The following is a 65,000-nucleotide window of genomic DNA, read 5'->3' on the forward strand; positions in this document are numbered from 1 at the left end:
TAGAGCTGATGCAACCTTAGTTAGGGAGGTGGACCAATTCCTCTCACCCTGTTTAGGGGGCGAGGGAAGAGCTAGCCCCACCCTGGGTGCCCTTGACCTGGGGTGGTGGCAGGGACACAGAGACCATCCTGAGGGAGAGCAGTCCTGTGTGGAGGAAGACACCCTGTACCTGATTGATAGTCTTGTTGCTGCTATTCTGCTGCTGTGAATAAAGAGCTGCGGCTGCTTTTAAAGATATACAGTGTGAGACTGGAATCTCTCATCCCCGAGGGGGGGGGGGGGACTCTCTGGAAGGATTCCACCCGTATTCCTGGGGCTCAGAGATGGAGGCGCTGCACCATTACATACATAGTTACATAGTTACATAATAGATGAGGTTGAAAAAAGACGTACGTCCATCAAGTTCAACCTATGCTAAATTCAGACAACAGATACTTAATTCTATATCTATACTTACTTATTGATCCAGAGGAAGGCAAACAAAAAACCCCATTAAGGGGAAAAATTAATTCCTTCCTGACTCCAAGAATTGGCAATCGGATTAATCCCTGGATCAACATCCTTCCCATATATACTTATTTGGTATATCCCTGTATACCTGTCACATCTAAAAAGATGTCCAACCTTTTTTTGAACAAATCTATTGTATCTGCCATCACAGTCTCCATGGGTAATGAGTTCCACATTTTAACTGCCCTTACTGTAAAGAACCCTTTCCTTTGTTGCTGGTGAAATTTCCTTTCCTCCAACCTTAAGGGATGGCCCCGAGTCCTTTGTACTTGCCTTGGGATGAATAGTTCTTTTGAAAGCTCCTTGTATTGTCCCTGAATATATTTGTATATAGTTATCATATCCCCTCTTAGACGCCTCTTTTCTAATGTAAATAAATCCAATATAGCTAGCCTCTCCTCATAAGTTAGAATGTCCATCCCCTTTATTAATTTGGTGGCTCTTCTCTGCACTCTCTCTAGTTCCATAATGTCTTTTCTTAGGATTGGTGCCCAAAATTGTACTCCATATTCAAGGTGTGGTCTTACTAATGCTTTGTAAAGGGGTATAATTATGTCTACTTCCCTTCCATCCATTGCCCGTTTGATGCAAGATAAGATCTTGTTTGCCTTTGCAGCTACTGCATGACATTGGGCACTATTGCTAAGCCTGCTGTCTACAAGCACCCCTAAATCCTTCTCCATCAAGGATTCCCCCAATATATCTCCATTTAATTTGTAAGTCGCCTTTTTATTCTTGCATCCCAAATGCATAACCTTACATTTATCTGTATTAAACCTCATTTGCCATTTACCTGCCCACGTTTCGAGTCTCTCCAAGTCCTTCTGAAGAGAAATTTCATCCTGCTCTGATAAGACGGAGGCATTCACCCCAGAAACCTGATCCTGTCATCCCCCATACCATCGCGGGAGACTCAGGCCACCCTGTTGCCAGCAGGTATGCACCACACTCAGACACGTAGCCAGACCCTAGTACAGAGGAGGGGGGCCCGATCTGCGATTGGCCCAGGGAAGGGGGGCTACATTGGGAATCAATGTTATTTTTCTTCATATTAATGGGTATCCTCAAAGCTAATGATATGCCAAAATGACGTCCATTAGCAAAACTACAATTGTTTCTTCACTTTTTCTGCTTGATCAATAGGGTGACCAGATTTCGAAAATGAAAAACCGGGACACCTTAAAAAATAATTTATTAAACAAATTACATCACGTGACACCCCCCGTTGCCATGACAACAAGACACTCTGATGCCCCTGCAGTGTTAGTGTGTACACTGGCGACACACTTTATTCGAGCTTGGCTAGTCCCACGAATTCGGGTATACCCGGGTGTATTGAGGTTTGTGACTGTTTTCTGCCCGAGTGCATTGAGTTATTTTCCAAGCAGTGATTGAAGCATTTTATTCCCGCTGGCTGCAATACTGCACAGTATATATATATATACTGCATTACAATTCATGAATTTATGCCATCTGGTAGACATGCGAAGCATTGCAGCCTATTAAATCCTAATCATTAGCATTTAACAGATCAGCCGCCCATCAGCCAGGCATGAACCCAGGCTGGGAAGGCAAATGCAACGGGGCTTGTTAGAGGTGAGGAGTGGCGCATTCCAGGTATCTGCCAGGTACATACCGGGTATTTGCTCGAATAAAGTGTGTCGGTGCAGTATAGAGGTGGGGGCTTTGCTTGGGCCCTTCAACTCTTACAGCCAGGGCATTATTGGCCAGGAATGCCCAGTTCGGAGGGGATTACTACTTCAAAATGTATTTGATTCGTAACAACATCAAAAAACTCTAATACCAATAACTAACAACCACAGACAATGATAATCTAAACCATCAAATAAAATGTCTACGGCCCTTGTTCAAGCATGTTTGCGGTACTTACCAGATAAATCAGTGCCTGCAATCCACAACTGTATCCGCCTCTCCGAGCGTCTGAAAGCAATCCAGCGTTCCTGGTGTGTGGCTGAAGAGGTGAGGGACTCCCTCCTCTCAAACGGAAAAGAAGAGCAAAAAATAGAGTTGGAACATACATATCATACAGGGATGAGAGAGAGAGACAGAGAATGAGAGAGAGACAGAGAATGAGAGAGAGACAGAGAATGAGAGAGAGACAGAGAATGAGAGACAGAGAATGAGAGAGAGACAGAGAATGAGAGAGAGACACAGAGAGAGAAAGACAGAGAATGAGAGAGAGACAGAGAGAGGGACATAGGGAGAGAGAGACACAGAGAGAGAGAGACAGACACAGAGAGAGAGAGAGACAAAAGTAATGTACTGTATAACCATTATACCGTACCCCCTAGTATTCGTGTAATCATTGTCCCACACCCCCTTTTACTCACGCTTTGGCAATACTGAAATGTTCTTTTGACAGAGACACACAGAGAGAAAAAGAGACACACAGAGAGAGACAGAGACACAGAGAGAGACAGAGACACACAGAGAGAGACAGAGACACACAGAGAGAGACAGAGACACAGAGAGAGAGAGAGAGAGAGACACGGGCCTATTTAGTAAGCGTCGATAAGGCTGCGTCTATAGTATTTCAGACGGAGGGAAGGCACACACGCTGCAATACACTTGCTGAAGCCTGAGCTTTTTTATGGCTTTGCAGGGTATGCAGCGGGTGCGATTGGGGGCGTGGCAATAAATATTTGGAGGCGTGGCAATAACGTTCCGGCGCGGACGTCACTTCCCTACCTCACATTCCGATCCACCGGCATTTTTTCACATGCAGCATCTGAAGCACTGTGCAGACAAGAAGAAAAATGCACACAATGCGCACCAGAGATTAAAATATAGTAAATTATTTATTAATAAAACAAGAAATAACCGAGGAGGATCCAACCCCACCTCAGTACTTTCTTCTCGTTGCTATTGCCACACTATACGTCCTGACGCCGGAAGGGAAGTTGGTACGCGACTAAGACGAGACACCGGATTTACAGAGTGGAACCACAACATACCACAGATTGCTGGAGGACCACACTGCGAGGGGCGCAGCCTATCGAGTTTCCCGGTCATCGTCCAAAGTCTGGAGCTGCGGATTGACCACCGGATTACCACGGAGCCCGAGCCTGTCTCACACAATGCTTTTACCAAACGGGCGTTTGTGAGTTTGCTATTTTTATCTTGTCCAGGAAATGAAATTGTTAAACCGAATTTACACATGGAGCGGGCGCTTTCTCTTCTTTTTTTTGTTTAGATATCTATCGAGGAGGTGGTTGTTTCCCTGAAGAGAGCTGCCAGGGCTCCAGAGGACGCCCGAATTGGATCCTTTTATGATTGAGTTATAACATAGCTATTAGAGCTAGGTTTCTGGACTTTTATTGTGTTTAGGCATAGTGTTTATTATTATTTTATTACAGCTACTTTTTAGTAATTGCACTGTTATTAATTCTGACCACTAATTCTCACTGCCATTATAATCTCTCTCTAGCCACAACCAAATTGCTATATCAGCTATATTATTTATTGGTTATACCAGGGGAGCACAAACTTTTGCAGCTCGCCCCCCTGCCGGTGCTCGCGCCCCCCCCCCTTACCTTGATGCGGCGTCATGTGACCTGCAGCGGCATTTGACGAGGGTGACGTCACATGACCCCGCGGCGTAATTTAACATACTGTGCTATATCTATGCACACACAGCTGTCTCTAGGCATAAAACACATCCACACCGGGGGAAGGACCAGCACAGATAACATTCCAAGAGACACTGTTTTTAAGTATACCTTTTGCTTGCTTCATTCATTGTAACATCGCCGGAAGAAGAGATCAGTGTATCTCGAAAGCTCGCACAAATAAAAGCATTTCGTTAGCCACAGAACGGTATCATCTATTTATTTTTTGATTATTGAAGCTCGGCTAACACGGTACTGATACCTCTATATATACAGGCATACCCCGCATTAACGTACGCAATGGGACCGGAGCATGTATGTAAAGCGAAAATGTACTTAAAGTGAAGTACTACCTTTTCCCCACTTATCGATGCATGTACTGTACTGCAATCTTCATATACGTGCATAACTGATGTAAATAACACATTTGTAACAGGATCTATAGTTTCCCCCCTTGCGCACAGCTTCGATACAGGTAGGGAGCCAGTATTGCTGTTCAGGACGTGCTGACAGGCGCATGCGTAAGCTGCCGTTTTCCTATTTAGCGATATGTACTTACTCGCGAGTGTACTTAAAGTGAGTGTCCTTAAACCGGTGTATGCCTGTATATATAGCAGGTTATGGGACCCAGTATAAAATGACCTTCATGTTTCTTATCACATCCCAGTATATGGATACTTTCTATTATCACAAGCTGCTAACATGTGACAGGGCTCAGAGTCTGAGCCCAGAATGTGACATACAGAACATTCTCATTCTAAATTTCAAAAAATATTGTGTTGATTTCTGACCTGACTGCCGTGGTTACAGCTCAACCACTCTGTTCTACTGTATGTCACCACTTTCTGCCACAACCAGCTGACGGTGGATCTGCAAGGAGTTCAACGCTGATTGGCATCACATCTGTGGCTTGGTTGACGTATCATTTCTCCAGCTTTTTATTGTATTGTTTTTAAATAGTTTATATTTATTTAGTTGAATAGATATTTATTTAGTTTAATAGATATTTATTTAGTTTAATAGATTATATTTCTAAGTTTAATAAGTTATATTTCTTAGTTTAATAAGTTATATTTCTTAGTTTAATAAATTATATTTCTTAGTTTAATAAGTTATATTTCTTAGTTTAATGAGTTATACTGTATTTCTTAGTTTAATAAAATATATTTCTTAGTTTAATAAGTTATATTTGTTAGTTTAATAAGTTATATTTGTTAGTTTAATAAATTATATTTCTTAGTTTAATAAGTTATATTTCTTAGTTAATAGATTATATTTGTTAGCACAGTAGATTATATTTACTAGTATTTAAGTCTCCCCCTCAGTGCCCCATTAGGACCCGTGCGCATATTTCACATCTTTTCGGAGTCGCTTATTTTTTAGACCCTCGGAGCCGAAACCTAAAGGGGTCAGCTAAGAAAGTTCGGATCAAGAGGAGCCGCACAGCTTAAAGACAGAACATTTCCAAGGGAGATGGAGACAATTTGGGTAAGATCTGATTAAAGGACATCCTTTGAGGAAGGAAAGGGTGACGGGGGAGTCTAAGAGGGGGGTGAGAGAGCAAGGTGGTGTGTCAGATTGGGGCAGAGCAAGAGAACGCAAAAATGATGGGGATTTGCTGCACACCAAAAAAAAACAATAAGTAGTGATACTTTTACCGGTGCCCCTTAGTCTCAGGGAAGACCGGCATTTTGTCCAATGGATACAATATGATTGATGGGAAAGGGCACACGGATTTGAATAAAAAAAGATAATTTATTGTGCCACAGACTACAATGTTTCGGCTGCTGGCCTTTCTTTGCTGGATTTAGTGGGTTTAGCCACTTTACCTGAGAAAGACCAGCAGGCCGAAATGTTGTTGTCTATGGCAGTGCAAGAGAAAACAGGTTGGGGGGGGTGGGTTTTCGCAAAGTCGCCGACCCATGGGTGAGTGTCCCCGGTGGAAACTAGTCCTGGACCCCAGGAAAGTTGTCTGTGGCCCATACAAGCTGAGTAACATGTAAAAAGGACACATGTATGTTCAGAATGAGTTAGCATGGTATTTTGAGAGGCACCATAGCAGGTCAGTGCAAGTCAGTGCAGAGCACTGCAAGGTCAGTCAATATGAGGAAGGGTCCGATGGAGGAGTTGGAGGGTCCCAGAATATCTCTTAAAGCAGGGGTGCGCAAATCGAGGGGCACGACATTTTCTTGGGAGGAGGGGCTCGGCGCTTACAGAGGCCCCTCGCTCTTCCCCACAGCATTTAAATTAAATGCCGGAGATCGCGCGCAAGGCCTCTGTAAGTTCCCTTTCCTTGTCTCCGGCGGCTTCTGGCGACAGCAACGTGGCGTCACATGATGTGGCATTGCCATAGCAACGTGATATCACATGACGTCGTTACATCAGAACGTCGGAGACAAGGTGGGGAAGGTGGAGGGGGGAGCAGGGGGAAAAGGTTGTGCAACCCTGTATTAAAGCATTGCCTTGCATACAGATCAGAGGCCAAGAATGGATATGGATATCCGATGTGAAGCCGGAAATAAGACAGAAAAGACCGTTTCGGGGGAAGAAGGTGAGTGATGAAATAGCCGTCACTATGTAACTCTTCCAATTACCTGCAACTTCATGCAGAGAAATAGCAATGCTTGTTTTTAACGTGCTAAGCGCCTAATGGGGAATTCAACTGCTGAGAAGTTAAGGGAGTTACTAACCCAAACTCAGCGACGTTTCTGTGTCTCTGTGATAACTCCCCCAGGACATGCCTGAAAACCAGAGGTACTGCACCGACACACTTTATTCGAGCAAATACCCGGTATGTACCTGGCAGATACCTGGAATGCGCCACTCCTAACCTCTGACAAGCCCCGTTGCATTTGCCTTCCCAGCCTGGGTTCATGCCTGGCTGATGGGCGGCTGATCTGTTAAATGATAATGATTAGGATTTAATAGGCTGCAATGCTTCGCGTGTCTACCAGATGGCATAAATTCATGAATTGTAATGCAGTTTATATATATATACTGTGCAGTATTGTAGCCAGCGGGAATAAAATGCTTCAATCCCTGCTTGGAAAATAACTCAATGTACTCGGGCAGAAAACAGTCACAAACCTCAATACACCCGGGTATACCCGAATTCGTGGGACTAGCCAAGCTCGAATAAAGTGTGTCGCCAGTGTAACTCAATGTATTTTTGATAAATAGAAACATGACCTTCTGGGGAGGGGTATATAATAGGTACTGGGCCTGGTGAGGTGGGTATAACGGGTACTGGGCCTGGTGAGGTGGGTATAACGAGTACTGGGCCTGGGGAGGGGCGTATAACAGGGTACTGGGCCTTGGGAGGGTTGTATAACTGGGTACTGGGCCTGGGGAGGTGGGTATAACGGGTATTTGCCCTGTGGAGGGCGGTATAACGTGGTATTGGGGATGGGGTATAAGTGGCACAGGAGCTCTTGCGATACAGAGTATCACTGTCCCTGGTTACAAACACTTCATGTCTCCTGCAGATCAGGACACGCACGAAGGTGGTGCCCTTTGTGCCACCAGACGACGAGGCGGGCTACGAGGCGGACGACGAGGCATATGACAAAGCGGGCGTCAAGTGGAACAATGAGGTGGGCTACAAGGCGGCCGATGACGCAGACGTGGTGTACGATGACCAAGGAGCATACGACAGGTGTGGCCGGATCTGCTGCTTCACCTTTTTTAGGCGGAGGAGAAGACCCCGGGAGCAGGTAGGAGAATACGAGAGGTGCGGACAGATCTGCTGCTTCACCTTTTTTAGGCGGAGAAGAAGCCAGGAGCAGGTAGCAGAGGAGCCAGGGCGTAGATACAGGGGTATTCTAGGGGCCCTGAGAAGTTGGTTTGACCGCAGGAGAGGCAGATAAGATCAGGAAGGCTGCGGGAGGGGCAGGTACTAGAGGGAGATAGGGATATTGGGTGTGAGAGGGTGAGAGAGAACAAGGAGCAGGGCCAGAGCACGGGTTTCATGCGCCCGAGGCAAAACTTAAAATTTGTGCCCCAGTTGTATAAAAAATAATAAGATAAATAAAATAATAAAATAAACAGTGGCGTAGCTATCGGGGCTGCAGGGGGTGCGACCGCAACCCAGCGCGACGCAAAATAAAAATAAAAGGGCGCCAAAATACTGGATAAAAAAAAGAATAATAATTTAAAAAAAAAGATAAATAAATAAAATAATAAGAGGAAAAAATAATAATGATTATTAATGCGCCCCTAGGACCTCTGCGCGCTAGGCGACCGCCTAATGGCTGGCCGGCCCTGCGAGGTATGCGGGAGGAAAAGGGGTGAATGGGATAGATATGCAGGGGGATGGGGAAGCAGGTGAGTTATACACAGGGGCACAAGGGCCCCATCACCTGCATCTCTATATACTGAGTGTGCCCCTGTGTATAACAACGCTGATCTGTGCTGCTCCATCTGATCTCACTGCGCAGTGATCCAGGGACCATCCGATCGCCATTTAATGGGGTCAGGAAGGAATTTTTTCCCCCCATTGCACAGCAGGGGTTATGTTTCGCCTTCCTCTGGATCACAGCAACAAACTGCCCTTTGTGCATGAATTATCAGTGAGATCTTTATACACCCTGCATTGGTCTTCACCCCTTTGCTGCCGGAGGGGCCTGCAATGCATTGCTCTGCGTGTTACTATATCGCTCTGCAATGTGCTGCAGGCCCCTCCCAGCAAAGAGATTAATTATTTCAATAAAATACTCTCTTTAATCAAACCTATGTGTAGTGTCTTTTCTTTCCGTTGTATCTATTGCTAACAGCTCAGTGATTCTTCCCCAGGACGCTGCACTAGTGTCACGCTGCCAAGCCCAGGTGTGAGGGAGATTTATAGGGTCACATATACACTTCTGCCAAAACACGAGTGCAAACAGGAAGCCCCTCTGATCTCATATCTTTTATTACACAAAACGGTATCTAAAAAGGTAAAAATAACATACATGGGATTCTGCTACAAATATCTCTCTAATTACAAACCAATTAGCAAATCATTCAGATTAGTCGAGCGAAAAGAAAGGGTTAAGTATCTCATGTACAGTATATGCAGTGTAGGCTGTTCTGCAGCATTACATGCAGGGGACAACGTTTAGGGGATATAAGTAATGCTGATCTCAGAGCTGACCGGCTGACCTGCTCTACCGGCTGACCTGCTCTTCTGGCTGACCTGCTGACCTGCTCTACTGGCTGACCGGCTGACCTGCTCTACCGGCTGACCGGCTTCTCTTCTTTCAGCTAAATGACCTGAATTGTGGCCCCTGTATCTCCCAATTAAACATTTTATTGGCATATTCTTGTTTGACTCGTTCTATACAGACATTTTCTATATATTCATTGTGGGATTTGATAACATCTGTAAGATCTCTCAGAATATCACATTCTGTACGTTTGTGTTGAAGATTTTTCCATTCTCAATTTACTTAATATTAGTTTTTGGCATCAATTATTTATATCGAGTCCAAAATACCTTTATACAGAATGCTGTTCCCTTTAGCCCACAAATGCTGCTTCATTAAAGCCCATGGGTGGCACTTTATGCATTCTCAAACTTTTAGGCAACATCCCTAATTTCCAAAAGTGGGATTAAATCTGTACATATTTAAATGGTTAATTTTCTTACTCAGACTCCTAAATCCCTCCCCAAATATATCCGTTTCACATAAAAGTGTGTGCGCTTCTCCTTCCGCCTAACTGGCACGTCGTCCTTACGGGCGCCACTCCTTGCAACTCCACGCTGCCCTCCAGTGGCAAAAGAAATAAGATACATTTACTATACTCGTCTGGCAGCTGCTCCCATATAAGGTGGGTAACTCTGTATTAGGGGTCTTGGTAGACTAAATTTTATACTTATGTCGGATAGATGAGGAATTAATATTCCTAACGGGTTATTGTGAGAGGCCTTAGATCTTATCCTATATGCACGCAGCCCTCGCCTCTCTGACCTTGAACACATACTTCAATCTGATTTTTGAGACTTGAAACTGGATTTCCCAAAACAAACTGATTTTAAACACTGACAAGACTGTAACAATGGTATTTGGGACCAGAGCTTAATTGCTAAAGCTACCAATGACAGAGCTTCAGATAAAAACCAGCTCTAAAACCATCCTAGCCCCTGTTACTTGTTTGAAATATCTGATCATTCAACTCCCATTTAACAATTGGGTTGCACATTGATACCCTGACATCCAAATCCTATGCCAAACTAGGTGTACTTTAAAGGAACAAATCCTCCCTAAGGCCCTCATGCAGTAAGCAGCGATAAGCCACTTATCACCAGCTTATCGCCAAAAAAGCCACACTGATACACACACACACACACAGACACACTGATACACACACACACACCGCGCCCTGATGGCAGGGGTGGAGGCGTGGGGCTCCTGCTCTCCTCTGTCTGCCGTTACCGAACCCTTCCTATTCCCCTCTCTTGCTTTTCCCTCCTTTGAGGCTCACACTGTCCAGATCTTCTCTCCTCTCCCTGTTCATGTGGCGGTCATCTATCGCCCACCTACCTCTACTTATCCCCCTTCTGCCTTTCTCTCTCACTTTGAATCCTGGCTCTCTTTCTTTCTCTCCTCAGACTCCCCTGTTCTTCTCCTTGGGGACTTCAATTGCCACATTGATGACCCCTCTCTCTCTTGGGCTTCCCGCTTTCTTTCTCTTACCTCTTCTTTTGGCCTTCAACAGTGGACTGCAGCCAGCACCCACAAGGATGGCCACTACTTAGACCTGGTTTTCACTAAAAACTTCTCTCTCTCTGATTTCTCCATTTCCCCTTTTCCTCTCTCTGACCATCATCTCATCTCATTCTCTTTATCTCGCTTCTCCCCTTCTCCACCTCCATCTACCCCCCGGTTCTGCAGAAACCTGCGCTCTATTCACTTACCTGACTTTGAGTCCACTTTACACTCCTCCCTCTCCTCTCTCAGCTCTGCTACAGACCCTGACAACCTGGTCAGAAAGTACAACTCTGTCTTGTCCTCATCTCTTGATCTACATGCCCCGCTTTCTCTCTGCCGCCCTCGCCCTTCTAACCCTAGACCCTGGCTAAATTCCCACACGCGCATGCTGCGTTCCTCCACTCGTTCCTCTGAACGCCTCTGGAGGAAGTCTCACACTCTCGCAGACTTCCTTCACTACAAATTTATGCTATCCTGTTTCAACTCTGCCCTCTCGCAAGCTAAACAAGCCTACTTTTCTGCACTAATCAACATGCACAAGTCTAACCCACGCCGACGGTTCTCTGTCTTTGATACTCTACTCAAACCACCCTCAGCTGCCTCTCCTTCCTCCACCTCCCCTCAGGACTTTGCAGACTATTTTAAGGAAAAGGTGGAATCCATACGGCAGAACATCCCCTCTGTTTCTTCCCCCCATCCTACACCTCTTCCTAACTCTCCTCCTGCCTTCCTTGAGTCTTTTTCCACTGTCTCAGAGGAGGATGTGTCGCTGTTGATCTCCTCTTCTCCCTCTACCACTTGCCCTCTTGACCCCATTCCCTCCCATCTCCTAAAACCTCTAGCTCCTACTATAATCCCTACGCTTACACACATTTTTAACTCCTCCCTCTGCTCTGGAACCTTTCCATCCTCCTTCAAACATGCAACAGTCATACCATTACTCAAAAACAGCAAGCTTGACCCTACCTGTCTTTCTAACTATCGACCTGTCTCCCTCCTGCCTTTTGCCTCTAAACTACTTGAACGTCTTGTATTCTCTCGCTTGCTCCATTTTCTCAACACTTATTCTCTCCTAGACCCTCTACAATCTGGCTTCCGCACTGCTCACTCCACGGAAACAACCCTCACTAAAATAACTGACGACCTCCATGCTGCCAAAGACAGAGGTCATTACACTCTGCTCATATTACTCGACCTCTCTGCAGCATTTGACACCGTGGACCACCCTCTTCTCCTCCACATTCTCCATACTCTAGGTATTCGGAACAAAGCTCTATCCTGGATCTCATCCTACCTCTCCCATCGTACTTTTAGTGTCTCTTCTGCTAACACCTCCTCCTCCTCTATTGATCTCTCTGTGGGGGTACCCCAGGGCTCTGTCCTGGGACCTCTTCTCTTTTCTCTGTACACACTCTCTCTAGGTGACCTAATAACATCTTTTGGGTTTAATTATCACCTCTATGCCGACGACACACAAATATACTTTTCAACACCTGACCTTACACCTGCTGTACAAACCAAAGTTTCTGAATGTCTCTCTGCTATATCATCCTCGATGGCCCTCCGACGCCTTAAACTCAACATGGCTAAAACAGAGCTCCTCATACTTCCTCCCAAACCTGGCCCTACTACCTCCTTCCACATTACTGTTGGAACTACCATCATTCACCCAGTAGCCCAAGCATGCTGCCTAGGGGTCACGTTCGACTCCTCTCTCACATTCGCCCCTCACATTCAAAACATTTCTAAAACTTGTCGCTTTTTCCTCCGCAATATAACTAAGATACGCCCTTTCCTCTGTTGTTCGACTGCTAAAACTCTGACTCAGGCCCTCATTCTCTCCCGTCTTGATTACTGTAACCTCCTGCTGTCCGGCCTTCCTGCCTCTCACCTGTCTCCCCTACAATCTATCCTAAATGCTGCTGCCAGAATCACTCTACTCTTTCCTAGATCTGTCTCAGCATCTCCCCTCATGAAATCCCTCTCCTGGCTTCCGATCAAATCCCGCATCTCACACTCCATTCTTCTCCTCACTTTTAAAGCTTTACATTCTTCTGCCCCTCCTTACATCTCATCCCTAATTTCTCGGTATGCACCATCCAGACTCTTGCGTTCTTCTCAAGGATGTCTTCTTTCTACCCCCTTTGTATCTAAAGCCCTCTCCCGCCTTAAACCTTTTTCACTGACTGCCCCACATCTCTGGAATGCCCTTCCCCTCAGTACCCGACTAGCACCCTCTCTATCCACCTTTAAGACCCACCTTAAGACAAACTTGCTTAAAGAAGCATATGAATAGCACTGTGGATATTCTAAACACGATACATAATGCTTGACCCCCTGCAGACGCACTTACCAGAACTCCCTCCTACTGTCTCTGTACGTTCTCCCTACCTACCAATTAGACTGTAAGCTCCTCGGGGCAGGGACTACTCTTCCGAAATGTTACTTTTATGTCTAAAGCACTTATTCCCATGATATGTTATTTATATTATCTGTTATTTATTTGATTACCACATGTATTACTACTGTGAAGCGCTATGTACACTAATGGCGCTATATAAATAAAGACATACAATACAATACAATACAATACACACACACCCACACACACACACACACACACTGATTCACACACCCACACACACACACTGATTCACACACACACACACACACACACACACACACACACACACACACACACACACACACACACACACACACACACACACACACACACACACACACACACACACAGATTCACACACACCCACACCCACTGATTCACACACACACAGACCCACTGATACACACACACACACACACACACACATACACACACACACACACTGATACACACACACACTGAAACACACACACACACACTGAAACACACACACACACTGAAACACACACACACACACACTGATACACACACACACTGATACACACACACTGACACACACACACACACACACACACACACACACACACACACACACACAGATACACACACACACACAGATACACACACACACAGATACACACACACATACACACAAATACACACACACACACACACACACACAAATACACACACACACACACACACACACACACAGATACACATACACACACACACACACTGATACACATACACACACACACACACACACACACAGATACACACACACCCACCCACACACACCCACTGATTCACACACACACACACACACACACACACACACACACACACACACACACACACACACACACACACACACACACTGATACACACACACACACACACTGAAACACACACACACTGAAACACACACACACACTGATACACACACACACACACACACAAAGCTGTGAGCGCCGGAGGGGCAAAGGTGGGAGCGCCGGGGGGCAAAGCTGGGAGCGCCGGGGGGGGGCAAAGGTGGGAGCGCCGGGGGGCAAAGGTGGGAGTGCCGATGGGGCAAAGGTGGGAGCGCCGGGGGGCAAAGGTGGGAGCGCCGGGGGGCAAAGGTGGGAGTGCCGATGGGGCAATGGTGGGAGCGCCGGGGGGGCAATGGTGGGAGCGCCAGGGGGGCAAAGGTACAAGGTGGTACAAAGGTAGGCGCACCCCCGCTACCACCTCCTATTACCCCCCCTGGCTGGGACCCGGGACAGAAAGGGGACACTCACCGCGAACAGAGGAGCCGGGAGCGGGAAGACACTTGTGCTCTGCACAAAGCGGAAGTCCCGCCCCCGGCTTCCTCTGACCTGCCTGCAACCAATCCCCTGCGGGCCGGCCGGCATTCTAAGTCCCGCCCCCGGCATTCTCCTTCATTCAGTCTCCCCGGCAGCATTCACACACACACACATAGAAAATACTTACCGGCCGCCGCATTCTCCTCACCGCCGCTGCCCCGCAATACCGGGACCAGGGACAAAAATCGGGACATAACCGGGACGGAGCTAAAATCGGGACAGGGCAGAAAAAAACGGGACTGTCCCGGCAAAACCGGGACGAATGGTCACCCTACTTACAGACTATTCACTTGAGTGGACCATAAAGTGTCTTATAGAGGGAACTCTAAGGTGTCTTAAGATGCATTAAGATATATTTTGTATGTAAATATTTATTTATATAGCGCTTTATAAGAGAGGCAATACAGTACAGAGAATTATGCTTAAAGAAGCATATGAGTAGCACTGGATAATCATGGACACATGACACAAAGCTTGGCCCCCTGCAGACGCACTTACTAGTATTCCCTCCTACTGTCTCTGTACGTTCTCCCTACCTACCAATTAGATTGTAAGCTCCTCGGAGCAGGGACTCCTTCCTTAATGTTACTTTTACAGTATGTCTGAAGCACTTATTCCCATTATCTGTTATTTATATTTGTTATTTATATGACATGTATTACTACTGTGAAGCGCTATGTACATTTTATGGCGCTATACAAATAAAGACATACATACATACAATAAGTGCAACAAACAAAATCAGACAATAGGAAAGGAAATCCCTGGCCTGCAGAGCTTACAGTCTTAATGCTAGATCCATGGAACTCTGTTGTGTTTATGCTAATAACGGGACATTCCTGAAATTGGTACCTGACCCTGTGTGGTAGGCAGAGACACAGGGGCAGTGCCTGCCAATATCATAAAGAGCAGTGCACTTCCTATTTAGTAGAAGTGTGTGTCAGAGTTAAGAGTTCAGTCCAGAGTTAGAGTCTGCTGAGTCTGTCACCTGGCTGGCCCAGGGTGACAGAGACAGCCTATATCAATTGGCCGTTGGAGAAGGGGAGCCATCAGCCTCTGAGTAGAGCTGATGCAACCTTAGTTAGGGAGGTGGACCAATTCCTCTCACCCTGTTTAGGGGGCGAGGGAAGAGCTAGCCCCACCCTGGGTGCCCTTGACCTGGGGTGGTGGCAGGGACACAGAGACCATCCTGAGGGAGAGCAGTCCTGTGTGGAGGAAGACACCCTGTACCTGATTGATAGTCTTGTTGCTGCTATTCTGCTGCTGTGAATAAAGAGCTGCGGCTGCTTTTAAAGATATACAGTGTGAGACTGGAATCTCAGAGATGGAGGCGCAGCACCATTACATACATAGTTACATAATAGATGAGGTTGAAAAAAGACGTACGTCCATCAAGTTCAACCTATGCTAAATTCAGACAACAGATATTTAATTCTATATTTATACTTACTTATTGATCCAGAGGAAGGCAAACAAAAAACCCCATTAAGGGGAAAAATTAATTCCTTCCTGACTCCAAGAATTGGCAATCGGATTAATCCCTGGATCAACATCCTTCCCATATATACTTATTTGGTATATCCCTGTATACCTTTCCCATCTAAAAAGATGTCCAACCTTTTTTGAACAAATCTATTGTATCTGCCATCACAGTCTCCATGGGTAATGAATTCCACATTTTAACTGCCCTTACTGTAAAGAACCCTTTCCTTTGTTGCTGGTGAAATTTCCTTTCCTCCAACCTTAAGGGATGGCCCGAGTCCTTTGTACTGCCCGTGGGATGAATAGTTCTTTTGAAAGCTCCTTGTATTGTCCCTGAATATATTTGTATATAGTTATCATATCCCCTCTTAGACGCCTCTTTTCTAATGTAAATAAATCCAATATAGCTAGCCTCTCCTCATAAGTTAGAATGTCCATCCCCTTTATTAATTTGGTGGCTCTTCTCTGCACTCTCTCTAGTTCCATAATGTCTTTTCTTAGGATTGGTGCCCAAAATTGTACTCCATATTCAAGGTGTGGTCTTACTAATGCTTTGTAAAGGGGCATAATTATGTCTACTTCCCTTCCATCAATTGCCCGTTTGATGCAAGATAAGATCTTGTTTGCCTTTGCAGCTACTGCATGACATTGGGCACTATTGCTAAGCCTGCTGTCTACAAGCACCCCTAAATCCTTCTCCATCAAGGATTCCCCCAATATATCTCCATTTAATTTGTAAGTCGCCTTTTTATTCTTGCATCCCAAATGCATAACCTTATATTTATCTGTATTAAACCTCATTTGCCATTTACCTGCCCACGTTTCCAGTCTCTCCAAGTCCTTCTGAAGAGAAATTTCATCCTGCTCTGATAAGACGGAGGCATTCACCCCAGAAACCTGATCCTGTCATCCCCCATACCATCGCGGGAGACTCAGGCCCCCCTGTTGCCAGCAGGTATGCACCACACTCAGACACGTAGCCAGACCCTAGTACAGAGGAGGGGGGCCCGATCTGCGATTGGCCCAGGGAAGGGGGGCTACATTGGGAATCGATGTTATTTTTCTTCATATTAATGGGTATCCTCAAAGCGAATGATATGCCAAAATGACGTCCATTAGCAAAACTACAATTGTTTCTTCACTTTTTCTGCTTGATCAATAGGGTGACCAGATTTCGAAAATGAAAAACCGGGACACCTTAAAAAATTATTTATTAAACAAATTACATCACGTGACACCCCCCGTTGCCATGACAACAAGACACTCTGATGCCCCTGCAGTGTTAGTGTGTATAGAGGTGGGGGCTTTGCTTGGGCCCTTCAACTCTTACAGCCAGGGCATTATTGGCCAGGAATGCCCAGTTCGGAGGGGATTACTACTTCAAAATGTATTTGATTCGTAACAACATCAAAAATCTCTAATACCAATAACTAACAACCACAGACAATGATAATCTAAACCATCAAATAAAATGTCTACGGCCCTTGTTCAAGCATGTTTGCGGTACTTACCAGATAAATCAGTGCCTGCAATCCACAACTGTATCCGCCTCTCCGAGCGTCTGAAAGCAATCCAGCGTTCCTGGTGTGTGGCTGAAGAGGTGAGGGACTCCCTCCTCTCAAACGGAAAAGAAGAGCAAAAAATAGAGTTGGAACATACCTATCATACAGGGATGAGAGAGAGAGACAGAGAATGAGAGAGAGACAGAGAATGAGAGAGAGACAGAGAATGAGAGACAGAGAATGAGAGACAGAGAATGAGAGAGAGACAGAGAATGAGAGAGAGACACAGAGAGAGAGAGACAGAGAATGAGAGAGACAGAGAGAGGGACATAGGGAGAGAGAGACACAGAGAGAGAGAGAGACAGACACAGAGAGAGAGAGAGAGACAAAAGTAATGTACTGTATAACCATTATACAGTACCGTACCCCCTAGTATTCGTGTAATCATTGTCCCACACCCCCTTTTACTCACGCTTTGGCAATACTGAAATGTTCTTTTGACAGAGACACACAGAGACACAGAGAGAAACAGAGACACACAGAGAGAGACAGAGACACAGAGAGAGAGACAGAGACACAGAGAGACACACAGAGAGAGACAGAGACACACAGAGAGAGACAGAGACACACAGAGAGAGACAGAGACACAGAGAGAGAGAGAGAGAGAGAGAGACACGGGCCTATTTAGTAAGCGTCGATAAGGCTGCGTCTATAGTATTTCAGACGGAGGGAAGGCACACACGCTGCAATACACTTGCTGAAGCCTGAGCTTTTTTATGGCTTTGCAGGGTATGCAGCGGGTGCGATTGGGGGCGTGGCAATAAATATTTGGAGGCGTGGCAATAACGTTCCGGCGCGGACGTCACTTCCCTACCTCACATTCCGATCCACCGGCATTTTTTCACATGCAGCATCTGAAGCACTGTGCAGACAAGAAGAAAAATGCACACAATGCGCACCAGAGATTAAAATATAGTAAATTATTTATTAATAAAACAAGAAATAACCGAGGAGGATCCAACCCCACCTCAGTACTTTCTTCTCGTTGCTATTGCCACACTATACGTCCTGACGCCGGAAGGGAAGTTGGTACGCGACCAAGACGAGACACCGGATTTACAGTGGAACCACAACATACCACAGATTGCTGGAAGACCACACTGCGAGGGGCGCAGCCTATCGAGTTTCCCGGTCATCGTCCAAAGTCTGGAGCTGCGGAGTGACCTCCGGATTACCACGGAGCCCGAGCCTGTCTCACACAATGCTTTTACCAAACGGGCGTTTGTGAGTTTGCTATTTTTATCTTGTCCAGGAAATGAAATTGTTAAACCGAATTTACACATGGAGCGGGCGCTTTCTCTTCTTTTTTTTTGTTTAGATATCTATCGAGGAGGTGGTTGTTTCCCTGAAGAGAGCTGCCAGGGCTCCAGAGGACGCCCGAATTGGATCCTTTTATGATTGAGTTATAACATAGCTATTAGAGCTAGGTTTCTGGACTTTTATTGTGTTTAGGCATAGTGTTTATTATTATTTTATTACAGCTACTTTTTAGTAATTGCACTGTTATTAATTCTGACCACTAATTCTCACTGCCATTATAATCTCTCTCTAGCCACAACCAAATTGCTATATCAGCTATATTATTTATTGGTTATACCAGGGGAGCACAAACTTTTGCAGCTCGCCCCCCTGCCGGTGCTCGCGCCCCCCCCCCCTTATCACATTTCTTATCACATCCCAGTATATGGATACTTTCTATTATCACAAGCTGCTAACATGTGACAGGGCTCAGAGTCTGAGCCCAGAATGTGACATACAGAACATTCTCATTCTAAATTTCAAAAAATATTGTGTTGATTTCTGACCTGACTGCCGTGGTTACAGCTCAACCACTCTGTTCTACTGTATGTCACCACTTTCTGCCACAACCAGCTGACGGTGGATCTGCAAGGAGTTCAACGCTCATTGGCATCACATCTGTGACTTGGTTGACGTATCATTTCTCCAGCTTTTTATTGTATTGTTTTTAAATAGATTATATTTATTTAGTTGAATAGATATTTATTTAGTTTAATAGATATTTATTTAGTTTAATAGATTATATTTCTAAGTTTAATAAGTTATATTTCTTAGTTTAATAAGTTATATTTCTTAGTTTAATAAGTTATATTTCTTAGTTTAATAAGTTATATTTCTTAGTTTAATAAAATATATTTCTTAGTTTAATAAGTTATATTTCTTAGTTTAATAAGTTATATTTCTTAGTTTAATAAATTATATTTCTTAGTTTAATAAGTTATATTTCTTAGTTAATAGATTATATTTGTTAGCACAGTAGATTATATTTACTAGTATTTAAGTCTCCCCCTCAGTGCCCCATTAGGACCCATATTTCACATCTTTTCGGAGTCGCTTATTTTTTAGACCCTCGGAGCCGAAACCTAAAGGGGTCAGCTAAGAAAGTTCGGATCAAGAGGAGCCGCACAGCTTAAAGACAGAACATTTCCAAGGGAGATGGAGACAATTTGGGTAAGATCTGATTAAAGGACATCCTTTGAGGAAGGAAAGGGTGACGGGGGAGTCTAAGAGGGGGGTGAGAGAGCAAGGTGGTGTGTCAGATTGGGGCAGAGCAAGAGAACGCAAAAATGATGGGGATTTGCTGCACACCAAAAAAAACCAATAAGAAGTGATACTTTTACCGGTGCCACTTTACCTGAGAAAGACCAGCAGGCCGAAATGTTGTTGTCTATGGCAGTGCAAGAGAAAACAGGTTGCGGGGGGTGGGTTCTCGCAAAGTCGCCGACCCATGGGTGAGTGTCTCCGGTGGAAACTAGTCCTGGACCCCGGGAAAGCTGTCTGTGGCCCATACAAGCTGAGTAACATGTAGAAAGGACACATGTATGTTCAGAATGAGTTAGCATGGTATTTTGAGAGGCACCATAGCAGGTCAGTGCAAGTCAGTGCAGAGCACTGCAAGGTCAGTCAATATGAGGAAGGGTCCGATGGAGGAGTTGGAGGGTCCCAGAATATCTCTTAAAGCAGGGGTGCGCAAATCGAGGGGCACAACATTTTCTTGGGAGGAGGGGCTCGGCGCTTACAGAGGCCCCTCGCTCTTCCCCACAGCATTTAAATTAAATGCCGGAGATCGCGCGCAAGGCCTCTGTAAGTTCCCTTTCCTTGTCTCCGGTGGCTTCTGGCGACAGCAACGTGGCGTCACATGATGTGGCATTGCCATAGCAACGTGATATCACATGACGTCGTTACATCAGAACGTCGGAGACAAGGTGGGGAAGGTGGAGGGGGGAGCAGGGGGAAAAGGTTGTGCAACCCTGTCTTAAAGCATTGTCCTGCATACAGATCAGAGGCCAAGAATGGATATGGATATCCGATGTGAAGCCGGAAATAAGACAGAAAAGACCGTTTCGGGGGAAGAAGGTGAGTGATGAAATAGCCGTCACTGTGTAACTCTTCCAATTACCTGCAACTTCATGCAGAGAAATAGCAACGCTTGTTTTTAACGTGCTAAGCGCCTAATGGGGAATTCAACTGCTGAGAGGTTAAGGGAGTTACTAACCCAAACTCAGCGACGTTTCTGTGTCTCTGTGATAACTCCCCCAGGACATGCCTGAAAACCAGAGGTAACTCAATGTATTTATGATAAATAGAAACATGACCTTCTGGGGAGGGGTATATAATGGGTACTGGGCCTGGTGAGGTGGGTATAACGGGTACTGGGCCTGGTGAGGTGGGTATAACGAGTACTGGGCCTGGGGAGGGGCGTATAACAGGGTACTGGGCCTTGGGAGGGTTGTATAACTGGGTACTGGGCCTGGGGAGGTGGGTATAACGGGTATTTGCCCTGTGGAGGGCGGTATAACGTGGTATTGGGGATGGGGTATAAGTGGCACAGGAGCTCTTGCGATACAGAGTATCACTGCCCCTGGTTACAAACACTTCATGTCTCCTGCAGATCAGGACACGCACGAAGGTGGTGCCCTTTGTGCCACCAGACGACGAGGTGGGCTACAAGGCGGCCGATGACGCAGACGTGGTGTACGATGACCAAGGAGCATACGACAGGTGTGGCCGGATCTGCTGCTTCACCTTTTTTAGGCGGAGGAGAAGACCCCGGGAGCAGGTAGGAGAATACGAGAGGTGCGGACAGATCTGCTGCTTCACCTTTTTTAGGCGGAGAAGAAGCCAGGAGCAGGTAGCAGAGGAGCCAGGGCGTAGATACAGGGGTATTCTAGGGGCCCTGAGAAGTTGGTTTGACCGCAGGAGAGGCAGATAAGATCAGGAAGGCTGAGGGAGGGGCAGGTACTAGAGGGAGATAGGGATATTGGGCGTGAGAGGGTGAGAGAGAACAAGGAGCAGGGCCAGAGCACGGGTTTCATGCGCCCGAGGCGAAACTTAAAATTTGTGCCCCAGTTGTATAAAAAATAATAAGATAAATAAAATAATAAAATAAACAGTGGCGTAGATATCGGGGCTGCAGGGGGTGCGACCGCAACCCAGCGCGACGCAAAATAAAAATAAAAGGGCGCCAAAATACTGGATAAAAAAAAGAATAATAATTTTAAAAAAAAGATAAATAAATAAAATAATAAGAGGAAAAAATAATAATGATTATTAATGCGCCCCTAGGACCTCTGCGCGCTAGACGACCGCCTAATGGCCGGCCGGCCCTGCGAGGTATGCGGGAGGAAAAGGGGTGAATGGGATAGATATGCAGGGGGATGGGGGAGCAGGTGAGTTATACACAGGGGCACAAGGGCCCCATCACCTGCATCTCTATATACTGAGTGTGCCCCTGTGTATAACAACGCTGATCTGTGCTGCTCCATCTGATCTCACTGCGCAGTGATCCAGGGACCATCCGATCGCCATTTAATGGGGTCAGGAAGGAATTTTTTCCCCCATTGCACAGCAGGGGTTATGTTTCGCCTTCCTCTGGATCACAGCAACAAACTGCCCTTTGTGCATGAATTATCAGTGAGATCTTTATACACCCTGCATTGGTCTTCACCCCTTTGCTGCCGGAGGGGCCTGCAATGCATTGCTCTGCGTGTTACTATATCGCTCTGCAATGTGCTGCAGGCCCCTCCCAGCAAAGAGATTCATTATTTCAATAAAATACTCTCTTTAATCAAACCTATGTGTAGTGTCTTTTCTATCCGTTGTATCTATTGCTAACAGCTCAGTGATTCTTCCCCAGGACGCTGCACTAGTGTCACGCTGCCAAGCCCGGGTGTGAGGGAGATTTATAGGGTCACATATACACTTCTGCCAAAACACTAGTGCAAACAGGAAGCCCCTCTGATCTGTCATATCTTTTATTACACAAAATGGTATCTAAAAAGGTAAAAAGAACATACATGGGATTCTGCTACAAATATCTCTCTAATTACAAACCAATTAGCAAATCATTCAGGTTAGAGTCGAGCGAAAAGAAAGGGTTAAGTATCTCATGTACAGTATATGCAGTGTAGGCTGTTCTGCGCATTACATGCAGGGGACAACGTTTAGGGGATATAAGTAATGCTGATCTCAGAGCTGACCGGCTGACCTGCTCTACCGGCTGACCTGCTCTACTGGCTGACCTGCTGACCTGCTCTACTGGCTGACCGGCTGACCTGCTCTACCGGCTGACTGGCTTCCCTTCTTTCAGCTAAATGACCTGAATTGTGGCCTCTGTATCTCCCAATTAAATGTTTATTGGCGTATTCTTGTTTGACTCGTTCTATACAGACATTTTCTATATATTCATTGTGGGTTTTGATAACATCTGTAAGATCTCTCAGAATATCACATTCTGTACGTTTGTGTTGAAGATTTTTCCATTCTCAATTTACTTAATATTAGATTTTGGCTTCAATTATTTATATCGAGCCCAAAATACCTTTATACAGAATGCTGCTCCCTTTAGCCCACAAATGCTGCTTCATTAAAGCCCAGGGGTGGCACTTGATGCATTCTCAAACTTTTAGGCAACATCCCTAATTTACAAAAGTGGGATTAAATCTGTGCATATTTAAATGGTTAATTTTCTTACTCAGACTCCTAAATCCCTCCCCAAATATATCCGTTTCACATAAAAGTGTGTGCGCTTCTCCTTCCGTCTAACTGGCACGTCGTCCTTACGGGCGCCACTCCTTGCAACTCCACGCTGCCCTCCAGTGGCAAAAGAAATAAGATACATTTACTATACTCGTCTGGCAGCTGCTCCCGTATAAGGTGGGTAACTCTGTATTAGGGGTCTTGGTAAAGTATATTTTATACTTATGTCGGATAGATGAGGAATTAATATTCCTAACGGGTTATTGTGAGAGGCCTTAGATCTTATCCTATATGCACGCAGCCCTCGCCTCTCTGACCTTGAACACATACTTCAATCTGATTTTTTGAGACTTGAAACTGGATTTCTTAAAACAAACTGATTTTAAACACTGACAAGACTGTAACAATAGTATTTGGGACCAGAGCTAAATTGCTAAAGCTGCCAATGACAGAGCTTCAGATAAAAACCAACTCTAATACCATCCTAGCCCGTTACAGGTTTGAAATATCTGGGCATATAGTTCAACTCCCATTTAACATTTGGGTTGCACATTGATACCCTGACATCCAAATCCTATGCCAAACTAGGTGTACTTTACAGGAACAAATCCTCCCTAAGGCCCTCATGCAGTAATCGCCTACAGCGATTCAGTAAGCCCAGAGAAGCTGGCGATTAGAGCAAAAATAACCGTTTTTTTTGTTGCCGGAAAATAAATAAATAAAATCGGCAGACGCGCGGTGATAAGCCACTTTTCGGCACTGATCGCCAGTTTTTCAAACACGCTCAATTCTTTAAGCCCTGATCTGCTTATTGCGGCTGATCGCCACTTTAAAATTGCTGTTTCTTCTCCAAATTGTCCAGCCACAAAAGTTGGCAAGAAGGTGGGGTGAAGCTGCGATGAAAATAAAATGCATGTGTCCCAGAGCTGATATCCATTAATATCAGCACCAGAGACCCTCGGCATGAATCCCATGCATAAAAAATGCATTTACAGGCAACTTCATTACCGCCAAGGCAATGAAGGGGTTATATACCCGTGCCAGGCTTATTGCGGGTAGCGGGGGTGGGTGAAGGTGGTATTTGGCCCTGGGTGGGTGTTTAGGCCTTGCCAGGGGGTTGCGGGATGACTTAACCTCTTCTTTAACTTAGCGGTTAATACCGCTAAGGTAATGAAGGGGTCAACCCCTCCCGCTACCCCCCCACCCGGTAGGCCTAAACACCCATCCTTGGGGCCAATACCCCATTCACCCACCCCCGCTACCCACAATAAACAAAAATACACATAACAGCCCATCTGGCCACCTCCTAGGTCCCTAATAAACCATTACAATATTCATAAAACCATTATTTTGTTTACACCCAGGATTATTACATGGGATTAGGGCTATGTTATTCAGTGAGGGGTTGTATGTTTGTATTCGTAGGGACAGGCAAGGCCGGAGCCAGATGGGGTTCACCTGCCTCTGTCCTCCCTGTCTCCTGACCCTTCCTGTAGCCGGACAAAGAAGAAGAAGCAGGCACACGGTCTTACTCAAAGGAGGTTTAATATGCCATAAAGTCCAACGTTTCGGCAGTCAAGGTGAAGGCTACAAACACAAGAAACAGTCACAATATATACCACCCCCCTGATACTCACCCCTCCCCGCTCTGCCACATAACCAGGATGTTGACGCCCACCTGATGACGTCAGAGCTACCATATGGCGCCCCCTAGTGACGTCAGACGTCTAGGTCTAAATCCCTGGCAATACAGCATAGAGCTGTCTTGGAGGACTGCAGCCACAGCCACACCTCTCCCCAGACTGAACACTCCCCCATGATGACGTCAGCGTGACCCGGCAGTCAGGGGGCGGGGAAAGGGGGGGCGGGCGGGCGTGCACCAATCAAGACTGTACTCACAGGGCTGGACAAAGATGTATCCGTCGCCATGGGATCAGTGTCAGAGCAGGGAGGAGTGAGACACTCCTATAAATCATCCTGAAAGTGTAAATAAACCACACACCAAAATATTAATAAAGCATATGTGCACAAAACTAATACAGCAATATACTATTAAAAACATGTGACTGTATACTGCTGATGACATCAGTATAATCCTGCAAAGTTACAGTGAAATTACACATAAGAATATGCAGTACATCAGTATTTAGAATATACTAGTGTGTATACCTAGGTCAGAAATGGGTACACACAACCAGGGGTGGGGGAGGGGAAGGGGAAGGGAGGATGGGGAAGGGGGAGGGAGGGGAAGGGGGAGGGAGGGGAAGGGGGAGGGAGGGAGGGGAAAAAAAGAAGGGAAAAAAACACACAAAAAGGATAATCTTCCCAATTGGTAAGTGCAGAGTCCATGGATGGTGCAAGATCAAATATGCCTGTAGAAAGACAAAAAATTACCTTCTATTAAGGAAGCATTTTAAATTCTGTTGCTCATTAAGACCCATACCGTTGCTGGTATTTAAAGCATGTATCCAGAATGCTTCACGTCTCAATAAGAAAGTCTCCCTATCTGGAGTGCCTTGTCTAGGTGCTACTGTCTCAATACCCATGATGCGTAAAGAGGCAACATTATGATTGTGTTCCACACAGTGTTGCACAAGAATAGAGGGATCCGTACCTTTTCGAATTACACTTTTATGTTCAATGAACCTTGTTTTTAACATTCTTATGGTCTTACACACATAAAGAAGACCACATGGACACTTTATTACGTACACTACATATTCAGATCTACATGTGATTCTATTTTTGATTTTTATGATCCTCCCGCTTTGGGGGTGACTGAATTGACTACCGGTAGTCAGACTGTTACAGACCGAGCAGCTCATGCATCTAAAGTTACCCGGTCTGCCACCCTCCAGAAAATGAGGAGTTCTGTAGTTACCCTCATTATCTGCATGTATCAGGCTATCCGCCAGATTTCTCCCTCTTTTGAATGCCACCATTGGTGGTACACAGCAACTTTTAGATAATATATCATCATTTTGCAGAATATGCCAGTGTTTAAGAATGGTAGATTTAATAAAACCACCAGCTTGACTGTATATAGTGGTACATACAAGCCCGTCCTCCTTCTTATTTTTGGTAGCACTTACCTCTTTATCCAGTGCCCGGTCTAACACAGCAGGAGGATATACGCAGGAAGATATCCCCTAGCCAGGAATCTACCACGTAGTTCTCCAATAGCTGGTTCAATATGATCCTTCCTGCTCGTGATTTTGCAGACCTGGACTTTCTGTGAAAAAGGTAATGCATCAATAAGAGAAGGAGGATGATGGCTATCTGCCCTTAAAATTGCATTTCTGTCTGTATCCTTTCTAAAAAGATCAGTATGTAACTCCCCATTAGTCTGTGTAATGAGGACATCTAAAAAAGAGAGTTGCTGTGTACTCCATGTATTAGTGAGGAGGACCGGTGAATGGAGACCATTAAGATACTAAAAAAAAGATAACAGCTGATCCTCCGTACCTGTCCATATGAAAAACATCATCAATATATCTGTAATAGCTTTTAATATGCACTAAAAAGTCTGATTTGTAGATGTACTGCTCTTCGAAATGTGTCATGTATATGTTGGCGTAAGCAGGGGCCATATTACTGCCCATTGCTGTCCCCTTAATCTGCAGGAAGAAATCACTCTCAAATCTAAAATAATTTTTATAGAGAATGAAATGTAAAATGAGCATAATGTATTCAATTGGAACAGTATCACTATAATGGCGAATGAGGGTGGCCGTGATTATCTCAAGACCTTCAACATGGGGGATTATTGTATAAAGGCTAGACACATCTAAACTAACCAGAATATGATTAGTCCCATCACCAGGTGAGTTTTTTAATTTGTCAAGGAAATCAAACGTGTCTTTGATGTATGAGTTGGCTGTCTGTGCTATAGGTTGTAGAAATGTGTCTACAAATTTTGCAAGGGGTTGATTTAATGAATTAATAGCAGCTATAATAGGCCGCCCCGGGGTATTGTTTAAATTCTTGTGTATTTTGGGCAAGGTATAGAAAATAGGGCATTTAGGATGCAACATAGTTAGAAACTCAGATTCAGGCTCTGTTATCCACCGGTTATTAACCCCCATTTGGATAATTTCCTTAATTTCTCTCGCATAGTTAAAGGTAGGGTCCCTATCCAATTTAATGTAGCAGTTAACGTCACTCAGTTGTCTGATGGTTTCAGCCTTATAATCTGAGTAATTCTGCACTACTAGGGCACCCCCCTTGTCCGCACGCTTAATAATAATCTCATTATTATTAGTCAACATTTTTAATGCTTCCTTTTCCTGAACAGACATATTGTATGTAGCCCTATGTTTGTTTTTTTTGTACCTTGCAAAGTCCCCCTTAACCAGTCGTATATATGTGCTGACTGATTGATTTTTAAATGGCGGGACAAAAGTGGATTTGAGCTTGCACATTTTGGTACCTTGATAAGAAGCCGAATTATCTGTCCCTTGCTGGTCAGTGGCCAAATTAAATGTCCCTTGTTGTTCATAGGATTACCTGTCCCTGGTTGGATATTGGAATGCACCGATTCTGTAGACATGTTAGAAAAAATGATTTAAGGTTTAATACACGTTCAAATTTAAATAGGTCAACCTCCAAATCAAAATCATTAAACAATGTAGTAGGTACATATGAGGGCCCCCTAGCTAAGACAGACATTTCACATTGATTAAGAGTGTAATCAGACAGATTAACAACCAAGGTGTCCATACTCATTTCTGCTCCATTGTACGTAGGGGATAGGGTGATCTTCCCTTTCCCCTGGCCCCCGCGTCTAATTTTCCTTTTCCTTTCTCCTTGTCCTTGGATTGGCCTAAAAAAGGGGCCGGACTTTAGCCTCTCTGACGTTCTGTTGAGGAATGGGCTTCAGAGTCACTGGTGTGGACTTCTTGGACTCCCTGGGGTGCTCTCCTTCTTTGGTTCTTGCGTTGTTTGGGGTCTTGCTTCAGCCACGGGTATACTCTTCCATCTTTATAGTCATTAACAACTTTTTTGAATTTCAACTTCTTAAAGTGAATAAGATCACTTTTAATTTTTTTCCAGCTTGGTCTTAAGACTATCCAATGATTGTACAACGTCCGTACCAGGGCTAGACTGTTCAATGAGGATTTCCACTTTGAGTATATCCTTCCTTGTGTGGCTAAGTTGTTCTCCCACCTCCTCAATAACCAAAACATTCAAGTCCAAAGAGGCCCTATTAAAGCTGCAGTTCAGTCTTTTTTTTTTTTTTTTTTTTACTTCAATAGTTTCATGTGTGCAATCTCTAATTACCTAAAGAACTGTATAGCTGCAGGTCAATTCGTTCTCCATGTATTGATAGGTGAAATTTGGTGACATAATTAGTGAAGGGATCTGTTTTTCTTCTGCTTCTGTCACTCAGTGGAAGCTCATGAATATTCATGAGCACTCCTGCATTGACATGTGCTAGAGGGAGGGCAGGGCTGACAAAGGGGTGTGCCAGGGCTTGTGACAGGACATGAAGGGGCAGTGCCTTAGCAAATGGCTGTTAAAATAGAATACAAGAAAATTGGTCTTTCAAAGTTGTTTTTTTAAAAACAGAAAATGCTAAAAGTATTTTTTCTTACTACAGAACTGATTTATTAAAAAAAACACACATGCAGGATATTGACTGAACTGCAGCTTTAAAGCATTGTCCTGCATACAGATCAGAGGCGAAGAATGGATATGGATACCCGATGTGAAGCTGGAAATAAGACCGAGAACAATACCGAAAAGACCGTTTCGAGTGATGAAATAGCCGTCACTGTGTAACTCTTCCAATTACCTGCAACTTCATGCAAAGAAATAGCAACGCTTGTTTTTAACGTGTTAGCGCCAAGGGGGAATTCAACTGCTGAGAGGTTAAGGGAGTTACTCACCAAACTCAGCGACGCTTCTGTGTCTCTGTGATAACTCCCCCAGGACATGCCTGGAAACCAGAGGTAACTCAATGTATTTTTGATAAATAGAAACTTGACCTCGGAGACTGTGAGACCCCCTCTCCTTCCCCCCCTTCCCTTGGCTTCCCAAACCCCACCATAACCAATACACAAATAACCACAAACACGAGGTCTGGCGGCCGCTGCTTTTTAGTAAAACTTCAATTAACCTAATTAGTGCCAACCCCCTGCCAGAGTGCTCGCTCATTGGGTAAAGGCCAAAGGTACCCGATCCAATGGCCCGTAACTCCCCCCTAGCCGGGCCCCGCCTGTCTGGCGAGAATGGGCCCAGGAACGCACGTGTAAATGAGCCGCGCCCACTCGCCACTCCCAGCCACCTTTTATTTTATTTCTGTTATTCATTTTCATTGTTTATTTATTCTTTTTTTTCTTTTAAACACGTACAACCAACATATTTACCAGTATTCACAATAAAGGGCAGGGTGGGCGGGACTCCCATGGCAGGGCGTAGACTGACCCCGTGCCTCTGTCTAATTCTAACCTCCCTGGCCCTTCCCCCGGCTGTGTCACGTCACTGCCAGAGGGGGGGGGGGGGGAAGGCCGGAGGGGACGTAGTCCACACTCACAGGTAAGGGAGAGCCTAGTCCCTCTGGTCATAGCGCCCGGTCACCGAGGGCTCAAGGCTACTTTTCTGGGTTATTTTGAAACGAGCTACACTGGGGAATATTTAGGGGTCTCCCCAAACAAAGAGAGAACATTTAGGGGTCTCTCCAGACACAGAGAACCCCACACACTCAGATCTGAGGTTTGTGCCCCTATTAGGCCTGGGCCTATTAGTAAGTTCAAGCTCGCTGAGGTGGGCTGAGCCGCGCTGAGCAGATTCACAAACCCCCTGCAACTGTCATCAGCGCGGCTATAGTTTCCCCCTCCGCATGCGTGCTCATGCGTGCAGAGGCTCAGAAACTTTGCCGAGACAGGCAAGTTTCAAATTTGCCGCTCGGGGAAGCGAAGAAGCGGTCACGTGACCGCTCCCATCCAATGGGAGTGGGGACTAGCCCCGCTTCCCGCTCCGCCTCCTGACACGCCTCCGCTCTGCCTCTGCTCGGCCTCCACCCCGCCCCCAGAGCGCGCTCACTGCCTCGCCTGCAAGGACAGAAAAAAAGCACCATTTTCAGCAGGCGAGGCAGAGCAGGAGCGCGGCTCAGCGTGGCTGAACCCTCTATGTCCCAGGCCTTACATGGGGGGGGGGGGGGGAGATAAATACATAGAAACAAAAATAAGGAGGGACAGAGATAAATAAAAGAGGTAAGATTAAAGGGGGAAAGAGAGACTGACAGGAGAGGGAAAGGAAATGCAGAGAGTAGGGAGACTTCTCACCCAAGGTGATGAAACAGCTGTGACACATGGACACCTTCTCTGGGAAACCTTCCACTACCCATGTGACATTACACCTCCACCGTAGGGGGTCCTGCGTCTGGGGAGGGTGTGTGTAAAGGATCCTGGGGAGGGACGTATAACGGAGTTCTGGGGAGGGGTATATAATGGGTACTGGACCTGGTGAGGTGGGTATAACGGGTACTGGGCCTGGTGAGGTGGGTATAACGGGTACTGGGCCTGGGGAGGGGCGTATAACAGGGTACTGGGCCTGGGGAGGGGTGTATAACAGGGTACTGGGCCTGGGGAGGGGTATATAACAGGGTACTGGGCCTGGGGAGGGGTGTATAACAGGGTACTGGGCCTGGGGAGGGGTGTATAACAGGGTACTGGGCCTGGTGAGGTGGGTATAACAGGGTACTGGGCCTGGAGAGGGGTGTATAACAGGGTACTGGGCCTTGGGAGGGGTGTATAACAGGGTATTGGGCCTGGGGAGGGGTGTATAACTGGGTACTGGGCCTGGGGAGGTGGGTACAACGGGTATTTGCCCTGTGGAGGGCGGTATAACGTGGTATTGGGGAGGGGGTATAGGTGGCACAGGAGCTCTTGCGATACAGAGTATCACTGTCCCTGGTTACAAACACTTCATGTCTCCTGCAGATCAGGACACGCACAAAGGTGGTGCCCTTTGTGCCACCAGACGACGAGGCGGGCTACGAGGTGGACGATGAGGCATACGACAAAGCGGGCGTCAAGTGGTGCGAAGAGGTGGGCTACAAGGCGGCCGATGAGGCAGACGACGAAGCGGATGTCAAGTCTGGCGACGAGGTGGGCCATGGCGAAGGAGAATACGAGAGGTGTGGACGGATCTGCTGCTTCACCTTTTTTAGGCGGAGAAGAAGCCAGGAGCAGGTAGCAGAGGAGCCAGGGCGTAGATACAGGGGTATTCTAGGGGCCCTGAGAAGTTGGTTTGACCGCAGGAGAGGCAGATAAGATCAGGAAGGCTGCGGGAGGGGCAGGTACTAGAGGGAGATAGGGATATTGGGTGTGAGAGGGTGAGAGAGAACAAGGAGCAGGGCCGGAGCACGGGTTTCATGCGCCCGAGGCGAAACTTAAAATTTGTGCCCCAGTTGTATAAAAAATAATAAGATAAATAAAATAATAAAATAAACAGTGGCGTAGATATCGGGGCTGCAGGGGGTGTAACCGCACCCCAGCGCGACGCAAAATAAAAATAAAAGGGCGCCAAAATACTGGATAAAAAAAAGAATAATAATTTCCAAAAAAAAAAGATAAATAAATTAGAAATAATAAGAGGAAAAAATAATAATGATTATTAATGCGCCCCTAGGACCTCTGCGCGCTAGGCGACCGCCTAATGGCCGGCCGGCCCTGCGAGGTATGCGGGAGGAAAAGGGGTGAATGGGATAGATATGCAGGGGGATGGGGGAGCAGGTGAGTTATACACAGGGGCACAAGGGCCCCATCACCCGCATCTCTATATACTGAGTGTGCCCCTGTGTATAACAACGCTGATCTGTGCTGCTCCATCTGATCTCACTGCGCAGTGATCCAGGGACCATCCGATCGCCATTTAATGGGGTCAGGAAGGAATTTTTTTCCCCCATTGCACAGCAGGGGTTATGTTTCGCCTTCCTCTGGATCACAGCAACAAACTGCACTTTGTGCATGAATTATCAGTGAGATCTTTATACACCCTGCATTGGTCTTCACCCCTTTGCTGCCGGAGGGGCCTGCAATGCATTGCTCTGCGTGTTACTATATCGCTCTGCAATGTGCTGCAGGCCCCTCCCAGCAAAGAGATTCATTATTTCAATAAAATACTCTCTATAATCAAACCTATGTGTAGTGTCTTTTCTATCCGTTGTATCTATTGCTAACAGCTCAGTGATTCTTCCCCAGGACGCTGCACTAGTGTCACGCTGCCAAGCCCAGGTGTGAGGGAGATTTATAGGGTCACATATACACTTCTGCCAAAACACGAGTGCAAACAGGAAGCCCCTCTGATCTCATATATTTTATTACACAAAACGGTATCTAAAAAGGTAAAAATAACATACATGGGATTCTGCTACAAATATCTCTCTAATTACAAACCAATTAGCAAATCATTCAGATTAGTCGAGCGAAAAGAAAGGGTTAAGTATCTCATGTACAGTATATGCAGTGTAGGCTGTTCTGCAGCATTACATGCAGGGGACAACGTTTAGGGGATATAAGTAATGCTGATCTCAGAGCTGACCGGCTGACCTGCTCTACCGGCTGACCGGCTGACCTGCTCTTCTGGCTGACCTGCTGACCTGCTCTACTGGCTGACCGGCTGACCTGCTCTACCGGCTGACCGGCTTCTCTTCTTTCAGCTAAATGACCTGAATTGTGGCCCCTGTATCTCCCAATTAAACGTTTTATTGGCATATTCTTGTTTGACTCGTTCTATACAGACATTTTCTATATATTCATTGTGGGATTTGATAACATCTGTAAGATCTCTCAGAATATCACATTCTGTACGTTTGTGTTGAAGATTTTTCCATTCTCAATTTACTTAATATTAGTTTTTGGCATCAATTATTTATATCGAGTCCAAAATACCTTTATACAGAATGCTGTTCCATTTAGCCCACAAATGCTGCTTCATTAAAGCCCATGGGTGGCACTTTATGCATTCTCAAACTTTTAGGCAACATCCCTAATTTCCAAAAGTGGGATTAAATCTGTACATATTTAAATGGTTAATTTTCTTACTCAGACTCCTAAATCCCTCCCCAAATATATCCGTTTCACATAAAAGTGTGTGCGCTTCTCCTTCCGCCTAACTGGCACGTCGTCCTTACGGGCGCCACTCCATGTAACTCCACGCTGCCCTCCAGTGGCAAAAGAAATAAGATACATTTACTATACTCGTCTGGCAGCTGCTCCCGTATAAGGTGGGTAACTCTGTATTAGGGGTCTTGGTAGACTATATTTTATACTTATGTCGGATAGATGAGGAATTAATATTCCTAACGGGTTATTGTGAGAGGCCTTAGATCTTATCCTATATGCACGCAGCCCTCGCCTCTCTGACCTTGAACACGTACTTCAATCTGATTTTTGAGACTTGAAACTGGATTTCCCAAAACAAACTGATTTTAAACACTGACAAGACTGTAACAATGGTATTTGGGACCAGAGCTAAATTGCTAAAGCTACCAATGACAGAGCTTCAGATAAAAACCAGCTCTAAAACCATCCTAGCCCCTGTTACTTGTTTGAAATATCTGATCATTCAACTCCCATTTAACATTTGGGTTGCACATTGATACCCTGACATCCAAATCCTATGCCAAACTAGGTGTACTTTAAAGGAACAAATCCTCCCTAAGGCCCTCATGCAGTAAGCAGCGATAAGCCACTTATCACCAGCTTATCGCCAAAAAAGCCACACTGATACACACACACACACACACAGATACAGACACACTGATACACAAACACACACCGCGCCCTGATGGCAGGGGTGGAGGCGTGGGGCTCCTGCTCTCCTCTGTCTGCCGTTACCGAACCCTTCCTATTCCCCCCTCTCTTGCTTTTCCCTCCTTTGAGGCTCACACTGTCCAGATCTTCTCTCCTCTCCCTGTTCATGTGGCGGTCATCTATCGCCCACCTACCTCTACTTATCCCCCTTCTGCCTTTCTCTCTCACTTTGAATCCTGGCTCTCTTTCTTTCTCTCCTCAGACTCCCCTGTTCTTCTCCTTGGGGACTTCAATTGCCACATTGATGACCCCTCTCTCTCTTGGGCTTCCCGCTTTCTTTCTCTTACCTCTTCTTTTGGCCTTCAACAGTGGACTGCAGCCAGCACCCACAAGGATGGCCACTACTTAGACCTGGTTTTCACTAAAAACTTCTCTCTCTCTGATTTCTCCATTTCCCCTTTTCCTCTCTCTGACCATCATCTCATCTCATTCTCTTTATCTCGCTTCTCCCCTTCTCCACCTCCATCTACCCCCCGGTTCTGCAGAAACCTGCGCTCTATTCACTTACCTGACTTTGAGTCCACTTTACACTCCTCCCTCTCCTCTCTCAGCTCTGCTACAGACCCTGACAACCTGGTCAGAAAGTACAACTCTGTCTTGTCCTCATCTCTTGATCTACATGCCCCGCTTTCTCTCTGCCGCCCTCGCCCTTCTAACCCTAGACCCTGGCTAAATTCCCACACGCGCATGCTGCGTTCCTCCACTCGTTCCTCTGAACGCCTCTGGAGGAAGTCTCACACTCTCGCAGACTTCCTTCACTACAAATTTATGCTATCCTGTTTCAACTCTGCCCTCTCGCAAGCTAAACAAGCCTACTTTTCTGCACTAATAACATGCACAAGTCTAACCCATGCCGACTGTTCTCTGTCTTTGATACTCTACTCAAACCACCCTCAGCTGCCTCTCCTTCCTCCATCTCCGCTCAGGACTTTGCAGACTATTTTAAGGAAAAGGTGGAATCCATACGGCAGAACATCCCCTGTTTCTTCCCCCCATCCTACACCTCTTCCTAACTCTCCTCCTGCCTTCCTTGAGTCTTTTTCCACTGTCTCAGAGGAGGATGTGTCGCTGTTGATCTCCTCTTCTCCCTCTACCACTTGCCCTCTTGACCCCATTCCCTCCCATCTCCTAAAACCTCTAGCTCCTACTATAATCCCTACGCTTACACACATTTTTAACTCCTCCCTCTGCTCTGGAACCTTTCCATCCTCCTTCAAACATGCAACAGTCATACCATTACTCAAAAACAGCAAGCTTGACCCTACCTGTCTTTCTAACTATCGACCTGTCTCCCTCCTGCCTTTTGCCTCTAAACTACTTGAACGTCTTGTATTCTCTCGCTTGCTCCATTTTCTCAACACTTATTCTCTCCTAGACCCTCTACAATCTGGCTTCCGCACTGCTCACTCCACGGAAACAACCCTCACTAAAATAACTGACGAGCTCCATGCTGCCAAAGACAGAGGTCATTACACTCTGCTCATATTACTCGACCTCTCTGCAGCATTTGACACCGTGGACCACCCTCTTCTCCTCCACATTCTCCATACTCTAGGTATTCGGAACAAAGCTCTATCCTGGATCTCATCCTACCTCTCCCATCGTACTTTTAGTGTCTCTTCTGCTAACACCTCCTCCTCCTCTATTGATCTCTCTGTGGGGGTACCCCAGGGCTCTGTCCTGGGACCTCTTCTCTTTTCTCTGTACACACTCTCTCTAGGTGACCTAATAACATCTTTTGGGTTTAATTATCCCCTCTATGCTGACGACACACAAATATACTTTTCAACACCTGACCTTACACCTGCTGTACAAACCAAAGTTTCTGAATGTCTCTCTGCTATATCATCCTGGATGGCCCTCCGACGCCTTAAACTCAACATGGCTAAAACAGAGCTCCTCATACTTCCTCCCAAACCTGGCCCTAATACCTCCTTCCACATTACTGTTGGAACTACAATCATTCACCCAGTAGCCCAAGCACGCTGCCTAGGGGTCACGTTCGACTCCTCTCTCACATTCGCCCCTCACATTCAAAACATTTCTAAAACTTGTCGCTTTTTCCTCCGCAATATAACTAAGATACGCCCTTTCCTCTGTTGTTCGACTGCTAAAACTCTGACTCAGGCCCTCATTCTCTCCTGTCTTGATTACTGTAACCTCCTGCTGTCCGGCCTTCCTGCCTCTCACCTGTCTCCCCTACAATCTATCCTAAATGCTGTTGCCAGAATCACTCTACTCTTTCCTAGATCTGTCTCAGCATCTCCCCTCATGAAATCCCTCTCCTGGCTTCCGATCAAATCCCGCATCTCACACTCCATTCTTCTCCTCACTTTTAAAGCTTTACATTCTTCTGCCCCTCCTTACATCTCATCCCTAATTTCTCGGTATGCACCATCCAGACTCTTGCGTTCTTCTCAAGGATGTCTTCTTTCTACCCCCTTTGTATCTAAAGCCCTCTCCCGCCTTAAACCTTTTTCACTGACTGCCCCACATCTCTGGAATGCCCTTCCCCTCAGTACCCGACTAGCACCCTCTCTATCCACCTTTAAGACCCACCTTAAGACACACTTGCTTAAAGAAGCATATGAATAGCACTGTGGATATTCTAAACACGATACATAATGCTTGACCCCCTGCAGACGCACTTACCAGAACTCCCTCCTACTGTCTCTGTACGTTCTCCCTACCTACCAATTAGACTGTAAGCTCCTCGGGGCAGGGACTCCTCTTCCGAAATGTTACTTTTATGTCTAAAGCACTTATTCCCATGATATGTTTTTTATATTATCTGTTATTTATTTGATTACCACATGTATTACTACTGTGAAGCGCTATGTACACTAATGGCGCTATATAAATAAAGACATACAATAGAATACAATACACACACACACAGATACAGACACACTGATACACACACACACACACACACACACCCACCCACTAATACACACACACACACACACACACACACACACACACACACACACACACACACACACACACACACTGATTCACACACACACTGATTCACACACACACACACACACACACACACACACACACACACACACACACACACACCCACTGATTCACACACACACACACACACACCCACTGATTCACACACACACAGACCCACTGATTCACACACACACACACACACACTGAAACACACACACACACTGAAACACACACACACTGAAACACACACACACACACACACACACACTGATACACACACACACACACACTGACACACACACACACACACACAGATACACACAGATACACACACACACAGATACACACACACACACACACAGATACACAAACACACAGAGATACACATACACACACACACACACACACACACACACAAATACACACACACAGATACACATGCACACACACACACACACACTGATACACATACACACACACACACACACACACACTGATACACATACACACACACACACACACACACACACTGATACACATACACACACACACACACACACACACACACACAAAGCTGTGAGCGCCGGAGGGGCAAAGGTGGGAGCGCCGGGGGGCAAAGCTGTGAGCGCCGGGGGGGGGGGGCAAAGGTGGGAGCGCCGGGGGGCAAAGGTGGGAGTGCCGATGGGGCAAAGGTGGGAGCGCCGGGGGGCAAAGGTGGGAGTGCCGATGGGGCAATGGTGGGAGCGCCGGGGGGGCAATGGTGGGAGCGCCAGGGGGGCAAAGGTACAAGGTGGTACAAAGGTAGGCGCACCCCCGCTACCACCTCCTATTACCCCCCCTGGCTGGGACCCGGGACAGAAAGGGGACACTCACCGCGAACAGAGGAGCCGGGAGCGGGAAGACACTTGTGCTCTGCACAAAGCGGAAGTCCCGCCCCCGGCTTCCTCTGACCTGCCTGCAACCAATCCCCTGCGGGCCGGCCGGCATTCTAAGTCCCGCCCCCGGCATTCTCCTTCATTCAGTCTCCCCGGCAGCATTCACACACACACATAGAAAATACTTACCGGCCGCCGCATTCTCCTCACCGCCGCTGCCCCGCAATACCGGGACCAGGGACAAAAATCGGGACATAACCGGGACGGCGCTAAATTCGGGACAGGGCAGAAAAAACCGGGACTGTCCCGGCAAAACCGGGACGAATGGTCACCCTACTTACAGACTATTCACTTGAGTGGACCATAAAGTGTCTTATAGAGGGAACTCTAAGGTGTCTTAAGATGCATTAAGATATATTATGTATGTAAATATTTATTTATATAGCGCTTTAAAGAGAGGCAATACAGTACAGAGAATTATAGTACAATAAGTGCAACAAACAAAATCAGACAATAGGAAAGGAAATCCCTGGCCTGCAGAGCTTACAGTCTTAATGCTAGATTCATGGAACTCTGTTGTGTTTACGCTAATAACGGGACATTCCTGAAATTGGTACCTGACCCTGTGTGGTAGGCAGAGACACAGGGGCAGTGCCTGCCAATATCATAAAGAGCAGTGCACTTCCTATTTAGTAGAAGTGTGTGTCAGAGTTAAGAGTTCAGTCCAGAGTTAGAGTCTGCTGAGTCTGTCACCTGGCTGGCCCAGGGTGACAGAGAGAGCCTATGTCAATTGGCCGTTGGAGAAGGGGAGCCATCAGCCTCTGAGTAGAGCTGATGCAACCTTAGTTAGGGAGGTGGACCAATTCCTCTCACCCTGTTTAGGGGGCGAGGGAAGAGCTAGCCCCACCCTGGGTGCCCTTGACCTGGGGTGGTGGCAGGGACACAGAGACCATCCTGAGGGAGAGCAGTCCTGTGTGGAGGAAGACACCCTGTACCTGATATATAGTCTTGTTGCTGCTATTCTGCTGCTGTGAATAAAGAGCTGCGGCTGCTTTTAAAGATATACAGTGTGAGACTGGAATCTCTCATCCCCGAGGGGGGGGGGGGGACTCTCTGGAAGGATTCCACCCGTATTCCTGGGGCTCAGAGATGGAGGCGCTGCACCATTACATACATAGTTACATAATAGATGAGGTTGAAAAAAGACGTACGTCCATCAAGTTCAACCTATGCTAAATTCAGACAACAGATATTTAATTCTATATTTATACTTACTTATTGATCCAGAGGAAGGCAAACAAAAAACCCCATTAAGGGGAAAAATTAATTCCTTCCTGACTCCAAGAATTGGCAATCGGATTAATCCCTGGATCAACATCCTTCCCATATATACTTATTTGGTATATCCCTGTATACCTTTCCCATCTAAAAAGATGTCCAACCTTTTTTTGAACAAATCTATTGTATCTGCCATCACAGTCTCCATGGGTAATGAATTCCACATTTTAACTGCCCTTACTGTAAAGAACCCTTTCCTTTGTTGCTGGTGAAATTTCCTTTCCTCCAACCTTAAGGGATGGCCCGAGTCCTTTGTACTGCCCGTGGGATGAATAGTTCTTTTGAAAGCTCCTTGTATTGTCCCTGAATATATTTGTATATAGTTATCATATCCCCTCTTAGACGCCTCTTTTCTAATGTAAATAAATCCAATATAGCTAGCCTCTCCTCATAAGTTAGAATGTCCATCCCCTTTATTAATTTGGTGGCTCTTCTCTGCACTCTCTCTAGTTCCATAATGTCTTTTCTTAGGATTGGTGCCCAAAATTGTACTCCATATTCAAGGTGTGGTCTTACTAATGCTTTGTAAAGGGGCATAATTATGTCTACTTCCCTTCCATCAATTGCCCGTTTGATGCAAGATAAGATCTTGTTTGCCTTTGCAGCTACTGCATGACATTGGGCACTATTGCTAAGCCTGCTGTCTACAAGCACCCCTAAATCCTTCTCCATCAAGGATTCCCCCAATATATCTCCATTTAATTTGTAAGTCGCCTTTTTATTCTTGCATCCCAAATGCATAACCTTATATTTATCTGTATTAAACCTCATTTGCCATTTACCTGCCCACGTTTCCAGTCTCTCCAAGTCCTTCTGAAGAGAAATTTCATCCTGCTCTGATAAGACGGAGGCATTCACCCCAGAAACCTGATCCTGTCATCCCCCATACCATCGCGGGAGACTCAGGTCCCCCTGTTGCCAGCAGGTACTGCACCGACACACTTTATTCGAGCAAATACCCAGTATGTACCTGGCAGATACCTGGAATGCGCCGCTCCTCACCTCTGACAAGCCCCATTGCGTTTGCCTTCCCAGCCTGGGTTCATGCCTGGCTGACGGGCGGCTGATCTGTTAAATGATAATGATTAGGATTTAATAGGCTGCAATGCTTCGCGTGTTTACCAGATGGCATAAATTCATGAATTGTAATGCAGTATATATATATATACTGTGCAGTATTGCAGCCAGCGGGAATAAAATGCTTCAATCCCTGCCTGGAAAATACCTCAATGCACTCGGGCAGAAAACAGTCACAAACCTCAATACACCCGGGTATACCCGAATTCGTGGGACTAGCCGAGCTCGAATAAAGTGTGTCGCCAGTGTATGCACCACACTCAGACACGTAGCCAGACCCTAGTACAGAGGAGGGGGGCCCGATCTGCGATTGGCCCGGGAAGGGGGGCTACATTGGGAATCGATGTTATTTTTCTTCATATTAATGGGTATCCTCAAAGCGAATGATATGCCAAAATGACGTCCATTAGCAAAACTACAATTGTTTCTTCACTTTTTTTGCTTGATCAATAGGGTGACCAGATTTCGAAAATGAAAAACCGGGACACCTTAAAAAATAATTTATTAAACAAATTACATCACGTGACACCCCCCGTTGCCATGACAACAAGACACTCTGATGCCCCTGCAGTGTTAGTGTGTATAGAGGTGGGGGCTTTGCTTGGGCCCTTCAACTCTTACAGCCAGGGCATTATTGGCCAGGAATGCCCAGTTCGGAGGGGATTACTACTTCAAAATGTATTTGATTCGTAACAACATCAAAAAACTCTAATACCAATAACTAACAACCACAGACAATGATAATCTAAACCATCAAATAAAATGTCTACGGCCCTTGTTCAAGCATGTTTGCGGTACTTACCAGATAAATCAGTGCCTGCAATCCACAACTGTATCCGCCTCTCCGAGCGTCTGAAAGCAATCCAGCATTCCTGGTGTGTGGCTGAAGAGGTGAGGGACTCCCTCCTCTCAAACGGAAAAGAAGAGCAAATAATAGAGTTGGAACATACCTATCATACAGGGATGAGAGAGAGAGACAGAGAATGAGAGAGAGACAGAGAATGAGAGACAGAGAATGAGAGAGAGACAGAGAATGAGAGACAGAGAATGAGAGAGAGACAGAGAATGAGAGAGAGACACAGAGAGAGAGACAGAGAATGAGAGAGAGACAGAGAGAGGGACATAGGGAGAGAGAGACACAGAGAGAGAGAGACAGACAGAGAGAGAGAGAGACAAAAGTAATGTACTGTATAACCATTATACAGTACCGTACCCCCTAGTAATCGTGTAATCATTGTCCCACACCCCCTTTTACTCACGCTTTGGCAATACTGAAATGTTCTTTTGACAGAGACACACAGAGAGAAACAGAGACACACAGAGAGAGAGAGAGAGAGAGAGACACGGGCCTATTTAGTAAGCGTCGATAAGGCTGCGTCTATAGTATTTCAGACGGAGGGAAGGCACACACGCTGCAATACACTTGCTGAAGCCTGAGCTTTTTTATGGCTTTGCAGGGTATGCAGCGGGTGCGATTGGGGGCGTGGCAATAAATATTTGGAGGCGTGGCAATAACGTTCCGGCGCGGACGTCACTTCCCTACCTCACATCCCGATCCACCGGCATTTTTTCAGATGCAGCATCTGAAGCACTGTGCAGACAAGAAGAAAAATGCACACAATGCGCACCAGAGATTAAAATATAGTAAATTATTTATTAATAAAACAAGAAATAACCGAGGGGGATCCAACCCCACCTCAGTACTTTCTTCTCGTTGCTATTGCCACACTATACGTCCTGACGCCGGAAGGGAAGTTGGTACGCGACCAAGACGAGACACCGGATTTACAGTGGAACCACAACATACCACAGATTGCTGGAAGACCACACTGCGAGGGGCGCAGCCTATCGAGTTTCCCGGTCATCGTCCAAAGTCTGGAGCTGCGGAGTGACCACCGGATTACCACGGAGCCCGAGCCTGTCTCATACAATGCTTTTACCAAACGGATGTTTGTGAGTTTGCTATTTTTATCTTGTCCAGGAAATGAAATTGTTAAACCGAATTTACACATGGAGCGGGCGCTTTCTCTTCTTTTTTTTGTTTAGATATCTATCGAGGAGGTGGTTGTTTCCCTGAAGAGAGCTGCCAGGGCTCCAGAGGACGCCCGAATTGGATCCTTTTATGATTGAGTTATAACATAGCTATTAGAGCTAGGTTTCTGGACTTTTATTGTGTTTAGGCATAGTGTTTATTATTATTTTATTACAGCTACTTTTTAGTAATTGCACTGTTATTAATTCTGACCACTAATTCTCACTGCCATTATAATCTCTCTCTAGCCACAACCAAATTGCTATATCAGCTATATTATTTATTGGTTATACCAGGGGAGCACAAACTTTTGCAGCTCGCCCCCCTGCCGGTGCTCGCGCCCCCCCCCCTTACCTTGATGCAGCGTCATGTGACCTGCAGCGGCATTTGACGAGGGTGATGTCACATGACCCCGCAGCGTAATTTAACATACTGTGCTATATCTATGCACACACAGCTGTCTCTAGGCATAAAACACATCCACACCGGGGGAAGGACCAGCACAGATAACATTCCAAGAGACACTGTTTTTAAGTATACCTTTTGCTTGCTTCATTCATTGTAACATCGCCGGAAGAAGAGATCAGTGTATCTCGAAAGCTCGCACAAATAAAAGCATTTCGTTAGCCACAGAACGGTATTATCTATTTATTTTTTGATTATTGAAGCTCGGCTAACACGGTACTGATACCTCTATATATATATATTGGCTCACACACACATATAACGTTTTATCCAACTTTTTCATTTATCATTTGTAGAGAAAATGAACAATGTCGCCAGAAGTGCTATTTTTCAAAATGTAACATCTCTACTAATTAGTGTAAAATGATACTTCATATAAAGCAGGTTATGGGATCCATTATAAAATGACCTTCATGTTTCTTATCACATACCAGTATATGGATACTTTCTATTATCAAACATACTGGACACCTAACAAGCTCCTATTAAACCCCCAAAATGACCACAACATATATATAAGCATATGAGTGTCACAGAGGAGTGCTACTGAGCATGGCAATATATATTTTAAAATCAGAGACAGAACATAAAACACAGACAAAGCTCAGTTTTTAGCACATCCAGTGAGACTCATACACGGTACAGTGCCTAAATATATATGTATAAATATCTAATAAGTAAAATGGTCTTTTAGTTTGACATTTTTGGCCAAAATTGTTGTAAGCCCCTGAGCCAACGCCAAGGCAGACCACATATCAGGGGTCCCTAACGCTAATATAAATTCTTAATAACCTGTGTAATAACAGGAAGAATGATTTATAGTAAATCTGTCAATATTAGTTGCAAAGTTCTGAGTCTGACTGAAGCTTTTATTAACCTGTACATTACCAGGAAAAGCACTCTGTATTAGAGATGTCACAGCCAAACTGCAAGCAGGCAAGTTCCCCTGAGTGGAAGATGCTATGGAGTGAGCCCATAACCATTTAAATGTGGGAGGGGGTGAGCTTAAATTAGGAAGGAGGTTGCCACCCTCCAATCAGCCATGACTAGCTGGACAAGAATTGTAAAACATACTGGACACCTAACAAGCTCCTATTAAACCCCCAAAATGACCACAACATATATATAAGCATATGAGTGTCACAGAGGAGTGCTACTGAGCATGGCAATATATATTTTAAAACCAGAGACAGAACATAAAACACAGACAAAGCTCAGTTTTTAGCACATCCAGTGAGACTCATACATAAATGGTTATGGGCTCACTCCATAGCATCTTCCACTCAGGGGAACTTGCCTGCTTGCAGTTTGGCTGTGACATCTCTAATACAGAGTGCTTTTCCTGGTAATGTACAGGTTAATAAAAGCTTCAGTCAGACTCAGAACTTTGCAACTAATATTGACAGATTTACTATAAATCATTCTTCCTGTTATTACACAGGTTATTAAGAATTTATATTAGCGTTAGGGACCCCTGATATGTGGTCTGCCTTGGCGTTGGCTCAGGGGCTTACAACAATTTTGGCCAAAAATGTCAAACTAAAAGACCATTTTACTTATTAGATATTTATACATATATATTTAGGCACTGTACCGTGTATGAGTCTCACTGGATGTGCTAAAAACTGAGCTTTGTCTGTGTTTTATGTTCTGTCTCTGGTTTTAAAATACTTTCTATTATCACAAGCTGCTAACATGTGACAGGGCTCAGAGTCTGAGCCCAGAATGTGACATACAGAACATTCTCATTCTAAATTTCAAAAAATATTGTGTTGATTTCTGACCTGACTGCCGTGGTTACAGCTCAACCACTCTGTTCTACTGTATGTCACCACTTTCTGCCACAACCAGCTGACGGTGGATCTGCAAGGAGTTCAACGCTTATTGGCATCACATCTGTTGCTTGGTTGACGTATCATTTCTCCAGCTTTTTATTGTATTGTTTTTAAATAGATTATATTTATTTAGTTGAATAGATATTTATTTAGTTTAATAGATATTTATTTCGTTTAATAGATTATATTTCTAAGTTTAATAAGTTATATTTCTTAGTTTAATAAGTTATATTTCTTAGTTTAATAAAATATATTTCTTAGTTTAATAAGTTATATTTCTTAGTTTAATAAGTTATATTTGTTAGTTTAATAAATTATATTTCTTAGTTTAATAAGTTATATTTCTTAGTTAATAGATTATATTTGTTAGCACAGTAGATTATATTTACTAGTATTTAAGTCTCCCCCTCAGTGCCCCATTAGGACCCGTGCGCATATTTCACATCTTTTCGGAGTCGCTTATTTTTTAGACCCTCGGAGCCGAAACCTAAAGGGGTCAGCTAAGAAAGTTCGGATCAAGAGGAGCCGCACAGCTTAAAGACAGAACATTTCCAAGGGAGATGGAGACAATTTGGGTAAGATCTGATTAAAGGACATCCTTTGAGGAAGGAAAGGGTGACAGGGGAGTCTAAGAGGGGGGTGAGAGAGCAAGGTGGTGTGTCAGATTGGGGCAGAGCAAGAGAACGCAAAAATGATGGGGATTTGCTGCACACCAAAAAAAAACAATAAGTAGTGATACTTTTACTGGTGCCCCTTAGTCTCAGGGAAGACCGGCATTTCGTCCAATGGATACAATATGATTGATGGGAAAGGGCACACGGATTTGAATAAAAAAAGATAATTTATTGTGCCACAGACTACAATGTTTCGGCTGCTGGCCTTTCTTTGCTGGATTTAGTGGGTTTAGCCACTTTACCTGAGAAAGACCAGCAGGCCGAAATGTTGTTGTCTATGGCAGTGCAAGAGAAAACAGGTTGGGGGGGGTGGGTTCTCGCAAAGTCGCCGACCCATGGGTGAGTGTCCCCGGTGGAAACTAGTCCTGGACCCCGGGAAAGCTGTCTGTGGCCCATACAAGCTGAGTAACATGTAAAAAGGACACATGTATGTTCAGAATGAGTTAGCATGGTATTTTGAGAGGCACCATAGCAGGTCAGTGCAAGTCAGTGCAAGGTCAGTCAATATGAGGAAGGGTCCGATGGAGGAGTTGGAGGGTCCCAGAATATCTCTTAAAGCAGGGGTGCGCAAATCAAGGGGCACGACATTTTCTTGGGAGGAGGGGCTCGGCGCTTACAGAGGCCCCTCGCTCTTTCCCACAGCATTTAAATTAAATGCCGGAGATCGCGCGCAAGGCCTCTGTAAGTTCCCTTTCCTTGTCTCCGGCGGCTTCTGGCGACAGCAATGTGGCGTCACATGATGTGGCATTGCCATAGCAACGTGATATCACATGACGTCGTTACATCAGAACGTCGGAGACAAGGTGGGGAAGGTGGAGGGGGGAGCAGGGGGAAAAGGTTGTGCAACCCTGTCTTAAAGCATTGCCTTGCATACAGATCAGAGGCCAAGAATGGATATGGATATCCGATGTGAAGCCGGAAATAAGACAGAAAAGACCGTTTCGGGGGAAGAAGGTGAGTGATGAAATAGCCGTCACTGTGTAACTCTTCCAATTACCTGCAACTTCATGCAGAGAAATAGCAACGCTTGTTTTTAACGTGCTAAGCGCCTAATGGGGAATTCAACTGCTGAGAAGTTAAGGGAGTTACTAACCCAAACTCAGCGACGTTTCTGTGTCTCTGTGATAACTCCCCCAGGACATGCCTGAAAACCAGAGGTAACTCAATGTATTTTTGATAAATAGAAACATGACCTTCTGGGGAGGGGTATATAATGGGTACTGGGCCTGGTGAGGTGGGTATAACGAGTACTGGGCCTGGGGAGGGGCGTATAACAGGGTACTGGGCCTTGGGAAGGTTGTATAACTGGGTACTGGGCCTGGGGAGGTGGGTATAACGGGTATTTGCCCTGTGGAGGGCGGTATAACGTGGTATTGGGGATGGGGTATAAGTGGCACAGGAGCTCTTGCGATACAGAGTATCACTGTCCCTGGTTACAAACACTTCATGTCTCCTGCAGATCAGGACACACACGAAGGTGGTGCCCTTTGTGCCACCAGACGACGAGGCGGGCTACGAGGCGGACGACGAGGCATACGACAAAGCGGGCGTCAAGTGGAACAATGAGGTGGGCTACAAGGCGGCCGATGACGCAGACGTGGTGTACGATGACCAAGGAGCATACGACAGGTGTGGCCGGATCTGCTGCTTCACCTTTTTTAGGCGGAGGAGAAGACCCCGGGAGCAGGTAGGAGAATACGAGAGGTGCGGACAGATCTGCTGCTTCACCTTTTTTAGGCGGAGAAGAAGCCAGGTGCAGGTAGCAGAGGAGCCAGGGCGTAGATACAGGGGTATTCTAGGGGCCCTGAGAAGTTGGTTTGACCGCAGGAGAGGCAGATAAGATCAGGAAGGCTGAGGGAGGGGCAGGTACTAGAGGGAGATAGGGATATTGGGCGTGAGAGGGTGAGAGAGAACAAGGAGCAGGGCCAGAGCACGGGTTTCATGCGCCCGAGGCGAAACTTAAAATTTGTGCCCCAGTTGTATAAAAAATAATAAGATAAATAAAATAATAAAATAAACAGTGGCGTAGATATCGGGGCTGCAGGGGGGTGCGACCGCACCCCAGCGCAACGCAAAATAAAAATAAAAGGGCGCCAAAATACTGGATAAAAAAAAGAATAATAATTTTTAAAAAAAGATAAATAAATAAAATAATAAGAGGAAAAAATAATAATGATTATTAATGCGCCCCTAGGACCTCTGCGCGCTAGGCGACCGCCTAATGGCCGGCCGGCCCTGCGAGGTATGCGGGAGGAAAAGGGGTGAATGGGATAGATATGCAGGGGGATGGGGGAGCAGGTGAGTTATACACAGGGGCACAAGGGCCCCATCACCCGCATCTCTATATACTGAGTGTGCCCCTGTGTATAACAACGCTGATCTGTGCTGCTCCATCTGATCTCACTGCGCAGTGATCCAGGGACCATCCGATCGCCATTTAATGGGGTCAGGAAGGAATTTTTTTCCCCCATTGCACAGCAGGGGTTATGTTTCGCCTTCCTCTGGATCACAGCAACAAACTGCACTTTGTGCATGAATTATCAGTGAGATCTTTATACACCCTGCATTGGTCTTCACCCCTTTGCTGCCGGAGGGGCCTGCAATGCATTGCTCTGCGTGTTACTATATCGCTCTGCAATGTGCTGCAGGCCCCTCCCAGCAAAGAGATTCATTATTTCAATAAAATACTCTCTTTAATCAAACCTATGTGTAGTGTCTTTTCTATCCGTTGTATCTATTGCTAACAGCTCAGTGATTCTTCCCCAGGACGCTGCACTAGTGTCACGCTGCCAAGCCCAGGTGTGAGGGAGATTTATAGGGTCACATATACACTTCTGCCAAAACACGAGTGCAAACAGGAAGCCCCTCTGATCTCATATATTTTATTACACAAAACGGTATCTAAAAAGGTAAAAATAACATACATGGGATTCTGCTACAAATATCTCTCTAATTACAAACCAATTAGCAAATCATTCAGATTAGTCGAGCGAAAAGAAAGGGTTAAGAATCTCATGTACAGTATATGCAGTGTAGGCTGTTCTGCAGCATTACATGCAGGGGACAACGTTTAGGGGATATAAGTAATGCTGATCTCAGAGCTGACCGGCTGACCTGCTCTACCGGCTGACCGGCTGACCTGCTCTTCTGGCTGACCTGCTGACCTGCTCTACTGGCTGACCGGCTGACCTGCTCTACCGGCTGACCGGCTTCTCTTCTTTCAGCTAAATGACCTGAATTGTGGCCCCTGTATCTCCCAATTAAACGTTTTATTGGCATATTCTTGTTTGACTCGTTCTATACAGACATTTTCTATATATTCATTGTGGGATTTGATAACATCTGTAAGATCTCTCAGAATATCACATTCTGTACGTTTGTGTTGAAGATTTTTCCATTCTCAATTTACTTAATATTAGTTTTTGGCATCAATTATTTATATCGAGTCCAAAATACCTTTATACAGAATGCTGTTCCCTTTAGCCCACAAATGCTGCTTCATTAAAGCCCATGGGTGGCACTTTATGCATTCTCAAACTTTTAGGCAACATCCCTAATTTCCAAAAATGGGATTAAATCTGTACATATTTAAATGGTTAATTTTCTTACTCAGACTCCTAAATCCCTCCCCAAATATATCCGTTTCACATAAAAGTGTGTGCGCTTCTCCTTCCGCCTAACTGGCACGTCGTCCTTACGGGCGCCACTCCTTGCAACTCCACGCTGCCCTCCAGTGGCAAAAGAAATAAGATACATTTACTATACTCGTCTGGCAGCTGCTCCCGTATAAGGTGGGTAACTCTGTATTAGGGGTCTTGGTAGACTATATTTTATACTTATGTCGGATAGATGAGGAATTAATATTCCTAACGGGTTATTGTGAGAGGCCTTAGATCTTATCCTATATGCACGCAGCCCTCGCCTCTCTGACCTTGAACACGTACTTCAATCTGATTTTTGAGACTTGAAACTGGATTTCCCAAAACAAACTGATTTTAAACACTGACAAGACTGTAACGATGGTATTTGGGACCAGAGCTAAATTGCTAAAGCTACCAATGACAGAGCTTCAGATAAAAACCAGCTCTAAAACCATCCTAGCCCCTGTAACTTATTTGAAATATCTGATCATTCAACTCCCATTTAACATTTGGGTTGCACATTGATACCCTGACATCCAAATCCTATGCCAAACTAGGTGTACTTTAAAGGAACAAATCCTCCCTAAGGCCCTCATGCAGTAAGCAGCGATAAGCCACTTATCACCAGCTTATCGCCAAAAAAGCCACACTGATACACACACACACACACACACACAGATACAGACACACTGATACACACACACACACCGCGCCCTGATGGCAGGGGTGGAGGCGTGGGGCTCCTGCTCTTATCTGTCTGCCGTTACCGAACCCTTCCTATTCCCCCCTCTCTTGCTTTTCCCTCCTTTGAGGCTCACACTGTCCAGATCTTCTCTCCTCTCCCTGTTCATGTGGCGGTCATCTATCGCCCACCTACCTCTACTCATCCCCCTTCTGCCTTTCTCTCTCACTTTGAATCCTGGCTCTCTTTCTTTCTCTCCTCAGACTCCCCTGTTCTTCTCCTTGGGGACTTCAATTGCCACATTGATGACCCCTCTCTCTCTTGGGCTTCCCGCTTTCTTTCTCTTACCTCTTCTTTTGGCCTTCAACAGTGGACTGCAGCCAGCACCCACAAGGATGGCCACTACTTAGACCTGGTTTTCACTAAAAACTTATCTCTCTCTGATTTCTCCATTTCCCCTTTTCCTCTCTCTGACCATCATCTCATCTCATTCTCTTTATCTCGCTTCTCCCCTTCTCCACCTCCATCTACCCCCCGGTTCTGCAGAAACCTGCGCTCTATTCACTTACCTGACTTTGAGTCCACTTTACACTCCTCCCTCTCCTCTCTCAGCTCTGCTACAGACCCTGACAACCTGGTCAGAAAGTACAACTCTGTCTTGTCCTCATCTCTTGATCTACATGCCCCGCTTTCTCTCTGCCGCCCTCGCCCTTCTAACCCTAGACCCTGGCTAAATTCCCACACGCGCATGCTGCGTTCCTCCACTCGTTCCTCTGAACGCCTCTGGAGGAAGTCTCACACTCTCGCAGACTTCCTTCACTACAAATTTATGCTATCCTGTTTCAACTCTGCCCTCTCGCAAGCTAAACAAGCCTACTTTTCTGCACTAATCAACATGCACAAGTCTAACCCACGCCGACTGTTCTCTGTCTTTGATACTCTACTCAAACCACCCTCAGCTGCCTCTCCTTCCTCCATCTCCGCTCAGGACTTTGCAGACTATTTTAAGGAAAAGGTGGAATCCATACGGCAGAACATCCCCTGTTTCTTCCCCCCATCCTACACCTCTTCCTAACTCTCCTCCTGCCTTCCTTGAGTCGTTTTCCACTGTCTCAGAGGAGGATGTGTCGCTGTTGATCTCCTCTTCTCCCTCTACCACTTGCCCTCTTGACCCCATTCCCTCCCATCTCCTAAAACCTCTAGCTCCTACTATAATCCCTACGCTTACACACATTTTTAACTCCTCCCTCTGCTCTGGAACCTTTCCATCCTCCTTCAAACATGCAACAGTCATACCATTACTCAAAAACAGCAAGCTTGACCCTACCTGTCTTTCTAACTATCGACCTGTCTCCCTCCTGCCTTTTGCCTCTAAACTACTTGAACGTCTTGTATTCTCTCGCTTGCTCCATTTTCTCAACACTTATTCTCTCCTAGACCCTCTACAATCTGGCTTCCGCACTGCTCACTCCACGGAAACAACCCTCACTAAAATAACTGACGACCTCCATGCTGCCAAAGACAGAGGTCATTACACTCTGCTCATATTACTCGACCTCTCTGCAGCATTTGACACCGTGGACCACCCTCTTCTCCTCCACATTCTCCATACTCTAGGTATTCGGAACAAAGCTCTATCCTGGATCTCATCCTACCTCTCCCATCGTACTTTTAGTGTCTCTTCTGCTAACACCTCCTCCTCCTCTATTGATCTCTCTGTGGGGGTACCCCAGGGCTCTGTCCTGGGACCTCTTCTCTTTTCTCTGTACACTCTCTCTAGGTGACCTAATAACATCTTTTGGGTTTAATTATCACCTCTATGCCGACGACACACAAATATACTTTTCAACACCTGACCTTACACCTGCTGTACAAACCAAAGTTTCTGAATGTCTCTCTGCTATATCATCCTGGATGGCCCTTCCGACGCCTTAAACTCAACATGGCTAAAACAGAGCTCCTCATACTTCCTCCCAAACCTGGCCCTACTACCTCCTTCCACATTACTGTTGGAACTACAATCATTCACCCAGTAGCCCAAGCACGCTGCCTAGGGGTCACGTTCGACTCCTCTCTCACATTCGCCCCTCACATTCAAAACATTTCTAAAACTTGTCGCTTTTTCCTCCGCAATATAACTAAGATACGCCCTTTCCTCTGTTGTTCGACTGCTAAAACTCTGACTCAGGCCCTCATTCTCTCCCGTCTTGATTACTGTAACCTCCTGCTGTCCGGCCTTCCTGCCTCTCACCTGTCTCCCCTACAATCTATCCTAAATGCTGCTGCCAGAATCACTCTACTCTTTCCTAGATCTGTCTCAGCATCTCCCCTCATGAAATCCCTCTCCTGGCTTCCGATCAAATCCCGCATCTCACACTCCATTCTTCTCCTCACTTTTAAAGCTTTACATTCTTCTGCCCCTCCTTACATCTCATCCCTAATTTCTCGGTATGCACCATCCAGACTCTTGCGTTCTTCTCAAGGATGTCTTCTTTCTACCCCCTTTGTATCTAAAGCCCTCTCCCGCCTTAAACCTTTTTCACTTACTGCCCCACATCTCTGGAATGCCCTTCCCCTCAGTACCCGACTAGCACCCTCTCTATCCACCTTTAAGACCCACCTTAAGACACACTTGCTTAAAGAAGCATATGAATAGCACTGTGGATATTCTAAACACGATACATAATGCTTGAACCCCTGCAGACGCACTTACCAGAACTCCCTCCTACTGTCTCTGTACGTTCTCCCTACCTACCAATTAGACTGTAAGCTCCTCGGGGCAGGGACTCCTCTTCCGAAATGTTACTTTTATGTCTAAAGCACTTATTCCCATGATATGTTTTTTATATTATCTGTTATTTATTTGATTACCACATGTATTACTACTGTGAAGCGCTATGTACACTAATGGCGCTATATAAATAAAGACATACAATACAATACAATACAATACACACACACACACACACACAGATACAGACACACTGATACACACACACCCACACACCCACACACCCACTAATACACACACACACACACACACACACACACACACACACACACACACTGATTCACACACACCCACACACCCACTGATTCACACACACACACACACACACACACACACACACACACACACACACACACACACACACACACACACACACACACACACACACACACACACACTGATTCACACACACCCACACACCCACTGATACACACACACACACACACACACACACACACACTGATACACACACACACTGATACACACTGACACACTGACACACACACACACACACACACACACACACACACACACACACACACACACACACACACACACACACACACAGATACACACACACACAGATACACACACACACAGAGATACACATACACACACACACACACACACATACACACAAATACACACACACACACACACACACAGATACACATACACACACACACAAACTGATACACACACACACACACACACACACACTGAAACACACACACACACACACACACACTGACACACACACTGACACACACACACACACACACACACACACAGATACACACAGATACACACACACACAGATACACACACACACACACACACACAAACACACAGAGATACACATACACACACACACACACTGATACACACACACACTGATACACACACACTGACACACACACACAAAGCTGTGAGCGCTGGAGGGGCAAAGGTGGGAGCGCCGGGGGGCAAAGCTGTGAGCGCCGGGGGGGGGAAAGGTGGGAGCGCCGGGGGGAAAAGGTGGGAGTGCCGATGGGGCAAAGGTGGGAGCGCCGGGGGGCAAAGGTGGGAGTGCCGATGGGGCAATGGTGGGAGCGCCGGGGGGGCAATGGTGGGAGCGCCAGGGGGGCAAAGGTACAAGGTGGTACAAAGGTAGGCGCACCCCCGCTACCACCTCCTATTACCCCCCCTGGCTGGGACCCGGGACAGAAAGGGGACACTCACCGCGAACAGAGGAGCCGGGAGCGGGAAGACACGTGTGCTCTGCACAAAGCGGAAGTCCCGCCCCCGGCTTCCTCTGACCTGCCTGCAACCAATCCCCTGCGGGCCGGCCGGCATTCTAAGTCCCGCCCCCGGCATTCTCCTTCATTCAGTCTCCCCGGCAGCATTCACACACACACATAGAAAATATTTACCGGCCGCCGCATTCTCCTCACCGCCGCTGCCCCGCAATACCGGGACCAGGGACAAAAATCGGGACATAACCGGGACGGAGCTAAAATCGGGACAGGGCAGAAAAAAACGGGACTGTCCCGGCAAAACCGGGACGAATGGTCACCCTACTTACAGACTATTCACTTGAGTGGACCATAAAGTGTCTTATAGAGGGAACTCTAAGGTGTCTTAAGATGCATTAAGATATATTATGTATGTAAATATTTATTTATATAGCGCTTTATAAGAGAGGCAATACAGTACAGAGAATTATAGTACAATAAGTGCAACAAACAAAATCAGACAATAGGAAAGGAAATCCCTGGCCTGCAGAGCTTACAGTCTTAATGCTAGATCCATGGAACTCTGTTGTGTTTACGCTAATAACGGTACATTCCTGAAATTGGTACCTGACCCTGTGTGGTAGGCAGAGACACAGGGGCAGTGCCTGCCAATATCATAAAGAGCAGTGCACTTCCTATTTAGTAGAAGTGTGTGTCAGAGTTAAGAGTTCAGTCCAGAGTTAGAGTCTGCTGAGTCTGTCACCTGGCTGGCCCAGGGTGACAGAGAGAGCCTATATCAATTGGCCGTTGGAGAAGGGGAGCCATCAGCCTCTGAGTAGAGCTGATGCAACCTTAGTTAGGGAGGTGGACCAATTCCTCTCACCCTGTTTAGGGGGCGAGGGAAGAGCTAGCCCCACCCTGGGTGCCCTTGACCTGGGGTGGTGGCAGGGACACAGAGACCATCCTGAGGGAGAGCAGTCCTGTGTGGAGGAAGACACCCTGTACCTGATTGATAGTCTTGTTGCTGCTATTCTGCTGCTGTGAATAAAGAGCTGCGGCTGCTTTTAAAGATATACAGTGTGAGACTGGAATCTCTCATCCCCGAGGGGGGGGGGGGGACTCTCTGGAAGGATTCCACCCGTATTCCTGGGGCTCAGAGATGGAGGCGCTGCACCATTACATACATAGTTACATAATAGATGAGGTTGAAAAAAGACGTACGTCCATCAAGTTCAACCTATGCTAAATTCAGACAACAGATACTTACTTATTGATCCAGAGGAAGGCAAACAAAAAACCCCATTAAGGGGAAAAATTAATTCCTTCCTGACTCCAAGAATTGGCAATCGGATTAATCCCTGGATCAACATCCTTCCCATATATACTTATTTGGTATATCCCTGTATACCTGTCCCATCTAAAAAGATGTCCAACCTTTTTTTGAACAAATCTATTGTATCTGCCATCACAGTCTCCATGGGTAATGAGTTCCACATTTTAACTGCCCTTACTGTAAAGAACCCTTTCCTTTGTTGCTGGTGAAATTTCCTTTCCTCCAACCTTAAGGGATGGCCCCGAGTCCTTTGTACTGCCCGTGGGATGAATAGTTCTTTTGAAAGCTCCTTGTATTGTCCCTGAATATATTTGTATATAGTTATCATATCCCCTCTTAGACGCCTCTTTTCTAATGTAAATAAATCCAATATAGCTAGCCTCTCCTCATAAGTTAGAATGTCCATCCCCTTTATTAATTTGGTGGCTCTTCTCTGCACTCTCTCTAGTTCCAAAATGTCTTTTCTTAGGATTGGTGCCCAAAATTGTACTCCATATTCAAGGTGTGGTCTTACTAATGCTTTGTAAAGGGGCATAATTATGTCTACTTCCCTTCCATCAATTGCCCGTTTGATGCAAGATAAGATCTTGTTTGCCTTTGCAGCTACTGCATGACATTGGGCACTATTGCTAAGCCTGCTGTCTACAAGCACCCCTAAATCCTTCTCCATCAAGGATTCCCCCAATATATCTCCATTTAATTTGTAAGTCGCCTTTTTATTCTTGCATCCCAAATGCATAACCTTATATTTATCTGTATTAAACCTCATTTGCCATTTACCTGCCCACGTTTCCAGTCTCTCCAAGTCCTTCTGAAGAGAAATTTCATCCTGCTCTGATAAGACGGAGGCATTCACCCCAGAAACCTGATCCTGTCATCCCCCATACCATCGCGGGAGACTCAGGCCCCCCTGTTGCCAGCAGGTATGCACCACACTCAGACACGTAGCCAGACCCTAGTACAGAGGAGGGGGGCCCGATCTGCGTTTGGCCCAGGGAAGGGGGGCTACATTGGGAATCGATGTTATTTTTCTTCATATTAATGGGTATCCTCAAAGCGAATGATATGCCAAAATGACGTCCATTAGCAAAACTACAATTGTTTCTTCACTTTTTCTGCTTGATCAATAGGGTGACCAGATTTCGAAAATGAAAAACCGGGACACCTTAAAAAATAATTTATTAAACAAATTACATCACGTGACACCCCCTGTTGCCATGACAACTAGACACTCTGATGCCCCTGCAGTGTTAGTGTGTATAGAGGTGGGGGCTTTGCTTGGGCCCTTCAACTCTTACAGCCAGGGCATTATTGGCCAGGAATGCCCAGTTCGGAGGGGATTACTACTTCAAAATGTATTTGATTCGTAACAACATCAAAAAACTCTAATACCAATAACTAACAACCACAGACAATGATAATCTAAACCATCAAATAAAATGTCTACGGCCCTTGTTCAAGCATGTTTGCGGTACTTACCAGATAAATCAGTGCCTGCAATCCACGACTGTATCCGCCTCTCCGAGCGTCTGAAAGCAACCCAGCGTTCCTGGTGTGTGGCTGAAGAGGTGAGGGACTCCCTCCTCTCAAACGGAAAAGAAGAGCAAAAAATAGAGTTGGAACATACCTATCATACAGGGATGAGAGAGAGAGACAGAGAATGAGAGAGAGACAGAGAATGAGAGACAGAGAATGAGAGACAGAGAATGAGAGAGACAGAGAATGAGAGAGAGACACAGAGAGAGAGAGAGACAGAGAATGAGAGAGAGACAGAGAGAGGGACATAGGGAGAGAGAGACAAAAGTAATGTACTGTATAACCATTATACCGTACCCCCTAGTATTCGTGTAAATATTGTCCCACACCCCCTTTTACTCACGCTTTGGCAATACTGAAATGTTCTTTTGACAGAGACACACAGAGAGAAACAGAGACACACAGAGAGAGACAGAGACACAGAGAGAGAGACAGAGACACAGAGAGACACACAGAGAGAGACAGAGACACACAGAGAGAGACAGAGACACAGAGAGAGAGAGAGAGACACAGAGAGAGAGAGAGAGACACGGGCCTATTTAGTAAGCGTCGATAAGGCTGCGTCTATAGTATTTCAGACGGAGGGAAGGCACACACGCTGCAATACACTTGCTGAAGCCTGAGCTTTTTTATGGCTTTGCAGGGTATGCAGCGGGTGCGATTGGGGGCGTGGCAATAAATATTTGGAGGCGTGGCAATAACGTTCCGGCGCGGACGTCACTTCCCTACCTCACATCCCGATCCACCGGCATTTTTTCAGATGCAGCATCTGAAGCACTGTGCAGACAAGAAGAAAAATGCACACAATGCGCACCAGAGATTAAAATATAGTAAATTATTTATTAATAAAACAAGAAATAACCGAGGAGGATCCAACCCCACCTCAGTACTTTCTTCTCGTTGCTATTGCCACACTATACGTCCTGACGCCGGAAGGGAAGTTGGTACGCGACCAAGACGAGACACCGGATTTACAGTGGAACCACAACATACCACAGATTGCTGGAGGACCACACTGCGAGGGGCGCAGCCTATCGAGTTTCCCGGTCATCGTCCAAAGTCTGGAGCTGCGGAGTGACCACCGGATTACCACGGAGCCCGAGCCTGTCTCACACAATGCTTTTACCAAACGGATGTTTGTGAGTTTGCTATTTTTATCTTGTCCAGGAAATGAAATTGTTAAACCGAATTTACACATGGAGCGGGCGCTTTCTCTTCTTTTTTTTGTTTAGATATCTATCGAGGAGGTGGTTGTTTCCCTGAAGAGAGCTGCCAGGGCTCCAGAGGACGCCCGAATTGGATCCTTTTATGATTGAGTTATAACATAGCTATTAGAGCTAGGTTTCTGGACTTTTATTGTGTTTAGGCATAGTGTTTATTATTATTTTATTACAGCTACTTTTTAGTAATTGCACTGTTATTAATTCTGACCACTAATTCTCACTGCCATTATAATCTCTCTCTAGCCACAACCAAATTGCTATATCAGCTATATTATTTATTGGTTATACCAGGGGAGCACAAACTTTTGCAGCTCGCCCCCCTGCCGGTGCTCGCGCCCCCCCCCCCTTACCTTGATGCGGCGTCATGTGACCTGCAGCGGCATTTGACGAGGGTGACGTCACATGACCCCGCAGCGTAATTTAACATACTGTGCTATATCTATGCACACACAGCTGTCTCTAGGCATAAAACACATCCACACCGGGGGAAGGACCAGCACAGATAACATTCCAAGAGACACTGTTTTTAAGTATACCTTTTGCTTGCTTCATTCATTGTAACATCGCCGGAAGAAGAGATCAGTGTATCTCGAAAGCTCGCACAAATAAAAGCATTTCGTTAGCCACAGAACGGTATTATCTATTTATTTTTTGATTATTGAAGCTCGGCTAACACGGTACTGATACCTCTATATATATATATTGCGCGCGCACACACACATATAACGTTTTATCCAACTTTTTCATTTATCATTTGTAGAGAAAATGAACAATGTCGCCAGAAGTGCTATTTTTCAAAATGTAACATCTCTACTAATTAGTGTAAAATGATACTTCATATAAAGCAGGTTATGGGACCCATTATAAAATGACCTTCATGTTTCTTATCACATACCAGTATATGGATACTTTCTATTATCACAAGCTGCTAACATGTGACAGGGCTCAGAGTCTGAGCCCAGAATGTGACATACAGAACATTCTCATTCTAAATTTCAAAAAATATTGTGTTGATTTCTGACCTGACTGCCGTGGTTACAGCTCAACCACTCTGTTCTACTGTATGTCACCACTTTCTGCCACAACCAGCTGACGGTGGATCTGCAAGGAGTTCAACGCTTATTGGCATCACATCTGTTGCTTGGTTGACGTATCATTTCTCCAGCTTTTTATTGTATTGTTTTTAAATAGATTATATTTATTTAGTTGAATAGATATTTATTTAGTTTAATAGATATTTATTTAGTTTAATAGATTATATTTCTAAGTTTAATAAGTTATATTTCTTAGTTTAATAAGTTATATTTCTTAGTTTAATAAAATATATTTCTTAGTTTAATAAGTTATATTTCTTAGTTTAATAAGTTATATTTGTTAGTTTAATAAATTATATTTCTTAGTTTAATAAGTTATATTTCTTAGTTAATAGATTATATTTGTTAGCACAGTAGATTATATTTACTAGTATTTAAGTCTCCCCCTCAGTGCCCCATTAGGACCCGTGCGCATATTTCACATCTTTTCGGAGTCGCTTATTTTTTAGACCCTCGGAGCCGAAACCTAAAGGGGTCAGCTAAGAAAGTTCGGATCAAGAGGAGCCGCACAGCTTAAAGACAGAACATTTCCAAGGGAGATGGAGACAATTTGGGTAAGATCTGATTAAAGGACATCCTTTGAGGAAGGAAAGGGTGACAGGGGAGTCTAAGAGGGGGGTGAGAGAGCAAGGTGGTGTGTCAGATTGGGGCAGAGCAAGAGAACGCAAAAATGATGGGGATTTGCTGCACACCAAAAAAAAACAATAAGTAGTGATACTTTTACCGGTGCCCCTTAGTCTCAGGGAAGACCGGCATTTCGTCCAATGGATACAATATGATTGATGGGAAAGGGCACACGGATTTGAATACAAAAAGATAATTTATTGTGCCACAGACTACAATGTTTCGGCTGCTGGCCTTTCTTTGCTGGATTTAGTGGGTTTAGACACTTTACCTGAGAAAGACCAGCAGGCCGAAATGTTGTTGTCTATGGCAGTGCAAGAGAAAACAGGTTGGGGGGGGTGGGTTCTCGCAAAGTCGCCGACCCATGGGTGAGTGTCCCCGGTGGAAACTAGTCCTGGACCCCGGGAAAGCTGTCTGTGGCCCATACAAGCTGAGTAACATGTAAAAAGGACACATGTATGTTCAGAATGAGTTAGCATGGTATTTTGAGAGGCACCATAGCAGGTCAGTGCAAGTCAGTGCAGAGCACTGCAAGGTCAGTCAATATGAGGAAGGGTCCGATGGAGGAGTTGGAGGGTCCCAGAATATCTCTTAAAGCAGGGGTGCGCAAATCAAGGGGCACGACATTTTCTTGGGAGGAGGGGCTCGGCGCTTACAGAGGCCCCTCGCTCTTCCCCACAGCATTTAAATTAAATGCCGGAGATCGCGTGCAAGGCCTCTGTAAGTTCCCTTTCCTTGTCTCCGGCGGCTTCTGGCGACAGCAATGTGGCGTCACATGATGTGGCATTGCCATAGCAACGTGATATCACATGACGTCGTTACATCAGAACGTCGGAGACAAGGTGGGGAAGGTGGAGGGGGGAGCAGGGGGAAAAGGTTGTGCAACCCTGTCTTAAAGCATTGCCTTGCATACAGATCAGAGGCCAAGAATGGATATGGATATCCGATGTGAAGCCGGAAATAAGACAGAAAAGACCGTTTCGGGGGAAGAAGGTGAGTGATGAAATAGCCGTCACTGTGTAACTCTTCCAATTACCTGCAACTTCATGCAGAGAAATAGCAACGCTTGTTTTTAACGTGCTAAGCGCCTAATGGGGAATTCAACTGCTGAGAAGTTAAGGGAGTTACTAACCCAAACTCAGCGACGTTTCTGTGTCTCTGTGATAACTCCCCCAGGACATGCCTGAAAACCAGAGGTAACTCAATGTATTTTTGATAAATAGAAACATGACCTTCTGGGGAGGGGTATATAATGGGTACTGGGCCTGGTGAGGTGGGTATAACGAGTACTGGGCCTGGGGAGGGGCGTATAACGGGTATTTGCCCTGTGGAGGGCGGTATAACGTGGTATTGGGGATGGGGTATAAGTGGCACAGGAGCTCTTGCGATACAGAGTATCACTGTCCCTGGTTACAAACACTTCATGTCTCCTGCAGATCAGGACACACACGAAGGTGGTGCCCTTTGTGCCACCAGACGACGAGGCGGGCTACGAGGCGGACGACGAGGCATACGACAAAGCGGGCGTCAAGTGGAACAATGAGGTGGGCTACAAGGCGGCCGATGACGCAGACGTGGTGTACGATGACCAAGGAGCATACGACAGGTGTGGCCGGATCTGCTGCTTCACCTTTTTTAGGCGGAGGAGAAGACCCCGGGAGCAGGTAGGAGAATACGAGAGGTGCGGACAGATCTGCTGCTTCACCTTTTTTAGGCGGAGAAGAAGCCAGGTGCAGGTAGCAGAGGAGCCAGGGCGTAGATACAGGGGTATTCTAGGGGCCCTGAGAAGTTGGTTTGACCGCAGGAGAGGCAGATAAGATCAGGAAGGCTGAGGGAGGGGCAGGTACTAGAGGGAGATAGGGATATTGGGCGTGAGAGGGTGAGAGAGAACAAGGAGCAGGGCCAGAGCACGGGTTTCATGCGCCCGAGGCAAAACTTAAAATTTGTGCCCCAGTTGTATAAAAAATAATAAGATAAATAAAATAATAAAATAAACAGTGGCGTAGATATCGGGGCTGCAGGGGGGTGCGACCGCACCCCAGCGCAACGCAAAATAAAAATAAAAGGGCGCCAAAATACTGGATAAAAAAAAGAATAATAATTTACAAAAAAAGATAAATAAATAAAATAATAAGAGGAAAAAATAATAATGATTATTAATGCGCCCCTAGGACCTCTGCGCGCTAGGCGACCGCCTAATGGCCGGCCGGCCCTGCGAGGTATGCGGGAGGAAAAGGGGTGAATGGGATAGATATGCAGGGGGATGGGGGAGCAGGTGAGTTATACACAGGGGCACAAGGGCCCCATCACCCGCATCTCTATATACTGAGTGTGCCCCTGTGTATAACAACGCTGATCTGTGCTGCTCCATCTGATCTCACTGCGCAGTGATCCAGGGACCATCCGATCGCCATTTAATGGGGTCAGGAAGGAATTTTTTTCCCCCATTGCACAGCAGGGGTTATGTTTCGCCTTCCTCTGGATCACAGCAACAAACTGCACTTTGTGCATGAATTATCAGTGAGATCTTTATACACCCTGCATTGGTCTTCACCCCTTTGCTGCCGGAGGGGCCTGCAATGCATTGCTCTGCGTGTTACTATATCGCTCTGCAATGTGCTGCAGGCCCCTCCCAGCAAAGAGATTCATTATTTCAATAAAATACTCTCTTTAATCAAACCTATGTGTAGTGTCTTTTCTATCCGTTGTATCTATTGCTAACAGCTCAGTGATTCTTCCCCAGGACGCTGCACTAGTGTCACGCTGCCAAGCCCAGGTGTGAGGGAGATTTATAGGGTCACATATACACTTCTGCCAAAACACGAGTGCAAACAGGAAGCACCTCTGATCTCATATATTTTATTACACAAAACGGTATCTAAAAAGGTAAAAATAACATACATGGGATTCTGCTACAAATATCTCTCTAATTACAAACCAATTAGCAAATCATTCAGATTAGTCGAGCGAAAAGAAAGGGTTAAGTATCTCATGTACAGTATATGCAGTGTAGGCTGTTCTGCAGCATTACATGCAGGGGACAACGTTTAGGGGATATAAGTAATGCTGATCTCAGAGCTGACCGGCTGACCTGCTCTACCGGCTGACCGGCTGACCTGCTCTTCTGGCTGACCTGCTGACCTGCTCTACTGGCTGACCGGCTGACCTGCTCTACCGGCTGACCGGCTTCTCTTCTTTCAGCTAAATGACCTGAATTGTGGCCCCTGTATCTCCCAATTAAACGTTTTATTGGCATATTCTTGTTTGACTCGTTCTATACAGACATTTTCTATATATTCATTGTGGGATTTGATAACATCTGTAAGATCTCTCAGAATATCACATTCTGTACGTTTGTGTTGAAGATTTTTCCATTCTCAATTTACTTAATATTAGTTTTTGGCATCAATTATTTATATCGAGTCCAAAATACCTTTATACAGAATGCTGTTCCATTTAGCCCACAAATGCTGCTTCATTAAAGCCCATGGGTGGCACTTTATGCATTCTCAAACTTTTAGGCAACATCCCTAATTTCCAAAAGTGGGATTAAATCTGTACATATTTAAATGGTTAATTTTCTTACTCAGACTCCTAAATCCCTCCCCAAATATATCCGTTTCACATAAAAGTGTGTGCGCTTCTCCTTCCGCCTAACTGGCACGTCGTCCTTACGGGCGCCACTCCTTGCAACTCCACGCTGCCCTCCAGTGGCAAAAGAAATAAGATACATTTACTATACTCGTCTGGCAGCTGCTCCCGTATAAGGTGGGTAACTCTGTATTAGGGGTCTTGGTAGACTATATTTTATACTTATGTCGGATAGATGAGGAATTAATATTCCTAACGGGTTATTGTGAGAGGCCTTAGATCTTATCCTATATGCACGCAGCCCTCGCCTCTCTGACCTTGAACACGTACTTCAATCTGATTTTTGAGACTTGAAACTGGATTTCCCAAAACAAACTGATTTTAAACACTGACAAGACTGTAACAATGGTATTTGGGACCAGAGCTAAATTGCTAAAGCTACCAATGACAGAGCTTCAGATAAAAACCAGCTCTAAAACCATCCTAGCCCCTGTTACTTGTTTGAAATATCTGATCATTCAACTCCCATTTAACATTTGGGTTGCACATTGATACCCTGACATCCAAATCCTATGCCAAACTAGGTGTACTTTAAAGGAACAAATCCTCCCTAAGGCCCTCATGCAGTAAGCAGCGATAAGCCACTTATCACCAGCTTATCGCCAAAAAAGCCACACTGATACACACACACACACACACAGATACAGACACACTGATACACACACACACACCGCGCCCTGATGGCAGGGGTGGAGGCGTGGGGCTCCTGCTCTCCTCTGTCTGCCGTTACCGAACCCTTCCTATTCCCCCCTCTCTTGCTTTTCCCTCCTTTGAGGCTCACACTGTCCAGATCTTCTCTCCTCTCCCTGTTCATGTGGCGGTCATCTATCGCCCACCTACCTCTACTCATCCCCCTTCTGCCTTTCTCTCTCACTTTGAATCCTGGCTCTCTTTCTTTCTCTCCTCAGACTCCCCTGTTCTTCTCCTTGGGGACTTCAATTGCCACATTGATGACCCCTCTCTCTCTTGGGCTTCCCGCTTTCTTTCTCTTACCTCTTCTTTTGGCCTTCAACAGTGGACTGCAGCCAGCACCCACAAGGATGGCCACTACTTAGACCTGGTTTTCACTAAAAACTTATCTCTCTCTGATTTCTCCATTTCCCCTTTTCCTCTCTCTGACCATCATCTCATCTCATTCTCTTTATCTCGCTTCTCCCCTTCTCCACCTCCATCTACCCCCCGGTTCTGCAGAAACCTGCGCTCTATTCACTTACCTGACTTTGAGTCCACTTTACACTCCTCCCTCTCCTCTCTCAGCTCTGCTACAGACCCTGACAACCTGGTCAGAAAGTACAACTCTGTCTTGTCCTCATCTCTTGATCTACATGCCCCGCTTTCTCTCTGTCGCCCTCGTCCTTCTAACCCTAGACCCTGGCTAAATTCCCACACGCGCATGCTGCGTTCCTCCACTCGTTCCTCTGAACGCCTCTGGAGGAAGTCTCACACTCTCGCAGACTTCCTTCACTACAAATTTATGCTATCCTGTTTCAACTCTGCCCTCTCGCA

At 45.7% G+C, this 65,000-nt stretch overlaps 1 long non-coding RNA gene across 3 annotated transcripts; it reads right to left on the reverse strand.

The window, feature by feature from the left end:
* Window positions 1–24,879: 24,879 nt before the first annotated feature.
* On the reverse strand, window positions 24,880–57,001 carry LOC142483755 (uncharacterized). 3 transcript variants are annotated; one of them, XR_012797466.1, is made up of 6 exons: window positions 56,846–57,001; window positions 42,243–42,290; window positions 41,502–41,649; window positions 28,052–28,161; window positions 26,715–26,854; window positions 24,880–25,994 (listed from the first exon to the last, which is right to left on the reverse strand). It is a non-coding gene; the product is annotated as an uncharacterized LOC142483755 (long non-coding RNA). The 3 variants fall into 3 exon arrangements; XR_012797465.1 differs by lacking the exons at window positions 42,243–42,290; window positions 56,846–57,001 and having other exon boundaries at window positions 41,502–42,216; XR_012797467.1 differs by lacking the exons at window positions 26,715–26,854; window positions 42,243–42,290; window positions 56,846–57,001 and having other exon boundaries at window positions 41,502–42,216.
* Window positions 57,002–65,000: the final 7,999 nt, after the last annotated feature.

The sequence above is a fragment of the Ascaphus truei genome, unplaced genomic scaffold (genome assembly GCF_040206685.1).
Source record: "Ascaphus truei isolate aAscTru1 unplaced genomic scaffold, aAscTru1.hap1 HAP1_SCAFFOLD_364, whole genome shotgun sequence".
Taxonomy (NCBI): Eukaryota; Metazoa; Chordata; class Amphibia; order Anura; family Ascaphidae; genus Ascaphus; species Ascaphus truei.